The sequence below is a fragment of the Saccopteryx bilineata genome, chromosome 12, assembly GCF_036850765.1.
Source record: "Saccopteryx bilineata isolate mSacBil1 chromosome 12, mSacBil1_pri_phased_curated, whole genome shotgun sequence".
Lineage (NCBI taxonomy): Eukaryota > Metazoa > Chordata > Mammalia > Chiroptera > Emballonuridae > Saccopteryx > Saccopteryx bilineata.
The window spans coordinates 50,498,520-50,570,608 of NC_089501.1; the positions used below are offsets into that span (position 1 = coordinate 50,498,520).

Sequence of the window (72,089 nt, forward strand, 5' to 3'; positions counted from 1 at the left end):
TGACCTTTGTACTCTCAAAACTACAAATCAATAATAAACTAAGATTAATACAAATTACTTTAAATTTTTTTATTAATTTCTTCTACTGCTAATTTACATTTTCACAATATAATTATCTTTGTCATAAACATTCAAACCTCTATTAATTAATTATATGCACTGGCACATAGTAGCACTCATGTAATAATAGACCTTTCAATATAAAAAAGACTCTGGATAGTTTATTTTGGAAGTTTGTTTTAAAAAATTAAAGTATTCATCTTACTTTACTCTTTTTTGTCCATCTGGCTTTGGTGTGTTTAGTTGCAGTAATATTGGTGGAGAGTTGAAATGAAAAGAACTTGAACTGCAGAGCTCAGGAATCTGGAGACGGACACGGTGGAGAAGGAGAGGTGGGCAGATCCTGGGGTCGCCCCGGGTCATGCAGGCTTCCTCTTCAGTCCTCCTGGACTGTTTGGGCCTTTTGTCAACAGAGTTGGAAGACATGACAGGAGTATAATTATGTTTGTCTTTTAAAACATTTTTGTATCTTTTTGATTTCTGCGAAAGAGTGGAAACACTGGTTTGAAAATATTATGGTCCCGTTTTAGAAAGTAAAATGCCTTTATTTTTAATCTTTGAAGATCTGTTAGCAATGTTTGCCTTTGTGGAACTAGTTTTGAAGACTTTTATCTTAGTGATTAAAATCTTTTTAACTTTATTAAAAAGACTTCTGTAATTTGAAAGTGTTACAAATCAATAAATAGAGATAATATTAATTTTCATTGTTTCTATTAATTTTTTATATTACCTATTTGGATTTTAACAATATAATTACTCTATCACCAATATTAACAAAATTAAATATTTATAATAATGACTTATAGCCTGACCAGGCAGTGGCACAGTGGATAGAGCATCGGACTGGGATGCAGAGTACCCAGGTTTGAGACCTGAGGTCACCAGCTTGAGCGTGAGCTCATCTGGTTTGAGCAAAAGCCCAACATCTTGAACCCAAGGTCGCTGGCTCCAGCAAGGGATTACTCAGTCTGCTCAAGGCACATATGAGAAAGCAATGAACAACTAAGGTGTTGCAATGCGCAATGAAAAACTAATGATTGATGCTTCTCATCTCTCTCCATTCCTGTCTGTCTGTCCCTGTCTATCCCTTTCTGACTTTTTCTCTGTCTCTGTAAAAAAAAATAAAATAAAAATAATGACTTGTAGATCAAATTAGTCTTCAATTTTAAGGAGTTTTATGGTGGCAGAGAAGTTAAAATTTATTTGAAAGTATAAAAACTTTACTCTTTTAACTCCACGCTTAAGTATTTTGACAAAAATAACTGCTAGGTTCCATTTCAAACCAAAAAACTATATATTTCAGAAGTTACTTATAAATAAAGTAGCCAGATATTTCATCTTATAAACCAGGACAACTAAAGATAAAATATTAATAAAATAAATATAGGAATTTTTAGGAAACTATTTTAATTAATATAATTTAATAAATAATTGTGTAGTGCAAAAAACACTTCTTAAGGTCTCATGTTAATACTTGAAGGTGCTATATGAAAAACATGTTACTAAGCTAATCAGAATAATGCAGAATTCAGTATAAAGCAGATGGGTTCATCCCCATGTCGCCAAAGGTTTCATCACTGAGGTGCCCAGAGGCCTCTCTGTGATACTTTGCTGCTCTGTTACCAGGACTTGAGGAAAGTGCTCAGAGGGAGGCTTCAAGGTGGTCTGAGTGGGTCATGTACCCTCTAGGAATGCAGCTTCAGTTTCCATGCTTACAGCTGTGCTGCTCCTGTTTCTCTACCCAAGTTTTCAGATATAGTTCATCTGTATAGACATTATTCACAGTCCATTAAGAGGGAGAGAGATGAAGGGAGTGACTGTGTGAGGATTAAGTTTAACATAATTCTGAAAGAACTTTTAAGGAAAAATAATACAGTACATTTGAAAAGGATTTTCTTACTCATTATTCCTTGATGCTAAGTACAGTGATACCTCAGTTTTCGTCAATAATTCGTCCAAAAACAATCGGCGAAATCCGAAACCAATGAAAACTGAGGCAATTATTTCTATATGAATCGATGTAAATCCAATTAATTTGTTCTAGACACTCCAAAATGCATACCAAAAAACATTGTATAGACAGTAAATGTAGTGTTTAATACTAAAAACAATAAGAAATTAACATAAAATGAATATAAAAGACTAATGTAAAGAATAAATGAACATTTAACATGGCATTTACCTTTCTGAAGACTCTTCTTGGCGTATGGAAGACGGTGAGGAGGGGAGAGAGGTGCAGATACTGCATACGCAGTGATCACTTACAGGTCATTGTAGTATTAGCAGTTGTAAGCAATAAGAAAAGCACAAAAACACTGGGAAGCAATGGACTTGTTTGGCTAGACATGCAGGGTGATGCTCACACAATGAGAGGCAATGCCACACTGAGCAGGAGAATGCAGGGGTCGCCCTTTGTTTTTGCAAAATTAGCACTGAGGTCACGTGGGCACGCCGATGAAATCCACGGCAACTGACAAAAACCAAGACAAATGTTTCCTAGAAAAAAGCAACAATAACCGAAGTCAGTGAAGACTGAGGTACTGTAGTCCTACTTATCATGTCTTAAAAGAGACAAGGCAATTTCACACAGAATGTGGCAAAAATCAAAAGCCTGTAAAAAGAAAATAATTTACTGTCAAGGTGCTCTATTGGGCTTATGTGTTTTTATATTGTCTACCATATCATTTCTGAAACATTAGCCTCTGCATCATATTCATGGAAACCTCTCTAAGCTCAAAAGACATTTTAAAGATGGTGGATGCCATTATTTTCTCAGGCCAATAGCTAGGATCTGATTGGTTATTACCCTATTTCAGGGAAAGTTTCAGGAGCTAATCAGCAGTGTTATCAGCTATGACTTTCATTGCTGCTGTACTATAAACTTAGCAATAAAGAAAACTGTAAATTCAGAATTTATTCTTTGGAGGAGTGTACCTCATGCTGAGAAGATTAATGAAAAATTCCTGGCCCATTGTTTATTAAAGATACCACCATTTTATAGCACTTTAATTGTAAATTTGCTCTTTGACATCCTAACTCATGGTTCTTGCTAAATTAATAAAAGCAACATATTAGGTTTAAATCCCAGATAGGTAGAGATTGCTGTTTTAATATCCCCTCAGTATCCTTTCTCTTTCTACAGGGGCTGTTAGGCCAGTAGTGTTAATAACATGCATGAGTGAAGATGTTCTTTTATAACTCTAATGGTGGCAAAGAGTTTTTCCTTTATATTAGCAGGCAATCAATTCCAATAGCTTTTTAATGCTTTCTTAAAGAATCAATTTTAAGACAGAATCTCTTCAGGGGACCCTCTTAAATTTCTGCACAACCAGTCTTCTAATTTTCCATTACAATGCAATCTAAAGCAGCTACAAAAATACTGCAGATAATGTTTGCTGGGAAATGGTTTCCAATCTCCCCATGGCTTGTACCCTGTTATTAGGAGAATCACCTAGGTTGTGTAAATTAATTTTCAATTCACTTCAGGGGAACAGGGCAATGATTTATTTGGCAATAGTGTTGAAGAAAGTTTTGGGAGGATTTTAGCAATCTGAAAAACAAAATCACTTTGTTCTGATTATCGCCATATTAAAGGGTAAAAAGGGGAGAAACAAAATTTACTGCAGTGTGAGTCTGGACTGTTGCAAGCACACTAGAAGCATGATTTGATGGTGGGTTGTCCCTTCTTACACGCACTTAGCAAGAGCGATTCATCTCAGCTTGGAGATTAAACAGTGAAATAACCAGGAATATTCCTCCATACGCTACTTCAGTTAAAGATCTTCTAGGCAAGATAGCCAGCAGTCATATTTCTTTGAAATAAAGAAGTATCATGCTAGGTTACAACCAAGGAAGAATAGTTTTCCTGCATACAGAATAATTAGCCAGTTTGACCAAATGTAAAAGAGAAGCTGTCAAAGCAATTGTCTCATAACTATAAGAAAGACAACATTTTTCTTTATTATACTTTATCTCCAACAAAAATTTTCAGGATTGTGGATAAACTATGGCCCTTCTATTGCAAATAGGCTGTCCTTTGTAAAGGATTTATTGAACATTTGCTTTAATGAACTTCTATGTGTTGGTCACTGGAGTTAAATTTAATGGTGTCCAAGTACAAATGCAAATTGATGTCCTCCCACCCCCATTCACTTCACCAGATCACTTACCTTTACTCAGCAAACACCTATGAGTCTCTCTGCGGTGTCCTGCACTGTGCTGAGCGCATAGAGAGACGCTAGACAGACAAGCAAACTGCTGTAGGTGTGACATTGCAGCCTGCAGCACAGCCTGTGAAGAGGCTTGTGGTACTCTAAGGACATACAATATTTTCAGTAATTTAAGATTAATAATTTAAAGAATCAATCATAAATTTAACAAAGTCAGAAAGGACAGTGGAGGTTTGCCCAGGAACTGATGGTCAGAATTGTTGAAGTCTAATTGAAGGGTCAGGAGAACTAACTAGAAGAGGGGAGGGAGCAGTGTTCTAGGACTAGAGACATGATCAGACTTGTGTTTTGAAAAGGACACTGTGGCTGCATTGTGGGGGACATACTGGGAGGAGCATAGACAGTGGATGAAAGAATTCATATAGAAGACTGTTACCTCCGTCTAGAGAGAGGAAGCTTGCCAGGACTGTATGCTTACTGATGTTGCAAATCTCTGCCCCCCCAACTGTAGGCGGCCAGGTTGGACATTCCTTTCTTTTTTTTGAAAGTTATCTTTTTTTATTATTAAATTTAATGCAGTGATATTGATAAATCAGGGTACATATGTTGAAAAAAACATCTCCAGATTATTTTGACATTTGATCTTGACTACATGTAACTGATGGTGAAAGCCCAGATCTGTGTGTATCAGGGGTCCCCAAACTTTTTACACAGGGGGCCAGTTCACTGTCCCTCAGACCGTTGGAGGGCCGGACTATAAAAAAAACTATGAACAAATCCCTATGCATACTGCACATATCTTATTTTAAAGTAAATAAACAAACAAACAAACAAAAACAGGAACAAATACAATATTTAAAATAAAGAACAAGTAAATTTAAATCAATAAACTGACCAGTATTTCAATGGGAACTATGGACCTGCTTTTGGCAAATGAGATGGTCAATGTGCTCCTCTCACTGACCACACCCTTCCGGAAGTGCGGCGGGGGCCGGATAAATGGCCTCAGGGGGCCACATGTGGCCTGCAGGCCATAGTTTGGGGATCCCTGGTGTGGATTGTAGTGAAGTGGGCTCAGTTGGATTCCTGAAACTCAGTGCCTTTAGGATGAAGGTTGTGCTGATAAGTAGGAATGGATTTAGGATCCTTGACTGAGCGGTGGACAGTCATAGGAAAATGCAGAAGTATGAGTTTGATTTATGAAGCTAAATCTTTGTTTGGTTTGATTTCTATATTATTTTGGGTTACTACTGATAAAAGCTCTTGTTTCTATTGAGTAGTTTTCTTAATAACACACAAATGTACTTTCTTGGCCAGATTCTTTTTCCAGGTCAGACTTCAGCTTGTCTTTCTCATAAGAAGTGGTTTGTGAAGTGATTATATAGGCCATGCTCAGCCTGAGGTGTGCAAAGCCAGGCTTAGTGACTTATTAGCTCTATGACTCAGGAAGCTCCCCAATCCTTGAGGCTCAGTTTCCTCTCCTGTAGGGTGAGCGCACTCAGTACTCCCTCATATGAGCTTATAGGGACTAGGTAAGGTAGAGCTTGTGCAGCTCCAAGCGGAATCCCTGCCATTCAGTCATCAGATCACACACACCTTTGCTCTTGTTAATCCAGAGTTGTCTGACTATAGATAAGCAGTCAGGAAAAATAGACGTTTTGGCACCAGATGGCAATGTTCTTGGTCAGGGTTGTGTCCTCTCTTCCATTATCCAATGTGCTTTGACCTCTTGATGTTATTTTTGGCATTGGATTAACCCTGTAGTAAATGGCTTCAAAGAAGACCAAGAACTGGGACATACATATTCACAGACATGTATTCCTGAATCATCCCTTTTAGTCTTCTTTAAAGACATAAAGTAACAATAAGGGTAGGTTAGGCTATCTAGAAGATTGAAATATGAGCTCAATATAAATAATGTGGAAACTCAAGAGAACAGGGTTAGTGGGATTTATTATTTATGGTCTCTCAACAATGCAAATGTAAATGAATAACATGTGTGTGTCTACTAGTTTGGGCTGTTCAACAGAAAAACTATTTTTAATGTTTAAAATTTTTATGAATGTTAAATGCTGTTGTGGAAATAGAACTACTATATATTTGAAAACTGCATTTATGGGAGCTAGTGGTATTGATTTTTTTTTTTAATATCAGCACTTTTTCCCTGGGCTTGTCAAAAGAGAAGAAGCTATCATGATTTCAAAGAGCATGCAAACTATGTTTATTAATCTTTTGATTATTTTTGAATTATAACAATAAACAGACAGCTTTAGTTAGAAGTAATCACACGGCCCTGGCCTGTAGATCTCAGTGGTAGAGCGTCGGCCTGGCGTGCAGGAGTCCCGGGTTCGATTCCCGGCCAGGGCACACAGGAGAAGTGCCCATCTGCTTCACCCCTCCCCCTCTCCTTCCTCTCTGTCTCTCTCTTCCCCTCCCGCAGCCGAAGCTTCATTGGAGCAAAGTTAGCCCAGGAGCTGAAGATGGCTCCATGGCCTCTGCCTCAGGCCTTAGAAGGGCTCTGGTCGCAACAGAGCGACACTCAGGATGGGCAGAACATCGCCCCTGGTGGGCATGCCGGGTGGATCCTGGCGGGCGTCTGTCTGACTGCCTCCCTGTTTCCAAATTCAGAAAAATACCAAAAAAATAAATAAATAAAAGCCAAAATAAACCTTTTAAAAAAATCACACATAAATATTCTGTGCTTGGGGATGACTACCTCCATTTACTTAATCTCTCAAAACCATATAAAAGTTAAATCGGCTCGTTTACCAATGCTTCATAAGAAAATGGATATTTGAATAGTCACCAAATTTATTGGTTATGTTTGAAATGCTGATATAAAAATGGAAGCTGTGTAGCATCTACAGAATTCACTTTGGGAGGCTCTGAAAGCAGCTCAAAAAGAGGGATTATGAGGACGGCCATCAGTACATATGAAAGGTAAGTGGGAGGTCGTCTGACTTTAAAATGCAGATATAATTAAAATTTATGATATGTTCCCTTTTGAGGGCAACTGTAGACTCCTTACATGGAGAAAAATCCAACTTCCAGAGGTTAAAAGTGAGGTCCATATGCTGCTCTTTGGAAAAGAACTATCTTACATTTTAAGATAAGTTGGATTGTGAAGACAGTCAGTAGTTTTAACAAATAATAGGACAGATGCTCAGAATTCCAGGCATTGGTTTGCATTTGAGCTGTTTCTCACAGGGGCAACTTTGCTGCCTACTCAAGGACTAATTGCAGAATTGTGGCAAGGATTTTAAACACACACACATACACACACATACACAAATCATGGTTAATGATTTTCCTAAGAAAAGTTGGAAAGTGCAGCTAAGAGAAAATATACCTGTTATTCAGCATTTAAAATACTGACCTCACCCGCATCTTGCCTCGGCCATCAACACGTCAACCTGGTGTGACTTTTGTCCTTCAGACTGTTGACTTTGTCTTGGATGGGCCACAACATAGGCATTTTAAAAATCCTCTTAAGAACCTCCTGGTCACCCTCTGCCAGCTGTGGCTGTGGCCAGGAGAGGCTGGGGTCTCACCATCAGGCAGCCCAGTGCTTTCCTCTTGGGTGCTACTCCCGCAGCTGGTGTTAGGGCTGCTGGGTGTGGGGGGGGAGCTCACAGGGTCAGGCTGGAGCTCTGGGCTGCAGGCAGCTTTCATGGCCTCTTGGCTGGATGGTGGAGCGCTGGCCCTGCCCTCATGGGTGGATGGTGGAGTGCCGGCCTGAGAGGCTGGGATAAATGGTGGAGCGCCGGCCCGAGAGGCTGGGATGGATTGTGAAGCGCCGGCCCGGGAGGCTGGGCCGGATGGTGGAGCGCCGGCCAGGGAGGCAGGGCCGGATGGTGGAGCGCCGGCCCGGGAGGCTGGGCCGGATGGTGGAGCGCCGGCCCGGGAGGCTGGGCCGGATGGTGGAGTGCCAGCCCGGGAGGCTGGGCCGGATGGTGGAGCTACGGCCCGGGAGGCTGGGCCGGATGGTGGAGCGCCAGCCTGGGAGGCTGGGCCGGATGGTGGAGCGCCGGCCCGGGAGGCTGGGCCGGATGGTGGAGCGCCCGCCCGGGAGGCTGGGCCGGATGGTGGAGCGCCCGCCCGGGAGGCTGGGCCGGATGGTGGAGCGCCGGCACAGGGGGCTGGGCCGGATGGTGGAGCTCTGGCCCGGGACTTGGGGCTGGATGGTAGAGCGCTGGCCCGGGACTTGGGACTGGATGGTGGAGTGCTGAGCCAGGACTTGGGGCTGAGTGGTGGAGTGCTGATCCGGGAGGCTGGGCCAGATAATGGAGCACTGACCCGGGACTTGGGGCTGGGTGGTGGAGCGCTGAGCCAGGACTTGGGGCTGGATGGTGGAGTGCTGGCCCAGGAGGCGGGACCAGATGGTGGAGTGCTGGCCCGGGACTCTGGGTTGGACATACCTTCTCCTGAGATACTGGCAGAGTCCTCCTCCACCGAAACCTGGGCTGAGGGAAGGACGATGTCAAGAGACTGAGGGCAGGGCCTTAAGGGGACAGTGCTTCCCTTCCTCTTATAATTCCTGGCCTCCAAGAGAAGGTAGGTCCCCATTATGTGATCGTATGACTGTCCCATCAGCGCCTTTTGTATCTCACGGTGCTGGAAGCCGATGCGGTTCATTTCTGCTACAATTTCGGGGTCCAGGTTCCCCCGGGGCACATCGCCGTAAGGCTCTAGTTGTTCCTTTTGGCCGTTAATTACCCATGGATGTTGGAAGAGTTCGTCAGCGGCTGACCTCTCGCTGGGATTGAGAGCCATTAAGTTCTTGAGTAAGGCTCGACACTCCACCGACAAATAACCTGGTATTCTGAAGTTCCCAGTCATGATGTCCCTTTTCACTTTAGTTAAGTTCTGGCCCCTAAATGGTGAGTGTCCCGTTACCATGTGAAAGAGAATGACACCGAGGCCCCAGATGTCCACCTTCCGGCCCTCATAAGTTTGCTCCAGCAGCATCTCGGGCGCCATACAGTTCACAGTCCCACAGTATGTTTTTAGTTCGTCCCTTTGCACCTTCCTCCCTAAACCAAAGTCTGTTATTCTAATATTTTTATCCGCATCGACCAGGACGTTCTCCAGCTTCAGGTCCCTGTGCACGATATTCAGCCTGTGGCAGTACTGAAGGGCCGAAAGGAGCTGTCTAAAAATGCGTCGTGCTTCTGCCTCGGTGCTCGGGCGGTCCCTTGGTAAATAGTCAAAGAGGTCACCACCGCTGACGTACTCCATGACCATGTATAGTTTGAAGTCCCTGACAATCACCTCCACCAGCTTGACCACATTTGGATGGTTTAATGCCTTAAGGAACTCAACCTCCCGGAAGGCGTTAGGGCAGTCCTTTAAACTTACAATTTTTACGGCGACGTATATGCCCGTTAGGACGTGCCGGGCCAGCTTAACTGTGCCAAAGCCCCCTGTGCCCAGGGTACGAACAAAGAGGTAGTTTCCCACATCGCCCGTCATCCACCAAGGTATTGCTCCATAGTCACCCAACATGGTGCTTGACGATGTTAAAAATTCACACCTTAACCAAATCAAGATCTAGATACACTAGTCCACGTCACAGTCCGAGTTCCAAATCCAATATAATCAATCCGAGTCCACAAATCCAAAGAGAATTGTCCAAAACAGTCCAAATTCAAATCCAAATCACAGTCCAAACGTGTCTAAAACCTCAGGTCACTGTAACGCTCCCTGGGCCTTAACAGACAAGAGGCTCAGCCCAGCCAGGGCCTTATATAGGTTACTTTGTAATTCCATCACAATGGTGCCCTTATGAGGTCAGAGCCAATCACAGCCAATCATGGCTGAGCATAAACCACAGTGTTTTTTCTCCCTTTTGTGTTCCGTGATCCTTTTACTAAAGAAAATAAAGAACCCCCCAAAAGCTTTCTGTTTATGTGAGATAGTAAATATTGATTAATATTGACTATATTGGAAATAAAAATCTATGATGCAAAAAAGTAAAATAAAAGTAAAAAGTCTGGCCCTTGCCTGTGGGGCATTGAGGACAGTTGTTCCAGCCCAAGGACATCAGTTCCAATGTGAGGTTGCCAGTTCGACCTTGGAATCATCCATGCTGAGGTCACTAGCTCTAACCCTGTGGCACTGGCTAGAGCCCCAGTCAGGGCACATATGAGAAGCGATCAATAACACAACACAGTGGAACAATGAGTTCATGCTGTAGTGTTCCCTGTGTCTAGCACAGTGAGTGGCAACACAGTACAAAATACTGTGTTTCCCCATGTATACAACACACCTATGTATAAGATGCACCTTAATTTTGGGCCCCAAAATTTGAAAAAAATGTATTATTTAATACATAAAGTTATTGAATTCAAGTTTTATTCATTATAAAATTTATACAATTCCTTATCACTGTCAAAACATGTCTATTAGCTTGTCCTCATCTGTGTCTGATGACGAATCACTGTCTTCTTCTTATATATTGTCTCGTCCTCAGTTCCATCTATGGCATTTGAAATGCCACACTTCTTAAATGACTTGACAAAGATCTCAAACTTGAAATTATTCCAGGATCTATTCACCCAGGTCCAACTTCCCCTATAGTTGGTTTCTTCACTCTTCCTGCTGGTGTCCAGTTGTCCCCAGAAGACTTCATCCATTGGTTCCATTCATCTCTCATGGCAGCATTGAAGGGTTTGTTAATGAGGACATCAAGTAGTTGGAGCTAGGATGTCAAACCTCCAGATATGATGGCAAGTTTTGTCTTTGCTCTGCAGCAATCTTTGTGTTTTTTGTTATGTGTGCCCTGAACTGATCAAGCACCAAGAGGGCAGGTTTGCATAAGAGCCCACCAGGTCTCCTCCAAACTTTCTCAGACCAGATCTTCATTCCATCCTGATCCATCCAACTCTTGTCAAGAACGTAAGCAATCACTTCTCAAGGAATGTCTGCTTTAGGCATTGTTTTGCATTGGAAAAATCAGCATAGGAGGCAGCTTGTTTCTGTCCACACTCAAACTAGAACAACTGTGTAATGGCTCTTTTCATGTTTATTTGTCTTCACATTTTCAGTTCTCACCCTCTTCTTATCAATAGTTCTGTTACTTGAGACTTCAAACTGAAGGGGTACTATGTCCATATTTGCAATCTGTCCCAACTCAAACTGATGTGTCTTCCGATATTTAATGACAAAACGATGAAATTCACGGACCGTCTGCTCATAGCTTTCAGGCATCTTTTGGGCACGTCTGGTGCATGTGTGCATGCTGAGTCCACTCCATTTCATGGACCTGAAGCACCAGGTGTGTCCTCCTTTGAAATCAGTGCCGTATTTTTCTCCATAAGACACAGCTGACCATAAGACCCACCTATGGTTTTAAGGAGGAAAATAAGAAAAAATATTCTGAACCAAATGATGTGTTAAAATATTTAATAAAATACTGTACTTTTTGCTCCATAAGATGCACGGGCATCTTCCCCTCCACTTTTGGGGGGGAAAAACTGTGTCTTATGGAGCAAAAAATATGGTAACTTCTTTTTCATCAACAATTCTTCTTGCCTCATGCTGAAACATCTCTGTGGACACAGGAAATCTTTATTTTGCCTTTATTCTTAAGGATACTTCCTATGAGCATACAATTCTATGTTAGCTGTTCTGTGTTTTTCTCACTTGAAGGATTTTATTTCACTGACTTCTGATTTGACCATTTCTGTTGAATAGTCACCTGTCTTTTATACTCTCATGTCTTTAAAAGTAAGGTATCTTGCTTTAATTCTACTATTTTTAAGATTTCTTTCTTTGTCTTTTCTAAGCATTTGAAATTATACTGTACCCATTTGTGTTTTTCTTATATTTTTTTTGGGGGGGGGTTGCAGAGCTTTTTGAAGCATGTATTGAAGCCTTTTCCAGTTTTGGACAATTCTTACCACTGTCTCTTCAAATATTCCTTCTGCCATATTCTCTTTCATTTATATCTAAAACTCCAATTACGGGCATACCTCATAGATGTTCTGGATTTGGTTCCAGACTGCTGTAATAAAGCATGTATTGCAATAGAGAGAGTATCCACATGAGATTTTCGGTTTCCTGGTGCACATAAAAGTTATGTTTATACTGTACTGTAATCTATTCAGTATGCAACAGTATATGTCTCATGAATGTGCATATCTTAATTTAAAAAACTCTTTATTGCTAAAAAATGCTCACCATCATCTGAGCCTTCAGTGAGTCATAATCTTTTTGCTGCTGGAGACACTCCCTTGATGTTGAAGGCTCCTGACTGATCAGGGTGGTGGTTGTTGATGGTTGGGGTACGGCTGCAATTTCTTAAAATAAGACTGATGAGATTTGCGGCATCAATTACTTGGAAAAACTCCTTATCTGTGATGCACAATAAAGTGCAGTAAAACTTAGTGTGCCTGTAGCCCTGGCCGGTTGGCTCAGCGGTAGAGCATCGGCCTGGCGTGCTGGGGACCCGGGTTCGATTCCCAGCCAGGGCACATAGGAGAAGCGCCCATTTGCTTCTCCACCCCCACCCCCTCCTTCCTCTCTGTCTCTCTCTTCCCCTCCCGCAGCTAAGGCTCCATTGGAGCAAAGATGGCCCGGGCGCTGGGGCGCTGGGGATGGCTCCTTGGCGTCTGCCCCAGACGCTAGAGTGGCTCTGGTCATGGCAGAGCGATGCCCCGGAGGGGCAGAGCGTCGCCCCCTGGTGGGCGTGCCGGGTGGATCCCGGTCGGGCACATGCGGGAGTCTATCTGTCTCTCCCCGTTTCCAGCTTCAAAAAAGTACAACAAACAAACAAACAAAAAACTTAGTATGCCTGTATGAATTCACTTACCTTGCCTTTTGTTATGTCCAACCTGCTCTGAGTTTCAATAGTAAGTTCTAATGCCAGATAGAGTGTGAGGAATCTAAAGAACAAAACAAACACAAACAAAATAGAAACAGACACATAGATACAAAACGCAGACTAATGGGTGACAGAGGGGAGGGGTTGGGGGGCTGGGTGAGAAAGGTGAGGAATAATGAGATATGTTGTGCATGGAGGAAGCCCATAGGGAGTTGCAGTCAGCACTTCCTCAGCCTCCCTCAGCCCGCTGGGCACTGCCGTGGGCTGACGAGACGTGGCCTCCTCTGCTGGCGCCAGTCCCATCCCTGCCTGAGAAGGCCACCACCCAGCTCCACTGCACGCATGTGCTGCCCGCCCCGCGCGGTGTGTGGGACCTGGACCGCTCCCAGGGAGGGGAGGGGAACCAGAGCCCGGCATCCTCCCCCAGCTGGTCGGGGCGTGGAGCGGCTGCTCTGTGTGGAGCTGGGACATTTGCTTGCAAGGAGAAGAGTTCAAGGTCAAAGCAAGCCTATCTTCAAATACCTCAAGTTCTGTCCAGAAAAATTTTAACTTAACCTATCTGACCCTAAGAGAGAGAATAACGTCCAAGTGTGTGCAAGGTTCTGGAAGACGAATCCCGATGCGGCATGAGGAAGCTCTTCCCAGCGACCAGTCAGGTCCAGAAGGAAGCGGGCTCACCTGACGGGACGCGCTTGTGTGTGACCACGTGGCACCGACGTTGTTGCGGAATTGAGGCATTCAGACAGTGATCTAACGTCCTCTGAGGTCCCCTCCAACCAGGAGGCGCTGAGTCCACAGCTCTGGGTGGAGGCCCATCTCCTCCCACGATGTGCGGCCACAGGGCCCGGCACCCAAACACCCGGGGTGTCAGCGGAGAACTGAAGCAGACAGAGTGGGAAGAGGGAAAAGGCAGAAAGGGAGGGAGGGAGGGACTGAAGGCTATCTTCTTCTTTTTTATTTATTTATTTTTTATTTTTGCATTTTTCTGGAGCTGGAAACAGGGAGAGACAGTCAGACAGACTCCCGCATGCACCCGACCGGGATCCACCCGGCACACCCACCAGGGGCGACGCTCTGCCCACCAGGGGGCGATGCTCTGCCCATCCTGGGCATCGCCATGTTGCGACCAGAGCCACTCCAGCGCCTGAGGCACAGGCCACAGAGCCATCCCCAGCACCCGGGCCATCTTTGCTCCAATGGAGCCTTGGCTGCGGGAGGGGAAGAGAGAGACAGAGAAGAAGGAGGGGGAGGGGGTGGAGAAGCAAATGGGTGCTTCTCCTGTGTGCCCTGACCGGGAATCGAACCCGGGTCCTCTGCACGCTAGGCTGACGCTCTACCGCTGAGCTGAAGGCTGTCTTCTGAGTGACAACTGACTATCGTGAGTCACGTGCTCAGCGTTCTGCATGGTGTTCCACATCAGCTCTAATTTGAGTAGCGTTGCCAATTTACTAAAGAAGTAAGGCGCTTGCCCAGGTGACATGGATGCTCTCGGGCAGGGCTGGACTACAGTCTGGCTGTGTGGACTCTCCCCCGGTCCTGCCTGGCCAGTGGCCATGATCCCCGTGAGCCGCCTAGGGACCCCATAAGACGTCTCGCTCTGAGACAGTCTGCATGCCGTCATCCACGTTTCCGATGGCCTGGAACTTATCTGAGCACCAGCATCCGAGGCTGCACGATGTCCTTTCTCTAATCCAGGTACCTAGTGCTAACATCATCCTGCATAGCACATGGTGGCAAAACCCCCTCCGCTTTGCTGATGGGTCACCTGCTTCTGTCCAGCCGACTGGGTGCCTGGCTTGTCATCGGGCAGGCTTCGCGGCTGCCCACCTGAACCGCTCCCTGTCCTCTGCTGGGGGACCTGAGAAAGTTAGTCTGGGCACAACCGGCCTGCTTCCTCCGTGCTACCAGAAGAGAGCATTCTGGGGACAGTATTGACTTACAGCACAAAGGAACCCGATAAAAGATTGAGAAGTACTTCCGACGTGAACTACAGTGACTCATCCCATTAGGTGGATTAAATGACCACGGAGCCCTGGATCGGATCAGCCTCTGGTCACACTCCTGAACACACAAGCACCCACCCCCCACAGTGCAGCGATCCGTGCCTGAGAGACGGATTCATACTGTATGGCAGCTCCACGTGAGCCCCCCCCCAGTCTCTGCGGCGTCTCCCCCAGGGGCGCACTGCTTCTGCGGGTCACCTGAGGAGGAGGGGCTCGTGGCAGCCCCGCGGCGGGCTTTGCTCCTGTGTGAGTTCGTGGATGGAAAAGCACAGAATGACTAGGCAGACCCAGCGCTGTAAGTGATCTGCAGTCTCCCCGCCCCCTTAGCTGATCGTTTTCATAAGTAATCCCCAATAGATTCCAACATCATTTCTCTTTGGCAAGCGACACTCTACTTGCCTCTCACCTGGTGCCCCCTTGCTCGGGGCGTGCCAACCTGGTGTCTAGAAACAGAGTCAAACCCAGGGTGCAGGTGTGTAAAGCTTCCCAGTGAGAGGCAGCCAGGACCAGCTCTGGGCCCCTGGGAGTGGAGTCAGGTTTTACGACCTTGGCCACTTTTTAGTGGCCCCCACGGCACCTCTGGCAAAGGACAGAAGGCAGGGGAAGTGTGGGGGCACCCTCCCCTCAGGTTCTCACTCATTCTTACCTGGCCATCTGGCACTGAGGAAGCCCTCAACTGGCTCTGCTCCTCGGTGTCCTCATCTGTGACATGAGAGCACCTGCAGCCACCCCACAGGGACGCAGCTCCTCAAAGCCACCTGGGGTTGAGCACAGCTCAGCAGGTGTGAGCTTCCTCCCCCCCCTTCCCGCCATGCTGTCTGTCACGGGCAGTGGTGCCCTTCATGTCCTCCTCTGGTTTGGGCCAGCAGGGATCCGAGAACAGGCTGGAGGTGGAGGCCGTGGCGCTAAGACCAAAGCCGGGGATGGGCACGTTGAACTCTTAGAAGAAACCAGAGACCACCTCAGTCTCCCCAAGTCAGCCGGCAGTGCTGCCAATGGTTTGTTACTTTCAAATCAGAAACCCCTGTCCCCTGCTGCCTACCCTTGGCCTTGGCTGGTCACAGTACAGCGGGTCCCTTGAATAGCACTGTTTTGTTCAACATGGTTTCTTTATAAGGTTGATGAGATGCTGTGGGAACATCACTCTTGTTCCTATCAATCACCCTCAGGTGAAGTTGGTTTTGTTGCCCATCATTTCACTTCAAGTGGCAGAACCTACTGAGGATATGGAGGGAGGACTTACCGCACAACCAGGAATTTAACCTCGTTCTCGTGCATTTGCCTTTCCGCACTGAATAGTCAGGGGTATCATCGCCTGGATGACCTTTGTAACTACAACTTCTGTTCCAGAAATGCTTCCCCCAAAGGGCGGCTCTGTCTCCTGAACCCACTCACTGAGGTTCAGGTAAACTGGCCCGGGCAGGGGCAGAAGTCCCCCGTCCTGTCCTGGCAGCCCCGAGCACGGCACCTGTGTGAGCCAGGCAAGGGCGCCGCAGACCTGCCGGGTTTCCCTGAGCCCCCTGCTCCCCGCTTCTTTAAGAAAACAGGAACCAGCAGCGGCGATGGGTCAGTGCTCTGAGCATGCTGCTGTCCACTGACTGGTCAGCAGAAGAAAAGGAGGAAAGAAAAGTGGATTCGACGTCTGGTATTCTCACGTGTAGAGGTACCAACAGGCCACCTTCACGGGGCAGGTCCCCCACACAGCCAGGATCCCCCCCCCAGGAAGATGGGTCACCTGTTTCCCTGGCATCTGGGTGCACCCAACACCTGCTGACGGGGCACCCTGACCACAGGCAGAAATGTCTAGGACCACAAGACAGCAGGACGAGAATGCTCCTGACTCACCCTTGACCTGCACATCTAGAACCAGCCCTGCATGCCGGGCAATGGCCTTTTCCCTTCAAACTGCAGTCATTATGAGGGGGGTTCCTGTACCAAAGTCCAAGTATGACATTCCTCCACGCTTCTCCAACTACAGGAGCCAGACTCCAATTCTGTGTCTGGGGGATGAAAAAAAGAAATTCAAAAAATACGACCAAAAAAACCAAAAACAGTTTACGACAAATTTTGAGAGGATAATATATTTTAATAACCCCACAAACATGGGAATAACGATCAAGGTTGGGAAGAAGGGCCTCAGGAAAACTGTCCAGTTGAATTCAGACAGGGCGGAGGGGTGGACGCACTGTGAGGGCAGACTCTCTTCTTGACCCTCAGGGGCTCCAGGCTGTCATTAGACACAGGAAGGGTTCTCAATAACCTGCTCCTGACGTCCATGGAGATGCGGGATCGTTGGCAGGTGCACACCTCGACCATCCTGTTGGCCTCAGGGATTCAAGTGGGAAAAACACATACAGTTCTTAACTCACAGGCAGTGATGAGAAGAAACCCGCCCTGCCTGCTGCACTCTACAATATGTAGCGATAGAAAAGAAGGACCAGTCAGTCCTCTCCCTTGCACACACCACATGCGTTTCTGCATCGCCCTCACCTGCAGCTAGTAGCTTCCGGCCCCTGGCTCCCCTCCCGCAGCATGGGTGGTCCCCCTTGGAATACAGCACCTCCCACTTCAGCATTTAAAATACTGACTTCACTTGTATCTTGCGTTGGCCTCAACAAGTTTGTCATGCAGGCATGACATGCTTCTTTTTAATGGATGAGTGTGCATCGGTTGGAATGCAGCAAAAACATTTAAAAAAATATGGTTAGCACTCACCTTGTCACCATCCGCCAGCCCTGGCCATGGCCTGGAGAGGCTGGAGTCCCCCCATCAGGCAGCTCAGAGGCCCTTCCTGGGGTTTTACTCCCACTGCTGTGGGTGCAGTCAGGCTGGAGGGCTGGGCTGCAGGTGGAGTCCTTGGGTTCTGGGCCGGGAAGCTGAGTGCTGGTCCTGGGGCCGGATCGGACTGTAGAGCGGTGGTCCTGGTGCTGGATGCTGGAGCACAGGCTGGGAGGCGGGACTGGATGCTGAAGTCCTAGACGGTGTGTTGGGCCTGATGCTGGAGTGACAGCCGGGAGACAGGGCGGGTTGCTGAAGTGCCAGCCCTGGACGTTAGGTCGGGTCATAGAGTGCCAGCCCGGTTTGTTGGACCAGATGCTGAAGTGCCAGCCTGGCAGGCGAGGCCGAAGTTTGGGTCGCAGGTTAGGGACACTGAACCAGATGCTGGAACGCTGGCCAGGATGGCAGGGCCATTGCAGAAGCGCTGGCTAGGAATGCTGGGTCGGGTGGTAGAGTGACAGCCCAGAAGGCGGGGCTGGATGGTGGAGTGCTGGCTAAGGACATTGGACCTGATGCTGAGTGACAGCCAGAAGGAGGGACTGGAGGCGCCGCTTAGGGACCTTGGGGCGGATGCTTGAATGACAGCCCAGGAGGCAGGGCCAGATAGTAGAGTGCTGGCTAGGGACATTGGACCTGATGCTGAGTGACAGCAAGGAGGCGGGGCCAGAGGCTGGAGCACCCGTTAGGGGTTAGGGACGTTGGGCCAGATGCTTGAATGACAGCCCAGGAGGCGGGGCCAGATAGTGGAGTGCTGGCTAGGGACGTTGGACCTGATGCTGAGTGACAGCCAGGAGGCAGGGCCAGAGGCTGAAGAGCTGATTAGGAACATTGGACCTGAAACTGAGTGACAGCCGGGAGGCAGGCTGGTTGCTGAAGCACCAGCCCTGGATGTTGGGTCGGGTGGTGGAGTGCGGCCTGGAACATTGGACTGAATGCTGGAGTGACAGCCCAGCAGGCAGGGCAGGAAGCTGGGTCGCAGGTTAGGGACATTGGGCCAATGTTGGAGTGTCGGCCTGGCAAGCAGGGCTGAAGCCTGGGTCGCAGGTTAGGGACGTTGGGCCAGACCCTGGATCACTGGACCACGACTGGGAGTCTGACACTCCTCTCCTGGGGCTCTGGCAGAGTCCTCTTCCCCCATAACTGAGCTGAAGGAAGGATGATGTGAAGACAGCCGGTAGGTCCTTGTGGGGACAGGGTGGTCCTTCCTCTTCTGCTTCCTGGACTCTAGGAGGAGACAGGGCCCCAGGATGTGACTGTACCACTGAAGCCTCGCTCAGTGCCGTCCGATGTCGTCATGATTGAGCTGAGGCGGTTCATCTCTGCTACCACTTCGAGGTCCATGTCCCCCCAGGGCACATCACAGGACAGCTCAGGTTTGGCCATTATTTACCCACAGATCTTTGAAGATTTCCTCAAAGGCTGATCTTTCGCTGGGGTTTAGAGCCATTAAGTTCTTTAATAAGGCTTGACATTCCTCCGACAGAATACCTGGTATCATGGATTTCCCAGTCATAACTTTCCTCTGTATTTTAAGTCTTGACCTGTGAGTGGCAGCTGTCCAGTCACCACCTGGTAGAGTATAATATCAAGGATCCAGGCGTCCAGTTTCTAGCCCTCATCCCTTCGGCCCAGCGGCATCTCGGGCGCCATGTAGCACACAGTCCCACAGTAAGCTGTCAGTTCTTCCCTTGTCACCTCCCTCCCTAACCCGAAGTCTGTTACCTTCACCTTGAAATCTTCATCCACCAGGACATCCTCTGGTTTTGGTCCTGTGAACGATGCCGTGCGGGTGACAGTACCGGAGCGCTGAAACAGCTGCCGAAAGATGCACCGCGCTGCCGCCTCGCTCCTCTGGCCTGTGATGTCTCAGTAGTCGTGCATCCCCGCTGCTCACATACTCCGTAATGATGAACGATTCTGAGTCCGCGCCACCACTAACTTGATCACATTCGGATGGTAAAACCTTGAGGAAGTCAGCCTTCCTGAATGCATGAGGGCAATCCCTTGTACTTAACAATTTTCACTTCGACAAATGTGCCTGTAGGGGACGTTGGGCCAGCTTTACCGAGACAAAGCTCCCTGTGCCCAGGGTAATATCCCACGCCGCACCTCTTCCACTAGGGGTGACTATCACTAAAGAGTCATCAGACATGGTGACTTGTTCTAAACAATGAAAATAACTAAACGAAAACACAAAGGGGTAAGTCCTAAAACTATCCCTATGTTGAATCCAAGTTGTCTGAGCCAAGTCAGTGTCCAAAGAGAATAGTCTGATGGCTTCCAGCCCCTGGCTCCCCTCCCGCAGCATGGGTGGCCCCTTGGAACACAGCACCTTCCACTCCAGCATTTAAAATACTGACCTCACCCGCATCTTGCCTTGGCCTCAACAAGTTTGTCATGCAGGCATGACTTGCTTTCTATTCACTGATGACTGTGCATCTGTTGGGATGCAGCAAAACATTTTTAAAGCCCTCTTAGCACTCTCCTCGTCACCCTCCACCAGGCCTGGCAATGGCCTGGAGAGGCTGGAGTCCCCCCATCAGGCAGCTCAGAGGCCCTTCCTGGGGTTTTACTCCCACTGCTGTGGGTGGGGTCAGGCTGGAGGGCTGGGCTGCAGGTGGAGTCCTTGGGTTCTGGGCCTGGAGGCTGAGTGCTGGTCCTGGGGCCGGATTGGATCATAGAGCAGTGGTCCCAGGGCTGGATTCTGGAGCACTGGCCCGGGAGGTGGGACTGAATGCCGAAGTAGGCCTTGTGGGGACAGGGTGGTCCTTCCTCTTCCGCTTTCTGGACTCTGGGAGGAGACAGGGCCCCAGGATGTGACTGTACCACTGAAGGCTCGCCCAGTGTCTTCTGGATGTTGACATGATTGAAGCCTTGGCAGTTCATCTCTGCTACAATTTTGGGGTCCAGGTTCCCCCAGGTCACATTGCCGTATGGCTCTAGTTGTTCCTTTTGGCCATTATTTACCCACGATCTTTGAGGATTTCGTCAAGGGTTGATCTCTCGTGGGGGTTGAGAGCCATTAAGTTCTTTAGTAAGGCTTGACACTCCAGTGACAAAAAACCTGGTATTGTGAATTTCCCAGTCATAATGTTCTTTTTTACTTTTGTTAAATCCTGGTCCCTAAATGGCAATCATCCTTTCACCATGTGAAATAGGATTACACCGAGGTCCCAGATGTCCACCTTCCATCCCTTGTAAGTCCACCTCTGCAGCATCTTGGGCGCCATATATACTACACATCCCACACAGTAGGTTCGCAGTTTGTCCTTTTTTAACTTCTTCCCTAAACGAAAGAATGTTACACTGATGTTTTTGTCTGCATCGACCAGACCATTTTCCAGCTTTAGGTCCCTGTGGACGATACACAGCCTATGGCAGTACTGTAGTGCTGAAAGGAGCTACTGAAAATGTGTGGTGCTTCTGTCTCGGTGCTTGGGGCGGTTCCTACATAAATAATCAAATAGGTCACATCATTCACATCCTAAATAATGATGTATAGTTTAAAGTCTGTGACAATCAGCTCTGCCAACTTTATTACATTTGGATGGTTTAATGCTTTAAGGAAGTCATCCTCCCAAAAGGCATTAGGGAAGACCCTTATGCTTACAATTTTTACAGCAACTTATAAGCCCGCTGGGATGTGCCGGGCCAGCTTAACTGGGCCAAAGCCCCCCTTACCCAGGGTGCGAACAAACAGATAATTTCCCACATTGCCCTTCTTCTATCAAGTGGTTAATCCAGAGTCACCAGACATGGTGACGTGACGATGTTAAAAATTGGATCTAACCAAATCTAAGGCGCCTAAACCAAATAAAAATCCAAAAAGAATAGTCCAAGTCTCAATGTGAATCCAAATCACCTTCCCTTCTGAGGAAGTACCAGGACCTCCGACATTCTACCCACTTCTGCACATGGTGCAGTAAGTTGCCTGCCTCCAGCCTCCCCTCAGTTCTTTCCGCCGAGGCTCCCTGTCCCTAATTACAACTGCGTCAGGGACCTCTTTTCTGTTCCAAGTGTGTGTTTGCCTGTGGAGATGTCCTGGACACATCCACTCTACCTACTCGTCGTTGGCCAGAGCTTGAATTGCGGGATGCCAATTCTTTCTGACCACTCCGAGGACTGAGGGTGGCTATGGGGGCAAAGGAATCCAACCTGACCCTAAAACACCCCTGGGCTGCCTTATCCAGAATCTCTCAAACATTGATCCCTCTCTAAAAAAGAAACTTATTTTCTTCTGCAATGTAGCCTGGCTACAATACCCACTAGATAACCAGACAAAGTGGCCTCCTGAAGGGACTTTCAATTTTAATACCCTGATTGATTTACGGAACTATTGCCAAGAAACTGGAAAATGGTCGGAGATCCTTTATATTGAGGGCTTCTGGCATTGGCGCTCTTGTCCTAATCTCTGTGCCGGCTACACTACAGTGCAGGTCACTTTGTCCAGAGAAACCTCAGCTAAAGCCTCTGCTTCAGGTCTTTCTTGCTTTGCCGACTTCCCTGAGGAACTCTCTTCCCCACATGCACCAATCCTTCAGTCCTATCAGATTCCTTCTCTCCCTTTGCTGGATCCAGTTGTTCATCTGGTTGCAAAGAATAGTCTCTCTCTCATCTCCCCTATCAGTGCTCACACAGATCCCGCTCCAGGACACTGGAGGGAGTCAACGTCCTATGCCCTTTCCGCACGGTGGCTGGAACGGAAGGAGTTGTAAGGGTTCATGTCCCCTTCTCTGTCTCTGATCTGCCTGAAATCAAATCGCATTTAGGCTCCTACTTTACTAATCCCACCGCCTATACCAGGGAATTCCAATATTTCACTCAGGCATATGATCTCACTTGGAATGATCTCTATGTTATTATGTCTTCTACCCTTACCTCCAGTGAACGGGACCAGATCTGGATGGCAGCAAGTGCTCATGCAGATAAGGTCCACATCTCAAACCCTCAAATGCCAACAGGGCCAGAGGCAGTCCCTGACATGGACCCCAACTGGGATTACCACATGGGAGAAACAGGTAGGAGACGATGACACCAAACAATTTACTGTCTTATAGCTGGCACGCAAGACGCAGCTCAAAGGTAGTTATCTATGATAAATTAAGGGAAATTACTCAGGGACCTGAGGAAAATCCGGCTCTCTTCTTAAATCGCCTCACTGATGCTATGGTCCTCCATACTCATACAGACCCTACTTCCAGTGCCAGGCCCACTGTATAAGCTGCACACTTCATTTCCCAATCAGCCTTGGACATTCAGAGGAAACTTAAAAAGGCAGAAGAGGGCCCCCAAACCCCTATCCGAGACCTGATGAACATGGCATTTAAGGTTTTTAACGGTTGGGAGGAACAGGCCGAGGCTGCTGGTCAGGCCCGCATGCAGCAGAAGGTCTCACTGCAAACCCAGGCTCATGTGGCAGCCGTGATGCCGGCAGAGCACCAGGGGCAAGGCACGGGAGGTGCCCCACCAAGTCCAGACCACAAAGAGAAATCCCACCAGGAGCTTGCTTTAAATGTGGAAAGGAGGGTCACTGGTCCCAGCAGTGTCCCTGCCCCAGACTCCCGAGTAACCCCTGCCGTAACTGCAAGCAGCCTGGTCACTGGAGGAGCGATTGCCTCTTTTGGACAACAGGCTTTTTCTCGTGCCTCTATGAGGAGGACAAGCCACCCCAATGGGAGGCCTGGCCAGCCAGGAAGGCCCACCGCTTGAACTCCTAGTCCTTAGGGACGACGGACAGGGCTCAAACTCAGAGATCCCATCTCCCTCACTGAACCCAGGGTAGTGCTACAAATAGCGGGTAAGTCCATCTCATTTCTTGTGGACACGGAGGCTTCCTTCTCTGGTTTGCCATCACACTCTGGACCTCTAGTTCCCTCATAGGCTGAGGTTATGGGAGTGGATGGGACCCCTTCTTTTTCTCTTCGCACACAACCCCTGACATGCAGTTTGGACGGAACCCCCTTTTCACACTCCTTCTTAATTATGCCATCATGCCCTGTACCCCTTCTGGGTCCGGACATTCTACAAAGTCTCAGAGCCACTATCCAGCTGACAACACCTTCCTCACTACCAAGGGCTCCCCCATACTCAATACTACCCTCATTTCTAACCATGTCTCTCGCCTCAAGCTTGCCCCCATGCAGGACCGCTGGCAGTCAGAACCACTGAGCCCTACCCGTCTCCTGCTCACCAAAAGGTCGGGCCCTGCAGACCCTCCTATTGCTCCTGTTTCTCCCACCGGGAACCTGCCTCCAGAGTGAGCTAAAGCAGGAAGCAAAGCTCTTCAATGAGACTGACCAAAGGGGTCCTCCACCATCTGCAAGAGAAACTGCAGAAGGACCTCTCCTTCTACAACCCACTTAACTCCTAATGACAGCCACCCATGCTCACCTGGGCTGCCCCTGTCCTAGACCCTCTTCTAATTATCAGCATGTCACTCATATTTGCTCCTTTTTAGATTCTTACAGGACCCCATCCACGAAGTTTCTCGAGTTATGGTCTAATAGATGTTCCTTCAACTGTACACGCGACTCCCCCACCTTCCAACCTCCCTTCCCCACGACACCCTTAATCAGGAGGAAGTAGCCAGATGAATAGCGGCGCCCCTATCTCACATAAAAGGTCGGAATTTGAGGTCAGTTGGCAATGGGAGAAGTTCACGTGAGGAACCAGGCTCGGGAATTTGGCTAGAAGTGCCCACACCCATGCCCAATAAAAGAAACTTCCCAGGAGCCCTATGAAAAACACACGACCACTCTACCAACCCTATAATTTGCCCCCACGTGGGAGATTACACGCGACTCTCTGGCCCCAGTCCCCCGGACCAGAGAACCTTGTCCACGAAGCGCTCTACTAAATAAAGCTTTTGCTGTTCCACACTTGGTGGCTACGCCCTTCTTCTTTTTCGGCGGGGAAAATACCTTACAACACACATCCCTGTTCTGTCCTCACTCAGCTTCTGGGGCAGATACGCTAGGAGAGAACAGGGCTGAAGCCTGGGTCTGCAGGTCTGGCGCACCTGCAGAGGCTGAGGGACGGCCAGCTGATTGGAACCTCTCTGTGAACATTGAAGATGACTGCTCCCTCCAGCACTTGCCAAAGGATGCTGTAAATTCGGATCTGCAGTGAGGCTACAAGGTACACACTTTGAATATCTATTTCCAAATTACACAAAGGTCTTCTCAGGTGAACTTGAGTAGGCCGTGTAGGTAAACTTCCGTGTTACCTAAAGAACCATGTCTGTGCGGAAAAGCAATGATGACACTGGTTCATGTCCATTTGTGCAAACACTCAGAAACCTCTCATGAAAAGATACTTACTCCTGCCCTCCACTTGGTTTAGATACATATCCCATCAGAGGCGTTTCTGAAGTGCCTGATGCTCCTTACTCGCCTGTTCACACCTTTAGAGTCAATTAGAGCTTAGTAACTATGTTGGGCAGGGGGTGGATACTGGACAAAGTATGGGATCATTTTGTAAAATGTCTGATTGTGTAACCACTACACTGTACATACTTACAATGTGCTTCATTTACACTTTTCTGTAAACATTATTTTTACTTCTCACAATCATTCTATCAGGTCACTATTAATATTTGTACTTTATAAAAGGAGAAATAGAAGCTCAGAGGACAAGTGAATTATTGAAGGTAGCAATGAATGTGAATACAAAAGAGCAGCGGCCCAGAAGGAGGGACTGGATGCTGATGTGCTGGCCATGTGTTGGGCAGGATGCTGGAGCACTGGCCAGGGAGGCGGGGCCTGTTGCTGAAGCATAGGCTGGGGACATTGGTCAGGTGGTGGAGTGACAGCCCAGGAGGCGGGACCTTGGGCTAGATGGCTGAGTGACAGCCTGGAAGGCGGGGCCAAAAGCTAGAGTGTCAGTTAAGGACGTTGGGACTGATGCTGGAATGAGCCCCAGGGGGCTTGCCGGTTGCTGAAGTGCCAGCCCTCGACCTTGGGTCGGATGGTGGAGTTCTGGCCTGGGACTTTGTACCAGATGCTGGAGTGACAGCCCATGGGCAGGGCCAGAGGATGGATCGCAGTTTAGGGACGTTGGGCCAAGCCCTGGATCCCTGGCCCACGACTGGGAGTCTGACAGTCCTCTCCTCAGGCGCTGGCAGAGTCCTCTTCCCCCATAACTGAGCGTTGGGAAGGATGATGTAAAGACAGCTAGTAGGTCCTTGTGGGGAGAGGGCAGTCTTTCCTCTTCCGCTTCCTGGACTCTAGGAGGAGACAGGGCCCCAGGATGTGACTGTACCACTGAAGGCTCGCTCAGTGTCTTCTGGATGTTGTCATGATTGAGCTGAGGTGGTTCATCTCTGCTACCACTTCGAGGTCCATGTCCCCCCAGAGCACATCGCAGGACGGCTCAGGTTGTTCCTTTTGGCCATTATTTACCCACGGATCTTTGAGGATTTCATCAAAGCCTGATCATTCATGGGGGCTGAGAGCCTTTAAGGTCATTAGTAGGGCTTGACACTGTGTCAGGGTAGTGTCTCTCAAACCTGGTATTGTGAATTTCCGAGACATAATGTTTTCTTTGACTTTCATTAAATCCTGGCCTCTAAATGGCAACAGTCCTGTCACCATGTGAAATAGAATTATATGGATGCCCCAGATGTCTGCCTTACAGCCCTCATAAGTGCATCTCTGCAGGATCTCAGGCGCCATATACTACATGGTCCCACAGTAGACTTTTAGTTTATCCTTTTCAACTTCCTCCCTAAACCAGACTCTCTTATTCTTTTTTTTTTTTTTTTTTTTTTTATAATTTTATTTTTTTAATGGGGTGACATCAATAAATCAGGATACATATATTCAAAGATAACAAGTCCAGGTTATCTTGTCGTTCAATTATGTTGCATACCCACCACCCAAAGTCAGATTGTCCTCTGTCACCTTCTATCTTGTTTTCTTTGTGCCCCTCCCCACCCCCTATCCCTCTCCCATTCCCCCCTCCCCCCCTTAACCACCACACTCTTGTCAATGTCTCTTAGTTTCAGTATTATGTCCCACCTACGTATGGAATAATACAGTTCCTGTTTTTTTCTGATTTACTTATTTCGCTTCGTATCATGTTATCAAGATCCCACCATTTTGCTGTAAATGTTCCGATGTCATCATTTCTTATGGCTGAGTAGTATTCCATAGTGTATATGTGCCACATCTTCTTTATCCAGTCATCTATTGATGGGCTTTTTGGTTGTTTCCATGTCCTGGCCACTGTGAACAATGCTGCAATAAACATGGGGCTGCATGTGTCTTTACGTATCAATGTTTCTGAGTTTTGGGGATATATACCCAGTAGAGGGATTGCTGGGTCATAAGGTAGTTCTATTTGCAGTTTTTTGAGGAACCACCATACTTTCTTCCATAATGGTTGTACTACTTTACATTCCCACCAACAGTGTATGAGGGTTCCTTTTTCTCCATAGCCTCTCCAACATTTGCTATTACCTGACTTGCTAATAACAGCTAATCGAACAGGTGTGAGGTGGTATCTCATTGCCGTTTTGATTTGCATTTCTCTAATAGCTAAAGAAGATGAGCATCTTTTCATATATCTGTTGGCCATTTGTATTTCTTCCTGAAAGAAGTGTCTATTCATATCCTCTTCCCATTTTTTTATTGGATTGTTTGTTTGTTTGTTGTTGAGTTTTATGAGTTCTTTATATATTTTGGATATTAGGCCCTTATCTGAGCTGTTGTTTGAAAATATCATTTCCCATTTAGTTGGCTTTCTGTTTATTTTGTTATCAGTTTCTCTTGCTGAGCAAAAACTTCTTAGTCTGATGTAGTCCCATTCATTAATTTTTGCCTTCACTTCTCTTGCCATTGGAGTCAAATTCATAAAATGCTCTTTAAAACCCAGGTCCATGAGTTGAGTACCTATGTCTTCTTCTATGTACTTAATTGTTTCAGGTCTTATGTTTAGATCTTTGATCCATTTTGAGTTAATTTTTGTACAGGGAGAGAGACTGTAGTCCAGTTTCATTCTTTTGCATGTGGCTTTCCAGTTTTCCCAGCACCATTTATTGAAGAGGCTTTCTTTTCTCCATTGTGTGTTGTTGGCCCCTTTATCAAAAATTATTTGACTATATATATGTGGTTTTATTTCTGGACTTTCTATTCTGTTCCATTGGTCTGAGTGTCTATTTTTCTGCCAGTACCATGCTGTTTTGATTGTCGTGGCCCTATAATAGAGTTTGAAGTCAGGTATTGTTATGCCCCCAGCTTCATTCTTTTTCTTTAGGATTGCTTTGGCTATTCGGGGTTTTTTATAGTTCCATATAAATCTGATGATTTTTTGCTCTATTTCTTTAAAAAACGTCATTGGAAGTTTGATGGGAATTGCATTAAATTTGTATATTGCTTTGGGTAATATAGCCATCTTGATTATATTTATTCTTCCTAGCCAAGAACAAGGAATATTTTTCCATCTCATTATATCTTTTTCGATTTCCCTTAACAATGGTTTATAGTTTTCATTATATAAGTCCTTTACATTCTTTGTTATGTTTATTCCTAAGTATTTTATTTTTTTTGTTGCAATCGTGAAGGGGATTATTCTTTTGAGTTCCTTCTCAGTTGTTTCATTGTTGGCATATAGAAAGGCTATTGACTTCTGTATGTTAATTTTGTATCCTGCGACCTTACTGTATTGGCTTATTGTTTCTAGTAGTCTTTTTGTGGATTCTTTGGGGTTTTCGATGTATAGGATCATATCATCTGCAAAAAGTGATACCTTTACTTCTTCTTTTCCGATATGGATGCCTTTTATTTCTTTGTCTTGTCTGATTGCTCTGGCTAGAACCTCTAGTACCACATTAAATAAGAGTGGAGACAGTGGACAACCCTGTCTTGTTCCTGATTTAAGAGGGAAAGCCTTCAGTTTAGTGCCATTTAATATGATGTTAGCTGATGGTTTATCATATATGGCCTTTATCATGTTGAGATATTTTCCTTCTATACCCATTTTGTTGAGAGTCTTAAACATAAAATTGTGTTGTATTTTATCGAAAGCCTTTTCTGCGTCTATTGATAAGATCATGTGGTTTTTGTTCTTTGTTTTGTTGATATGGTGTATTACATTAACCGTTTTACGTATGTTGAACCATCCTTGAGATTCTGGGATGAATCCCACTTGATCATGATGTATTATCTTTTTAATATGTTGTTGTATTCGATTTGCTAGTATTTTGTTTAGTATTTTAGCATCTGTATTCATTAGAGATATTGGTCTGTAGTTTTCTTTTTTTGTGCCATCCTTGCCTGGTTTTGGGATGAGGGTTATGTTGGCCTCATAAAATGTGTTTGGAAGTATTGCTTCTTCTTCAATTTTTTGGAAGACTTTGAGTAGAATAGGAACCAAGTCTTCTTTGAATGTTTGATAAAATTCGCTGGTATAGCCGTCAGGGCCTGGACTTTTATTTTTGGGGAGGTTTTTAATGGTTTTTTCTATTTCTTCTCTACTGATAGGTCTGTTTAGGCTTTCTGCTTCTTCTTGACTCAGTCTAGGAAGGTTGTATTTTTCTAGGAATTTATCCATTTCTTCTAGGTTGTTGAATTTAGTGGCATAAAGTTTTTCATAGTATTCTACAATAATTCTTTGTATATCTACAGTGTCCGTGGTGATTTCTCCTCTTTCATTTTGGATTTTGTTTATATGAGTTCTTTCTCTTTTTTCCTTGGTAAGTCTTGCCAAGGGTTTGTCAATTTTGTTGATCTTTTCAAAGAACCAGCTCCTTGTTCTATTAATTTTTTCTATAGTTTTTCTGTTCTCTAATTCATTTATTTCTGCTCTGATTTTTATTATCTCCTTTCTTCGGCTGGTTTTGGGTTGTCTTTGTTCTTCTTTTTCTAGTTCCTTAAGGTGGGAAGTTAAGTGGTTCACTTGGGCTCTCTCTTGTTTGTTCATATATGCCTGAAGCGATATGAACTTCCCTCTTATCACTGCTTTTGCTGCATCCCATAGATTCTGATATGTCGTATTGTCATTTTCATTAGTCTGTATATATCTTTTGATCTCTGCACTTATTTCTTCTTTGACCCATTCATTTTTTAAAAGTATGTTGTTTAGTTTCCACATTTTTGTGGGATTTTTTTCCTCTTTTTTGCAGTTGAATTCTAGTTTCAAGGCTTTATGATCAGAAAATATGCTTGGTACAACTTCAATTTTTCTGAATTTGCTGATGTTGTTTTTGTGGCCCAACATATGGTCAATTCTTGAGAATGATCCATGTACACTGGAGAAAAATGTATACTCAGTCACTTTGGGATGAAATGTCCTGTAGATGTCTATCATATCCAGGTGCTCTAGTGTTTTGTTTAAGGCCACTATGTCTTTGTTGATTCTCTGTTTGAATGACCGATCTAGAGCCGTCAGCGGTGTATTGAGGTCTCCAAGTATGATTGTATTTTTGTCAGTTTTTGTTTTAAGATCAATAAGTAGCTGTCTTATATATTTTGGTGCTCCTTGGTTTGGTGCATATATATTAAGAATTGTTATGTCTTCTTGATTCAGTGTCCCCTTAGCCATTATGAAATGGCCATTTTTGTCTCTGAGTACTTTTCCTGTCTTGTAGTCAGCATTATCTGATATGAGTATTGCTACACCTGCTTTTTTTTTGGATGTTATTTGCTTGGAGTATTGTTTTCCAGCCTTTCACTTTGAATTTGTTTTTATCCTTGTTACTTAGATGAGTTTCCTGTAGGCAGCATACAGTTGGATTTTCTTTTTTAATCCATTCTGCTACTCTGTGCCTTTTTATTGGTGAGTTTAATCCGTTTACATTTAGTGTAATTATTGATACTTGTGAGTTCCCTATTGCCATTTTATATCTTGCTTTCTGTTAGTTTTGTGTCTTGTTTGATCCTTCTCTTTCGTTTTTCTATCTTTTGTTTTTATTTGGTTGTATTCCATACATCTTTCCTCTGTTGCTATCTTTTTTATCTCATGTGCTTCTGTGGTGGTTTTTTCAATGGTGGTTACCTTTGAGTAATGAAAAGGGTCCCTACCCTGTTCATTGTAGCGAACTATTTTGTGAGTACTTTTGCACTCCATCGTCCTTTGCTACTGTTAATCTCCATCTTCTCCCCCTCTTTCTTTTTGTTGTTGTCACAGTTTAAATTTGGTTTTATTGTGTTCTTCGTGGAGCTTTTACTTGTGGCTCTGTTTTTTTTTTTTGTTCTTTGTATCTGATTGGAGAACCCCCTTTAGTAATTCCTGGAGTGGGGGTTTTCTGATGATAAATTCCCTCATCTTTTCTGTATCTGTGAATGTTTTTATTTCTCCTTCGTATTTGAAGGATAGCTTTGATGGGTATAGTATTCGTGGCTGAAAGTTCCTCTCTTTCAGGACTTTAAATATTGGGGTCCACTCTCTTCTAGCTTGTAGAGTTTCTGCTGAGAAATCTGATGATAATCTAATGGGCCTTCCTTTATATGTTGTATTCTTCTTTTCCCTGGCTGCCTTGAGAATTTTTTCTTTGCTGTTGGTTTGTGTCAATTTCATTATGATATGCCTTGGAGTAGGTTTGTTGGGGTTAAGAAAACTTGGAGTTCTGTTTGCTTCTTGAACTTGAGGCTTTAGTTCTTTCCACAGGCTTGGGAAGTTCTCATCTATTATTTGTTTGAGTATGTTCTCCATTCCATTTTCTCTCTCTTCTCCCTCTGATATACCTATTATTCTTATGTTATTCTTTTTGATGGAGTCAGATAATTCTTGTAGGGCTATCTCATTTTTTTTAATTTTTGAGTCTCTTTCTTCTTCTCTCTGTTGTGCCTCAAGTTGCTTGTCTTCTATTTCACTAATCCTCTCTTCTATCTGACCTGTTCTATTAGCTAAGCTTGTTACTTCGTTTTTCAGCTCGTGAATTGAGTTTTTCATCTCTGTTTGATTTGTTTTTATAGTTTCAATTACCTTGGACATATATTCTTTGTGTTCATTGAGTTGTTTTCTGAGCTCCCTATATTGCCTTTCTGTGTTTTCTTGTATATCTCGGAGGATTTTTAGTATTTCTATCTTGAATTCTCTGTCATTTAGCTCCAAGGTTTCCAATATATTAAATTTTTTCTCCATAGATTTTTCCTCATCTAGCTGTGTTACCTCTCTTTCTTTTGTATCCATGATATTCGATTTTCTCTTCCTTAATGGCATCTGAGGGTGGTTTTGTTGATAGTATTAATGAGATTTAATAAAGAATAAAAAGTTAAAAAAATAAAAAAATAAAAAATCGAAAAGAGTTGTTTTTTTTTTTAAAAAAATTAATAATGAAATAAAGAAAAATAAAATAAAATAAAAATTTTTTTAAAAAAGGAAATTATTCCCCCCCCTCCTTTTTTCCTCTCCTCTCCTCTCCCCTCTTTCTTGAGAAAATCTTGTGGTGGACTGTGAGTTATAACAAACAATGCCTGTGATGGAGGGCCTGAATTGGGGAAAAGTAATAAAGGGGCAAAAAAGAAAAAAGAAAAAAAAAAAAGGGAAAAAAAAAAAAAAGAAAAAAGAAAAAAAAAGAGCGTATGGACCCACAAAAAGCAAATAAGGAAAAAATTTGGGTCAAGAATAAAATGATTTGCTTTTAGGTGTTGGTTGTCTAAGAGTTATGATGAGAGGAATAAGAGGAAAACGGAAAAATGGGGGGACAAATTAAAAACTTACTATTGTATTTAGTGGAACAAGAACTAGATAATATGGAGAGCCAGGGATGGGAGCACTGCTAGTGAGTTAAAAAGGTGAAGTAAAAAACCCCCCAAAATGCCACAAACATAGGTTTGAGTCCCAGATAAGATAATTTGTTTGTTATTGAGGTTTGAATGAGAGGAGATGTAAAGGAGAAAGGAAGAAACTAATATAGAGGGAGAAAAGAAAGAGAGAGAGAGAAACAAAAGAGGGAACCACTAAAAGAAGAAAAAAGAAAGGAGAGAGAGAGAGAGTTAAGGGTTTTGGAGTGCAACCCTCATAGAGAGAAAGGAAGAGAAGAGAAAAGATAATGGGAGATGTAACACTTATGGGTAGTGTAGTTCAAGGAGAGGAGAGAATAAGACCAGTAGAGAGTTAATCAGCCAAATTGGAGGAGGAAAAAAAAGTATCAAGAATGAAGATAAGAGAAACAAACGAACAAATATAATAAAATGGGATAGGTTATAAAGTCTGCAGATTATTCTTGATTTTGAGAGGTTATCTTCTTGCTTTTTCTTTTCTCTCCCTCTTCCTGGTCGGTGACTCTGTACCCCGGGTTCTGCCCCTTTGGCACGCTCAGGTAGAGGCTTGCAGTTGATAAGTCTCTATGGCAATGTCATGTATTGTGCTTTAGTCTCGTGGGAGTCGAGGCTCATTAGCATTTATAGGCTCCGACAGTGAGAGAGTCCGTGTTCCTGGAGCCTTTCTCCTAGTCTTTCCTTCCTCAATTAGTAGCCTGATAATCCAGCTATGGGGTTGCTGCTGCCTCTGCCTGGATAGTAAGAGGCTCAAAGAGCTGGCAACTCCCCACTCTATTTCCACTCAGCACAGGGCTCTGGGTAAGGCTCAGTCAGTCAGAGCTGCTAGTATAATCAGGCGGGCTTTCCGCCCAGTCAAAGACCACTGGCTCTGCCACTCTGTCCGGTAACACAAGCGGGCGCCCACTTCTGGGGGGCGCTTGGAGGAAACTCTCACTCACTGTCTGCGACCAGGATATCCAGCCAGCAGTCTCACGCTCTGAGTGAAACCCCCAACCGCAGGGAAAAGTTGCAGCGTTGGAATTGAGTCTCGCTCAGTCCCCGTGCGCGGCTTTTGCAAGGCGCTGGGGCGGCTCGAGATTCCGCTTTGGCCCACACAAAGGCCCCTGACTCTGCCCCTCTCTGCGATAACACGGGCGCGCACTGCCGAGGCACTCGGAGGAATCACTCACTCCTTATCTGCACGCGCAAACCAGGATATGAGGCCGGCCGCGGTTCCCTCTGAGTGAAACCCTCACCAGCACGGAAAATCTCCACCGTTGTTATTAGTTCTCACTCCCTCCCGTGCGTGGCTTTCCCAGGGCGCTGGGGCTGCCCAGAGACTCTGTCCTCGGCCCACAGAAAGGCCTCTGACCCTGCCTCTCCGTGGGGCAACACGGGCACCCACTCTCGGGGCCTAGGAAGAAATTCTCGCCCACTAACTGCGCACCGACCAGGAGACCGGGTAAAATGGCCACTCCGCTTGTCTTTCTTTGTTTGGGTTTGGCGCGAGTGTTAGCTTGTATTGCCCGGGTTGCCACAGGATCAGATTTTCCTCGGCTTGGATCTGTATGCCACAGCCTGGTTCGGCCGTTTGTGCCGCGGCGGCCTGGATCTATTCACCCCCTTTGCCTGCCTCAGTTTCTATATTCACAGTTACCAGAGAAAGCCGCCCTGTTTAGGTTAGTGAGGAAGGCGGAGCATTTCTTACTCCCTGTTTCCTTCGGGGTTTGGTTATATATTTAGCCAATTTTTCACTCAATCATACCTTTGGGTGTATTGCGAAGCATCTGGAAGCTCCAAGTATAGGTTTTTCTGTTTCTGGTTGAAGATCTTGTTGAGTTTTGGGGGAGATTTATCGGTATCGCTTCCTACCCCGCCATTACTCTGACGTCATCTCCGACTCTCTTATTCTGATGTTTTTGTCTGCATTGATCACAATGTTCCCCAGCTTCAGGTACCTGTGGACAATACCCAGCCTGTGGCCGTACTGTAGTGCCGAAAGGAACTGCCTGATAATGCGTCGTGCTTCTGCCTCGGTGCCCTGGCAGTTCCTAGGTAAATAGTCAGAGGTCACCACCACTGACATACTCCATGATGATGCATACATAATATGGAGTCCCTGACCATCACCTCCACCAGCTTTATTATATTGGGATGCTTTCACGCTTTAAGAAACTGAACCTCATGGAAGGCGTTAGGGCAGTCCCTTAAACTTACAATTTTTACAGCAACGTATATGCCCGATAGGATGTGCCGGGCCAGCTTAAATGTGCCAAAGCCCCCTGTGCCCAGGGTGCGAACCAATAGATAATTTCCCAAATCACCCCTTACCCACCAAGTGGTTACTCTAAAGTCACCAAACATGGTGACTTGATGATGTTAAAAATCCAAGACACCTAAACCAAACCGGAATACAGAGAGAATAGCCCGAGTCACAATTTGAACCCAAATCACCTTCCCTCAGCCTGCCAACTCAGACTGGCCCCTCAGTCTGCGCACTCAGCCTGCCCACTGGCCTAGTCACTAAGACTACTGCCTCAGGGTGCCCCCTCCACATGGTGACTCAGCCTGCCCACTCAAGCCTGGCCAATAAGCTTGCCCATTCAGCTGGGCCCCACATCTTGGTCACTGCTCTTGGCCTCTCAGCCCAGCCCCCCCCCCAGCATGTCCACTCAGCATGGTCCCACAGCCTACCCTTTCAGTCTGGACTCTCAGCCTGCCCACTCCACATAGCCACTGAGTCTGCCCTCTTAGCCTGTCCCTTCCGCATGCCCTGTCAGCTTGGACCCTCAGCCTGGCCACTTGGGCTACTTAGCCTGGCCACGCAGCCTGCACTCAGCTTGACCCTTCATGTTGGCCACTGCACATCGCCCCTCAGCCTGGCCCTACAAACTACCCATTCAGCCTGGCTTCTCAGCATCCCCACTCCACGTGGCCCCTGATCCTGGCCCCTTAGCATGGAACTTCAGCCTGGACTCAGCCAGCCTACTCCTCATGGCCACTCAGACTGCCCACTCAGCCCGCCAATTCAGCCTGGCCCTTCTGCCTATCCAATCAGCCTGGCCCAACAGCCTGCCCACTCCATATGGACCCGCCAGTGCCCACTCCACATATCCCCTGAGCATTGCACCTCAGTCTGGCACCTCTTTCAGGCCACTGGACTGGCCACATAGCCTGGCACCTCAAACTCTTTCCTCACCTTGTGCCCAGGGTGCGACAAACAGAAAATTTCCCACACTGCCCCTCTTCTACCAAGCGGTTACTCCAGACTCACCAGACATGGTGACTTGACGATATTAAAAATCCAATCTAACTCACTCTTAGGTGCCTAAACCAAATCACAATCCCAAAAGAATATACCCCGAGTCACAATCTGAACCCAAATCGTTCTTTCTTCCGAGGAAGAACTAGGACCTCTGACTTTCCACCCACTTTGGCACATGGTACATTAAGTGGCCTGCCTCCAGCCTCCCCTCAGTTCTTTCTGCCGAGGCTCCCTGTCCCTGATTGCAGCTGTGTCAGGGACCTATATTCTGTTCTGAGTGTGTGTTTTTCTCTTGGACATGTCCTGGACATGTCTTGGAGGTCAGAGCTTGAGTTGCTGGATGCTAATTCTCATCTCTGACCACTCCGAGATCTAAGAGTGGCCATGAAGCTAAGGAATCCAAACCTGACCCTGAAATACCCCTGGGCTGCCTAACCCAGAATCCCTCAAACATTGATGACTGCCTAAGAAAGAAGAAACTAATTTTCTTCTGCAATGTAGCCTGGCCACAATACCCACTGGAAAACCAGAGGCCTCTAGAAGGAACTTTTGATTTTAATACCCTGGCTTATTTATGGAACTATTTCCAAGAAACTGGAAAATGGTCGGAGGTCCCTTACATTCCATGGTTCTGGCATTGGCGCTCTTGTCCTAATCTCTGTGCCGGCTAAACTACAACGCAGGTCATTTTGGCCAGATAAACGTAAGCTAAAGCCTCTGTTCCAGGTCCTTCTTGCTTTGCTAACTGCCCTGAGGAACTCTCTTCCCCACATGCATGAATCCTTCAGTCCTCTCAGACTTCTGCCCTCCCTTTGCTAGATCCTGTTTTTCATCTGCCTGCAACTATAGCATCTCTTTCTTCTCCCCTGTCAGTGCTCTCACTAGATCCCACTCCAGGCCACTGGAGGGAGCCAAGCTCTTATTCCCTTTCCGCACGGTGGCCGGAAAGGGAGAAATTGTAAGGGTTCATGTCCCCTTCTTCCTCTCTGATCTGTCTGCAATTGAAAAGCATTTAGGCTTCTACTCCAGTAATCCCACTGCCTACACTCAAGAATTCCAATTCATTCAGCCTTATGACCTCACTTGGCATGATCTCTATGGCTTTATGTCTTCTACCCTTACGCCCGACTTACAAAACTGGATCCAGATGGTAGCACGGGTTCATGCAGATAAGGTCCACATCTCAAACCCTCAAATGCCAACGGGGCCAGAGGCAATCCCTGACATGGACCCCAACTGGGATTACCAAATGGGACAAACAGGTAGGAGACGATGACACCAAACGATTTACTGTCTTAGAGCTGGCATGCAAGACGCAGCTCAAAAGCTAGTTATCTATGACAAATTAAGGGAAATTACTCAGGGACATGAGGAAAATCCGGCTCTCTTCTTAAATCGCCTCACTGATGCTAAGGTCCTCCATACTCATACAGACCCTACTTCCAGTGCCAGGCCCACTGTATAAGCTGCACACTTCATTTCCCAATCAGCCTTGGACATTCAGAGGAAACTTAAAAAGGCAGAAGAGGGCCCCCAAACCCCTATCCGAGACCTGATGAACATGGCATTTAAGGTTTCTAACGGTTGGGAGGAACAGGCCGAGGCTGCTGGTCAGGCCCGCATGCAGCAGAAGGTCACACTGCAAACCCAGGCTCCTGTGGCAGCCCTGAGGCCGGCAGAGCACCAGGGGCAAGGCACGGGAGGTGCCCCACCAAGTCCAGACCACAAAGAGGAATCCCACCAGGACCTTGCTTTAAATGTGGAAAGGAGGGTCACTGGTCCCGGCAGAGTCCCTGCCCGAGACCACCCACTAAGCCCTGCCCTAACTGCAAGCAGCCCGGTTACTGGCAGAGCGATTGCCCCTTTTGGGCAACAGGCTTTTCTTTGGACCTCTTTTTGGAGGACAAGCCACCCCAATGGGAGGCCTGGCCAGCCAGGAAGGCCCACCGCTTGAACTTTTAGTCCTTAGGGGCGACGGACAGGGCTCCAACTCAGAGACCCCATCACCCTCACTGAACCCAGGGTGGTGCTACAAATAGAGGGTAAGTCCATCTCATTTCTTGTGGACACGGGGGCTTCCTTCTCTGGTTTGCCATCACACTCTGGACCTCTAGTTCCCTCACAGGCTGAGGTTATGGGAGTGGATGGGACCCCTTCTTTTACTCGTCGCAAACCATCCGACATGCAGTTTATACAGAACCATTTTTCTGCACTCCTTCTTAGTGTTACATTCTGGCGAGAAACACTACAGCAGACCCAAAATAAATTTTATAGGTTTTACTGCAGACCTGCACAGGGACTGCAGGCAACCCATGCAAGGGAGCACTGCAGCCCCCCAAACCTGCACAGGGGTGCAGGTAACCCACACAGGGGAACACTGCAGCCCCCCAAACCTGCACAGGGACTGCAGGCAACCCACGCCTCCGAAGAGACTGGAGCACTGCAGCCAACCAAACCTGCGCAGCCAACAAACTGCGCAGGGACTGCAGCCCCCCAAACCTGCACAGGGACTGCAGCTCCGAGCTTCTAAAATGGCTCCTTTTTATAGGGTGGCTGTCTAGGATGAGCAAGCATCATACAGAAGCTGATGTGGCTGTTAGTCATTGGCTAGGGAGGTCGTGCGCAGTTACAGGGGGGGTATTACTCAGTGGAGAATTTCAAACATAAACTTCTGATAAGGGTCTCTGACTCAATGCAGGATGTTGCTGAACTCTTTGTTCTCAGCGTCACAGGGACCTTGTACACTCTTGGCAGCCCCAGCATGTCAGTACTCCTTGAATCTAACAATTAGTTATGCCATCATACCCTTTATCCCTTCTGGGTTGGGACATTCTACAAAGTCTCAGAGCCACTATCCAGCTGACAACACCATCCTCACTACCAAGGGCTCCCCCATACTCAATACTACCCTCATTTCTAACCATGTCTCTCGCCTCAAGCTTGCCCCCATGCAGGACCGCTGGCAGTCAGAACCACTGGGCCCTACCCGTCTCCTGCTCACCAAAAGGTCGGGCCCTGCAGACCCTCCTGTTGCTCCTGTCCCTCCCACCGGGAACCTGCCTCCAGAGTGAGCTAAAGCAGGAAGCAAAGCTCTTCAATGAGACTGACCAAAGGGGTCCTCCACCATCTGCAAGAGAAACTGCAGAAGGACCTCTCCTTCTACAACCCGCTTAACTCCTAATGACAGCCACCCATGCTCACCTGGGCTGCCCCTGTCCTAGACCCTCTTCTAATTATCAGCATGTCACTCATATTTGCTCCTTTTCAGATTCTTACAGGAACCCATCCACGAAGTTTCTCGAGTTACGGTCTAATAGATGTTCCTTCAACTGTACACGCGACTCCCCTCAGAGCCACCACCTTCCGACCTCCCTTCCCCACGACGCCCTTAATCAGCAGGAAGTAGCCAGATGAATAGCGGCGCCCCTATCTCACATAAAAGGTCAGAATTTGAGGTCGGTTGGCAACGGGGGAAGGTCATGTGAGGAACCAGGCTCGGGAATTTGGCTAGAACTGCCCACACCCATGCCAGATAAAAGAAACTTCCCAGGAGCCCTATGAAAAAGAACACGACCACTCTACCAACCCTATAATTTACCCCCACGTGGGAGATTACACGCGACTCCCTGGCCCCAGTCCCCTGGACCAGAGAACCTTGTCCACGAAGCGCTCTACTAAATAAAGCTTTTGCTGTTCCACACTTGGTGGCTACGCCCTTCTTCTTCCTCGGTGGGGAAAATACCTTACAACACACATCCCTATTCTGTCCTCACTCAGCTTCTGGGGCAGATACGCTAGGAGAGAACAGGGCTGAAGCCTGGGTCTGCAGGTCTGGCGCACCTGCAGAGGCTGAGGGACGGCCAGCTGATTGGAGCCTCTCTGTGAGCATTGAAGATGACTGTTCCCTCCAGCACTCGCCAAAGAATGCTGTAAATTTGGATCTGCAATGAGGCTACAAGGTACACACTTTGAATATCTATTTCCAAATCACACAAAGGACTTCTCAGGTGAACTTGAGTAGGCCGTGTAGATAAACTTCTGTGTTACCTAAAGAACCATGTCTGTGCATAAAAGTGATGATGATGCTGGTTCATGTCCATGTGTGCAGACACTCGGAAACCTCTCATGAAAAGATACTTACTCCTGCCTTCCACTTGGTTTAGATACATATCCCATCGGAGGCGTTTCTGAAGTGCCTGATGCTCCTTACTCGCCTGTTCACACCTTCAGAGTCAATTAGAGCTTAATAACTATGTTGGGCAGGGGGTGGATACTGGACAAAGTATGGGATCATTTTGTAAAATGTCTGATTGTGAAAGCACTACACTGTACATGCTTACAATGTGCTTCATTTACACTTTTCTGTAATCATTTTTACTTCTCACAATAATTCTATCAGGTCACTATTAACATTTGTATTTTATAAAAGGAGAAATAGAAGCTCAGAGGACAAGTGAATGATTGAAGGTAGCAATGAATGTGAATAGAAAAAACAGGCATCTTCTCTGTGACACAAACCTACTCTTATACCCAGTGCAACACACATGAACAATGTGTTATTCAGTAGCAAGATTTTTATTTTTAGAAAGTCTCAAAGGCTTTCATGTTGCAAGTTTAACTTACACTTAAACCTCTCGCATCTTACAAGACCTTCGTTTTCTGGTAGATTATGAGTTATCTCTTTCTTTTCCTTTTCACCTAAACTCTTCCAACCCCTGGCTCCTCTTCCACAGCATCGTTTGTCCCCACTGGAATACAGCACCTCCCACTCCAGCATTTAAAATACTGACCTCACTCGTATCTTGCGTTGGCCTCAACAACTGCATATCGCCCCTCAGCCTGGCCCTACAAACTACCCATTCAGCCTGGCTTCTCAGCATCCCCACTCCACGTGGCCCCTGATCCTGGCCCCTTAGCATGAAACTTCAGGCTAGAGTCAGCCAGCCTACTCCTCATGGCCACTCAGACTGCCCACTTACCCTGCCCATTCAGCCTGGCCCTTCAGCCTATCCAATCAGCTTGGCCCAACAACCTGTCCACTCCATATAGATGCGCCAATGCCCACTCCACATGTCCCCTCAGCCTGGTTCTTTCGCATCGTGGTCCAGCCTGGCCATTCAGTATGTCCATTTTGTCTGGGCCCTTGCCTGGCCACTCACTCTGGCCCTGTAGTTTGGCCACTCAGCCTGGCCAGAGAGACTGGTCTCTCTACCTGGCAGCTCAGCCTGCCCGCTCAGTTTGACCCTTAGCCTACCAACTCAGTGTGGCCACTCAGTCTCGCCTCTGGCCTAGCCAATCAGCCTGGTGCCTCTATTTGCCCAATCCACATGGTTACTCAGCCTGGCCTCTCAGTCTGGCCCTCAGCCTGCCCAGTCTGCATGGCCCTTCTGGCTGGCCCCTCACCCTGGTCATTCCTCATGTCCCCTCCCCCTAGCCCCCAAAATGACTGCTAAGAATGGACCCTCAGCCTGTCTCCTCAGCCTACACAGTTTACATGGCCACTCAGCCTGGCCCTTCAACCTGCCCCTCAGCCTGACCCATCTGGCTGCCACCTCAACTGGGCCACTAAGCCTAACTCAACAGGCTCTCCACTAAACATGGACTCACAGACTGCCCACTCTACGTAGCCTGTCAGCCTGGGTCTTCCACATGGCAGTCCAGCCAGGCCACTCAGTCTGTCCCCTTTGTCTGGCCCCTCGCCCAGACACTCAGCCTGCCTCCTGAACATGGTATCTCAGTGTGCCCACTCACCCTGGCTCCTTAGTCTGGCCAATCAGCCTGGCCATTGAGACTGGCCTCTCTATATGGCCTCTGAGCCTGCGCACTCAGTTTGGACCCTTAGCCTTCCTACTCAGTGTGGCCTTCAGCCTGCTCACTGCCCAAGCCACTCAGCCTGGCGCCTCAGTGTGCCCACTCCACATGGTTACTAAGCTTGGACACTCAGTCTGGCCCTCAGCCTGCCCACTCTGTGTGGCCCTTCTGACTGGCCATGCAGCCTGCCCACTCAACCTGGACTCTCAACCTGGCCATTCCACATGTCCCCTCCTCCTGGACCCTGGAATGACTGCTAAGAACAGACGCTCAGCCTGGGCATTCAGCCTGGCCCATCAGGCTGGTCCCTTCGCTGGGCCACTCAATACGGACCTTTAGCCTGTCAATTCAGCCTAGGCCAATAGGCTCCCCACTTTGCATGGCCCCTCAGAATGGTCTTTCAGCCTGGCCCTTCCACATGGCCACTCAGCCTGGCCCCTTCGGCCGCTCAGACTACCCGCTCAGCCTGCCCACTCATTCTGGCCCCTCTGCTTGCCACACAGCCTTCCCACTGCACATGGACCCTAGCCTGCCCACTCAGCCTGGGCACTTAGACTAGACCTTCACCTTGCCCAATTTACATGGCTCCTCAGCCTGGCTCTGCCGCATGGTAGTCCAGTCAGGCCACTCAGTCTGTCCCCTTTATCTGGCCACTCAGCCTTGCTATTGAGACTGGCCTCTCTACCTGGCCACTCAGCCAGTCCAGTTTGAACCCTTAGCCTACCAACTCTGTGTGGCCACTCAGCCTGCCCACTGAACATGGCATCTTAGCCTGCCCACTCAGGCTGGCCCCTCACCCAGCCCACTCATCTTTGCTTCTAAGTCTCCCCACTAGCCCGCACACTCAGGCTGGCCCCTAAGAATGGCAACCTGGTTGGTCACAGAGGAAATGTTCCCCTCCTTAGGGAATGCAGGGTATTTGCCACTCTCTGAGAGACCCAAGAAGCTAGAACAGTGCAAGAGAAACTAAAAACTTATGCTTTGGCCCAGCCTACTGGAAAACAAAAGACTTATTAACCTACAAAAACAGCAAAGTGTCTCACATTTAAAATTTTTTAAAAAAAGGAAAAGAAAAATCAGACTCATTCTCACAGATGCCTAGACCAAAAAAAGGATTCATTAATTACCATTAACAACCTAGGTAACAAGGCACTCAGAAATAAAATTTAAACCCTCCAGACAATAAATTTAAATACATAAAAATACATTGTTTAAAAGACAGAGAAGTAAAAATTGTAAAGCTGAAAAAAATGAGATGCCCAAGAAAATCAATTTGGCAGTTTCATGAACTCAGAAATAAAATCAACAAACAAAAGAACTATTTTACCAGTAAGACTGAACCTTTAAGAAGGAACCATCACCCTAAAGCAGTAGAATATACATTCTTTTCAAGTGCTCATGGTACATTCTCTAGGATATACCACATGTTAGGGCACAAAAGCGGTCTCAACAAATTTAAGAAGATTAAAATATAGCCATTTTCTCTGATCACAATGGCATGAAACTAGAAAGCAATCACAACAGAAAAACTGAAAAATACTCAAACACTTGGAAATTAAATAGCATGTTATTAAATAACAAATGGGTTAACAATGAGATCAAAGAAGAAATAAAAAAATTCCTAGAAACAAATTATAATAAGCACACATCAACTCTTAATTGTGTTAATGGTAGAAAATCATAATTCATATAAATTAGACATTGAAAATTGTAGTAAAATGTTCAAAGCTTTTAGATATTGCCACATATTTTTCTTTGATAGCAATCCAAAAGGCTTCAAGAGACAATTCCGTATGTTTAATCATCAATCCAAATCCCCCACCTTACAAATCATCTTAACTTTACACCAAACAAAGGATAGAAGAAACTTGCCCCCAGTCTTGGCAAGACATTGGATGTAACATGAGTGTTAAGATTCACTTCTGAACAGTCATCCTGGTTAAGTTTCCCGAAAATCTTGGAGCTGATAGTGATGAGCAGACTACTGTTGAAGCATCAAATGAGATTGTCCTCAACAAGTACACAAACGCAAGACCCACAAATGCAAATTTTAGCCTGAATAGAATTTAAATGAGTTTTGTGCAAATTTTATGATTAAAATAAATGTTTGAATATGTTCTATTTCAAAACTGTAGACAAATACTGATGCAATCATATCTTTTAGTGTATTTACTGCATTCTATAAATTATTATATTTTCACAAAGATGATGCCCAAGAAGACATTCTACTTCATTGTTAAACTAAATGTTAAAAATTTTACAATAAGATGAAAACCTAAAATATTGAATTGCAAAAAAACTCTACCTTGTAGAGAAAAACTAATGTCAGATTTGAGATCAGCATGCTCGAATTAGGTAAGAACAACTGTGTTTGTGGATGCAACATTTTGTTCCCCAGTGTTTTAGTTGACATTTAATATTATATTAATTTCAGGTGTACAGCATAGTGGTTACACATGCACATAACTTACAAAGTGATCCCCCTAAAAAGTCTAGAACTTCTGACACCATATAGTTATTAATTTAATATTGACTCTATTCCCTACGCCTATGCTGTACTTTACAATCCCCTCACTACAAAGTGATCCCCCTAAAAAGTCTGGAACCTCTGACACCATACATAGTTATTTCAATAATATTGACTCTATTCCCTATTCCTATGCTGCACTTTACAACCCCCACCCTGCAGCCCCTCACCCCCCACCCCCCTACACCCCTCACCTCCCACCCCCCTACACCCCTCACCCCCATTATCCCCTCTACACCCCTCAACCCTCATTTCGCCTCTACCTCCTATTCCCCCACCCCAAGTGAATGTAGGGTAAAGGACAGGTCTTGTGTTTTTAGATTTGCTCATTTATATGGAAGGGCTGCAGCAGCCCTTCGCCCACGCGTGCTCCGGGCTGCCATGGCGCCCGCCGCTGCTGGTGCCCGCCCCCCACGTGTTCCCAGGGGATTTTTGGGTAAACAACAGGTGGTGTTTTTTAGATTTGTTCATTTGGATTGAGGGTTGCCAATGCCCCTCACCCCCCACCCCCCTACCAACAACACAGCGCTGCTTCTTCACCACACCATGAACTCATTTCTGAAGTGTCTGCAGAGCCTCACTGCATGTGGGAACAGCAGGTGCAGGATGCATTCTAGCTCTTAGTAAAGAGTTGGATGTTATAGTTTTAGATGTGTCCCTTTGAATTCCAAAATTAATCTTGTTAAATGTGAAGTTATAAAAATTTTCACCACATTAACCTATTTATTTTTTTATTTGAACTTATTAGGATGACACTGGTTAATATAAAATTATACAGGTTTCATGTGCCCAAAAGTACAACACATCTCCATACTCACGCCCCTCAATATAAATGAGCAAACCTAAAAACACAAGACCTATTGTTTATCCAACAATCCCCTGGGGTGGGGGGAAATGGGAGGTGGAAGGGCTTTGGGGGGTATGGGGGTAATGGGGGCGGGGGAATTGGGGGGTGGGGAAAATGGGGTGGGGGATAATGGGGTGTGTGGGAATTGGGGGGTGGGGGGAATGGGGGGGTGGGGGTTGTAAAGTACAGCATAGGCATATGGAATAGAGTCAATATTATTGTAATAATATTGTATATTGCCTGACCAGGTGGTGGCGCAGTGGATAGAGCGTCGGACTGGGATGCCGAGGACCCAGGTTCGAGACCCCGAGGTCGGCAGCTGGAACATGGGCTAATCGGCTTTGAGCAGAGCTCACCAGCTTGGACCCAGGGTCGCTGGCTTGAGCGAGGGGTTACTGGGTCTGCTGAAGGCCCGCGGTCGGGGCACATGTGAGAGAGCAATCAATGAGCAGCTGGGGTGTCGCAATGAAAAACTGATGATTGATGCTTCTGATCTGTCTCTGTTCCTGTCTGTACCTACCTATTCCTCTCTTACTGTCTCTGTAAAAAAACAAACAAACAAAAAAACAAATAATATTGTATATTAATTCACCGATATGTTTCCCTAATATTGGCTGAAATATGTGACAAAACCTTTTACAAATTCTTACAAAGATCAAATGTCTAATTCTTCTATATATCTTTATTCTCTCAATCTGAACCAACACCTGAAGGTGAACCTGTCTGTGTATTTGAAGATTGCAGTTCTCTTGATGGGATGGAGAAGCTTAATCACAGAGATAATTTACACACTAATTAAAAAGACAGAAGGAATCAGGTGAAAACTGCAGAGTAAGAGCAAGAAGCAGGCCTTCTGGGGAAATGTGACTTTCAAGACTTTCATCAGTTCTTCCAGTGTAGTTAGCACCTTCTTTATCATACATTGTATTACTACTGTGAATGTATCTATTTCTAATGAAGGTCTTTTTCTTGTAGCTTAACATTCTATGGTCCTGTAGAAATCTAGAGTACCATGTTAGACGTGACGAGTACAGTACCAGTCTGGCTAGTGCCTTCCTTCAAGGCATAGCATAGTGGTTACACATGTATATAACTTACAAAGTGATCTCCCTAAAAAGTCTAGAACCTTTGACACCATACATAGTTACTAAAATAATATTCTACCAAATATTCAAAGAACTAACTCCTATCCTTCTCAAGCTATTTCAAAAAATTCAAGAGGAAGGAAGCCTTCCAAGCTCCTTTTATGAGGCAAGCATAATTCTGATTCCAAAACCAGGCAAAGACAACACAAAGAAAGAAAATTATAGGCCAATATCCCTGATAAATTTAGATGCTAAAATCCTCAACAAAATGTTAGCAAACTGGATCCAGCAATATATGGAAAAAAAAATACACCATGATCAAGTGGTATTTATTCTGTGGAGGCAAGGCTGGTACAATATTCACTAATCAATCAATGTGATTCATCACATAAACAAAAGGAAGGAGGAAAAACACATGATAATTTCAATAGATGCCGAAAATGCATTTGATAAAATCCAGCACCCATTCATGATCAAAACTCTCAGTAAAGAGGGAATACAGAAAACATACCTCAACATGATCAAGGCCATCTATGACAAACCCACAGCCAACATCATACTCAAAGGGCAAAAATTAAAAGCAATTCCTTTACGATCAGGAACAAGGCAGGCATGCCCCCTTTCACTACTCTTATACAACATAGTTCTGGAAGTCCTAGCCACAGCAATCAGACAAGAAGAAGAAATAAAAGGCATCCAAATTGGAAAAGAAGTAAAACTGTCATTACTTGCAGATGATATGATATTGTGTATAGAAAACCCTAACGTCTCAGTCAAAAAACTACTGGACCTGATAAATGAATTCAGCAAGGTGGCAGGATAGAAAATTAATACTCAGAAATCAGAGGCATTTTTATACACCAACAATGAACTGCCAGAAAGAGACATTAAGGAAACAATCTCCTTCACTATTGCAACCAAAAAAAATAAAGTACCTAGGAGTAAATTTAACCATGGAGATTAAACTTGTACTCAGAAAATTATAAAACATTGATAAAAGAAATCAAGGAAGATACAAACACGTGGAAGCATATACCGTGCTCATGGAGAGGAAGAATAAACATCATTATAATGTCTATATTACCCACAGCAATTTATAAATTTAATGCAATACCAACTAAAATACCACTGACATACTTCAAAGATATAGAACACATATTCCAAAAATTTATATGGAACCAAAAAAGAACACGAATAGCCTCAGCAATCTTGAAAAGGAAGAATAAAGCGGGAGGTATCATACTTCCCGATACCAAGTTATACTACAAGGCCATTATACTCAAAACAGCTTGGAGCCCTGGCCAGTTGGCTCAGTGGTAGAGCATCAGCCTGGTGTATAGAAGTCCCGGGTTCGATTTCCGGCCAGGGCACACAGGAGAAGTGCCCATCTGCTCCACCCCTCCCCCTCTCCTTCCTCTCTGTCTCTTTCTTCCCCTCCCGCAGCCGAGGCTCCATTAGAGCAAAAGATGGCCCGGGCGCTGGGGATGGCTCCTTGGCCTCTACCCCAAGCGCTACAGTGGCTCTGGTTGCAACAGAGCGACGCCCCGGATGGGCAGAACATCGCCCCCTGGTGGGCGTGCCGGGTGGATCCCAGTCGGGCGCATGTGGGAGTCTGTCTGACTGCCTCCCCGTTTCCAGCTTCAGAAAGATACAAAAAAAAAAAAAAAAAAAAAAAAACCAGCTTGGTTCTGGCAGAAGAACAGACCTACAGATCAATGGAACAGAACAGAGAACCCAGAAATAAACCCAAATCTTTATGCACAACTGATATCAGCCTGGTGCCTCAGTGTGCCCACTCCACATGATTACTCAGCCTGCCCACTCAGCCTGGCCAAGCCACGTGGCCACTCAGCCAGACCCCTCAGGCTCGCCGTTCAGCCTTGCCCCTCAGCCAGACGACTCAGCCTGGCACATCAAACTGCCCACTAAGCCGGCCACTCAGCCTGCCCATCAGCCTGGCTTCTTAGTCTCACCGCCAGCCTGGCCACTCAGCTTGGCCCTTCCACATGGCCCCTCAGCCAGGCCCAACAGCCTGTCTGTTCCAAATAGACACACCGACTGCCCACTCTGCATGGCACCTTAGACTGGTCTTTCAGCCAGGTCCTTCCACATGGCCACTCAGCCTGGTCCCTTTTCTGAACGCTCAGCCTTCCCACTGAACATGGCCCCTCACCCTGCCCATTCCAATGGCCTCTCAGCCAGGCCCCCCAGAAAGATCCCTAAGAATGGCCCCTCCTCCTGCCTACTCAGACAAGAGCAAAAGCCTGCCCACTCCACATGGACCCTCAGCCTGCCCACTGCACATAGACACTCAGTTGGCCTCTCAGCCTGGTCGCTCAGATGGCCCAATCAGCCTGGCCACTCAGTCTGGCCCCTCAGCCAGCCCACTCAACATGGCCACTCGTCCTGGCCCCTCAACCTTGCATAACAGCCTTACCACAACACATGGATACTTAAAATGCCCATTCAGCCTGCCCACTCTGCATGGCCCTTCTGGCTGGCCACTCACCCTGGCCCAACAGCCTGCCCACTCTATACAGACCCACTGACTGCCCACTACACATGACCCTCAGACTGGTCTTTCAGCCTGGTTTTTTCACATGGCCACTCAGCCTGCCACTCAGCCTGGGCACTTAGCTTGGACCCTCAACTGGGCTATTCCACATGGCCCCTCAGCCGGGCACCCCAGAATGACCCCTAAGACTGGCCACTCAGCCTGGCTACTCAACTTATCCCTTAGCCTGCCCACTCTGCAAGGTCACTCAGCCTGGCCCCTCAGCCTGCCCACTCCACATGGCACCTCAGACTGCAGAATCAGGCTGGACCCTCACCCAACCCACTCATTCTTGCTTCTAAGTCTCCCCACTAGCCCGCACACTCAGGCTGGCCCCTAAGTATGGCGACCTGGTTGGTCACAGAGGAGATGTTCCCCTCCATAGGGAATGCAGGGTATTTGCCACTCTCTAAGAGACCCAAGAAGCTAGAGCAGTGCAAGAGAAACTAAAAACTTATGCTTCGGCCCGGCCTACTGGAAAACAAAAGACTTATTAACCTACAAAAACAGCAAAGTGTCTACATTTAAAACTTCTTTTAAAAAGGAAAAGAAAAATCAGACTCATTCTCACAGATGCCTATACCGAAAAAATGTATTCATCAATTACCTAAACAACCTAGGTAACAAGGCACTCAGAAAGAAAATCTCCAGAAAGTAAATTTCAATTTAAACATAAAAATACATTGTTTAAAAGACAGAGAAGTAAAAATTGCAGATCTGAAAAAAAAATGAGATGCCAAAGAAAAACAATTTGGCAGTTTCATGAACTCAGAAATAAAATCAACCAACAAAAGAAGTATTTTACCAATAAGATTGAAACTTTAAAAAGGAACCATCATGATAAAGCAGAATATATATTCAAGTGCTCATGGTACATTCTCTAGGACAGACCACATGTTAGGGCACTTAAGCAGTCTCAACAAATTTAAGAAGATTGAAATCATATCAAGCATTTTCTCTGATCACAATGGCATGAAACTAAGAATCAATCACAACAGAAAAACTGAAAAATACTCAATCACTTGGAAACTAAATAGCATGTTATTAAATAACAAATGGGTTAACAATGAGATCAAAGAAGAAACTTAAAAATTCCTAGAAATGAATGATAATGAGCACACATCAACTCAAAATTTATGGGACACAGCAAAAGCAGTATTGTGAGGGAAGTTCATAGCATTACAACCATACCTTATGAAACTAGAAAAAGCTCAAATATACAACTTGACCCTGCATCTAAGAGAACTAAAAAAACAGCAAGAAAACCCAGGGGGAGTAGAAAGAAGGAAATAATAAAGGTCAGAGCGGAATTAAATGACATAGAGGTTAAAAAAATACAGAGGATCAATTAAACCAGGAGCTGTTTCTTTGAAAAGGTAAACAGGAGCAAAGAACCTTTAACTGAACTCACCAAGAAAAATAAATAAAATTAAAAATGAGAGTGGAGAAATAACTACTGACACAACAGAAATACAAAATATTATAAAAAAATACTATGAAGAACTGTATGCCACGAAACTACACAACCTAGATGAAATGGACAAATTCCTTGAAACATATAATCATCCAAAAATCAATCTGGAAGAATCAGAAAACCTAAACAGACTGATTACAACAATTGAGATCAAAACAGTTACCAAAAACTTCCCAACAAAGAAAAGTCTTGGGCCTGATGGCTTCACAAGTGAATTCTACCAAATATCAAAGAAGAATTAATGCCTATCCTTTTCAGTCTATTTCAAAAACAAAGGGAGACTTCCAAGCTCCTTTTATGAGACAAGCATAGTTCTGATTCCAAAACCAGGCAAAGACAACACAAAGAAAATTATAGGCCACTATCCCTGATAAATTTAGATGCTAAAATCCTCAACAAAATGTTAGCAAACCGGATCCAGCAATACATGAAAAAAACCATACACCATGATCAAGTGGTATTTATTCTATGGAAGCAAGGCTGGTACAATATTCACTAATCAATCAATGTGATTCATCACATAAACAAAAGGAAGGAGGAAAAACACATGATAATTTCAATAGATGCCGAAAATGCATTTGATAAAATCCAGCACCCATTCATGATCAAAACTCTCAGCAAAGAGGGAATACAAAAACATACGTTAACATAATAATGACCATCTATGACAAACCCACAGCCAACATCATACTCAAAGGGCAAAAATTAAAAGCAATCCCCTTAAGATCAGGAACAAGGCAGGGGTGCCCCCTTTCACTACTCTTATTCAACATAGTTCTGGAAGTCCTAGCCACAGCAATCAGACAAGAAGAAGAAATAAAAGGCATCCAAATTGGAAAAGAAGTAAAACTGTCATTATTTGCAGATGATATGATATTGTGTATAGAAAACCCTAAAGTCTCAGTCAAAAAAACTACTGGACCTGATAAATGAATTCAGCAAGGTGGCAGGATAGAAAATTAATACTCAGAAATCAGAGGCATTTTTATAAACTGACAATGAACTGTCAGAAAGAGAATTTAAGAAAACAATCTCCTTCACTATTGCAACCAAAAAAATAAAGTACCTAGGAGTAAATTTAACCAAGGAGATTAAACTTGTACTCAGAATATTTTAAAACTTTGATAAAAGAAATCAAGGAAGATACAAACACGTGGAAGCATATACCGTGCTCATGGAGAGGAAGAATAAACATCATTATAATGTCTATATTACCCACAGCAATTTATAAATTCAATGCAATACCAATTAAAATACCATTGACATACTTCAAAGATATAGAACACATATTCCAAAAATTTATATGGAACCAAAAAAGAACACGAATAGCCTCAGCAATCTTGAAAAGGAAGAATAAAGCGGGAGGTATCACACTTCCCGATATCAAGTTATACTACAAGGCCATTGTACTCAAAACAGCCTGGTACTGGCATAAGAACAGGCATATAGATCAATGGAACAGAACAGAGAACTCAGAAATAAACCCACAGCTCTATGGATAACTGATATTTGACAAAGGAGGTAAGAGCATACAATGAAGTAAAGACAGCCTCTTTAATAAATGATGTTGGGAAAACTGGACATCTACCAGCAAAAAAATGAAACTAGACCACCTACTTACACCATTCACAAAAATAAACTCAAAATGGATAAAATACTTAAATGTAAGCCGTGAAACCATAAGCATCTTAAAAGAAAACATAGGCAGTAAGCTCTTTGATATCTCTCGCAGCAATATATTTGCCGATATCTCCACGGGCAAGTGAAATAAAAGAGGATAAACAAATGGGACTATATCAAACTAAAACACTTTTGCACAGCTAACGACAATAAGAACAGAATAAAAAGACAAACAACACAATGGGAGAACATATTCAACAATATGTCTGATAAAGGGTTAATAACCAAAATTTATAAAGAACTTGTAAAACTCAACAGCAGGAAGACAAACAATCCAATCCAAAAATGGGCAAAAGAAATGAATAGACACTTCTCCAAAGAGGACATACAGATGGCCAATAGGCATATGAAAAAATGGTCAACATCACTAATCATTAGAGAATGCAAATTAAAACCACAGTGAGATATCACCTCACACCAGTCAGAATGGTGCTCATCAACAAAACAACACAGAATAAGAGCTGGCCAGGATGTGGAGAAAACAAAACCATCCTCCACTGCTGGTTAGAATGCAGACTGGTGCAGCCACTGTGGAAAACAGTATGGAGATTCCTCAAAAAATTAAAAATCAAACCGCCTTTTGACCCAGCTATCCCAATTTTAGGAATATACCCCAAGAACTCCATAGCACTGTTCCAAAAGGAGAAATGCACCCCCATGTTTATGGCAGCATTGTTCACAATAGCACAGATCTGGAAACAGCCCAAGTGTCCGTCAGTGGACGAGTGGACTAAAAAGCCTAGGTACATATACACTATGGAATACTACTCAGCCATAAGAAATGATGACATCTGATCATTTACAACAACATGGATGGACCTTGATAACATCATACTGAGTGAAATAAGTAAATCAGAAAAAAACTAAGAACTATATGATTCCAAACATAGATGGGACATAAAAATGAGACTCAGAGACATGGACAAGAGTGGAATGGATGGGGGGGGGAGGTTAAGGAAAGACTGGGGGAGGGGAGGGGCACAAAGAAAACCAGATAGAAGGTGACAGAAGACAATTTGACCTTGGGTGAGGGGTATGCAACATAATCAAATGACAGAATAACCTGGAGATGTTTTCTCTGAACATATGTACACATATGTACCCTGATTTATCAATGTCACCCCATTAAAATTTAAAAAAATGTAAGCCTCATGCAATCATGGACATTATCTGTATTGTTTAACACTAGTGCCTGTCTCATAGTAAGATCTCAAACGTTTGTTGAGAAAAAAAAACAAACCTGCTTCATACAATATAATTGATTCCAATAAGAATATGAAAAAAATAGTTTTGTTATCCAAATTTGTATTCACTTTAACTTTTTTCCTTGAAATGAAAGTTGAATATATTTGAAATAAATTGTAATGTGGAAACATTTGTCCAAAGCCCTGGAATATGTCACGACTACTGAGGACAAGCTATCAGAGCACCAGCCTGCATCCCTTCCAGCAGACCAGTTAGAACAGAGCACCTTACAGAAAGGACACCCACCCACTCTCACTCCCACACCAACCCGAGGCACCCTAATTATCAGACTAAGTTTACATAAATCAGAGAAGAGTTACAGTGCAATTAAATGTATCCACAAAGTAATATGATATAAAACACTCTGCAAATATTAAAACTTTTTTTTAAGGGATCAATGTTTTCAATGAAGAAGCTGGTATTGGGCTGAAGGAGGAAAGCTGGGAGGGGGACCGACCCACCAGGTGAGGACTGGGGAGACCACGGAACTGAGCAGCGGCTACGTTGGGTGGGTGCCCTGAAGCACTCAAAGGAGGGAAGTGGGAGAGCGGAGCCCACCCAGGCAAAGTGACTGGAGTTCTGGAGGAGGTTTGCACGCTGCGCACCTGCAACTGTCAGGTAGAGGCATCCACCCGAGGCTGGGCGCTCCTTCCTCTCATACCCAAAACAGGGCTGTCACCCAAGTCCTAAAAGCAGGAGTCTCACGCTCCAGCCAGTAGTCACAAGATCTCATGCACCTCTTAATAATAATGACAATCCCATCAATGGCATCCAACTTCTGAGTGTGTGTGTGTGGTGGAGGAGGTGAAGTGGATGGGATGGGTTGCTTGAACAGGAGCTACCAGGAGGCAAGGATTGCTGTTGAGAGGAGTGGGGACAGGCTGGGGAGGAGAATACACCCTACCTTCAAGTTCACTAATCCTTGCTTGTCCTCTGCCCGCAATCTGCTCGGGCCTTGCATACCCCTACCTCTCCCAAAGCCATCCACCCTGCAAGTGACAGCCCCCAAGGCCAACCCCAGGAAGTGGCCCAGCGCGACCCCCCAAACTCTGCTGAGCACAGTTGTTTCTCTCAGAGAGCCCAGAGAGCTGCGCCCACCTCTGGTCAAGACCCACACTGACTGACACCGAGGACTCTAAATTCACCCCAGGAATCACCCCGCTCATGCCCATCTCACAGTAGTTTAACCCCAAGCCCCAGCGAATGTCTCAAAAGTCTTCCCCAGGCATTGCCCAGCATTTCCGCGCCTCAAGAAAGTACTGTGGCTGGCATCCCGGGTCTGTCTTCCCTGGTCAATTTCCCCCCTTGTCACTTCACCCCAAATCTAGCGGTTTCTGCCCTGTGCTAGATCCCTTCCCCAGCGGGAGGCGGACGCCCAGCTCACCATTGTCCTTGGCGTTGGCAGTGGCAGCGGCCTCGGTGCGGGAGGGAGCGAACCCAGGACGCAAGGCCAGGCAGCGGGTCACACCAGACCACTGGGCGGCTCCAGCACTCCCGGCGGCTGTTAATCCAATAGTCGGCTGCCCGGGCTTTGGCGTAGCGTAGAGCCAGTCGGCGTGAATGGGAGCGAGCAGGGCTGTCTGAGCGCATGAGAGTAAGAGGCGGGCGGTGGCTCCAAGGTCCCCGGCGGGAGCAGAGAAGAAAAGGAAGCGGGCGAGAAGTAGGTAGTGGAGTTTAGGAAGCGTATCCTGCAGTTCCCCGAAGACTGGAGCCAGGTGCGGCAGGGCGCGCTCCCACGGCGCGGGCACAGCACGAGTGGCCACCGGAGCTCCAGACCCCGCAGTGCTGGGAACCGCAGCCGCTCTGCGGGAAGGGGGGCGCACTCCCCCCCCCAGCCGGTACCAGCGTGTCTGAACTCTGAGGGCAGAGCATCCTGGGGCGTCCTCAGTGACAGCTACTTGGCCGGCCTCCTCTCTCCCGATCCACCCAAAAGAGTCTGTGTGCCTGGGTTCTTTCCTTCCTGGGTCTTGGAGCCACCGGTGCTAAGGTGTGCGGGCTCCTCACTCCCCATGACTGGCACTGTCACAGCCGCTGCTGGGCCACTGGCGCACCCCAGTCTGCAGCTGCCTCCCAGAGACGGGCCTAGCTGTGTGCGCCTGTGTCTAAGGGAATCTCTTTCTCTCCATCACTCAGGCGCGCGGGACAAACTGGGTCCCCTGCGAAAAACTGCAGAATGGCTGCCAGTCCACACACTCCGGTCTCTCTCCCCACCCACCCTGCCCCTACCCCTCCTCGCCGTCTCCCTCCTCTCCCTGCTCCTCCTCCAGCTGTGGCTCCCCAGCTCGCAAAGGCAGTGGAGAAGCCGCTAGGAAAAGGGCGGGGGAAAGGGTGGGGAAGGGAGCACAGGTGTCTAGCGGAGAGATGGGTGCACACACCAGGGCGGTTTGCTGCAGAGGGTGGGCAGGGTCTTAGGCAGAGAATAGAGAGGAGAGGATTTACTCGGAGGCAGAGGTCCTGCAGCTGAGCACTGTAAGTCCCACCCAGGCGTGGAAGCCGCGGGCCAGCTGTGCGGTGGGCAGTGGGCGAGTGTGCAGGGCTCCCAGGCGGATTGTGGTCCTAGCTTGGAGAACTTGCAGAAGTGACCACACTCGCGGAACCCGGGGACATAGGAGTCAGGGACTCAATCTCTGAGTTGCTGAGACAGGTGTCTTTGGGATGAGAGGGGTCTAGACTTGGAGCTTGGCAGCAGACAGGTGTCCAGGGAGCTCCTGCGTGGCTCTGGTTTGCCAGGCTGAATTGCTGAGTCTGTGAGGGTTCCAGCGGTGGTGGCAGCGGTGGTTCTCAGACTGCTGTGTGCACCCAGAGTCACAGGGGGCTGTCATCGCCTAGCTGGGAAGCAGAGATCAGGGTTCAGCGTTTATTCCAGGTCCAAATCCCAAACTCACCCTCCCAATTTAGTGGCTATGAAATACTGGAAACGTGCTGGTCTGATTGGAGATGTTCAGTAAGTATAAAATACACAGTGAATTTCAAACATATAGTGCAAAAAAAACCTCTGTAAAATATTAAAATTTTTATGTTAATTGTTAAAATGGTAACATTGTAGATATATTGGGTTTTATAAAGTATTATTAAAATTATTTTTGCCTGTTTAAAGTTGTTTTATTTTTAATATGGGTACTAAAAGATTTTAAATTAACATATGTGGCTTTGCAGGGATTGTACATTCAATGCCTGAAGTGAGTGTGTGTGTGTGGGGGTTGCCATAACTTACAAGCAGCTCCTCAGACATCAGCTGGGTGGACTACAATTCAACTCGGTTCTGATACTATCTACCCAGAGACAGCAACTCATTCCACAGGAGCAGTCTCACAAGACTGCCCCCCCACTTCAGATTCCAATCTCAAGCCCAGCTTGTTACCTGTGCTCTGGACCATCTGGCTATCAATCAGAGGTTTTTACAATCCATTTCTTGTGTTTTATTAATTAATTTGATTATGTCTTAGGGAGGCTCATTTATTCATTAGATTATTCATTGCAAAGGATATATTTTTTTTTCTTGTTATTCCTAACAGTAACATATATAATTTTATTTTTCAATTACAGTTGATATTCAATGTTATCTTAGTTTCAGGTGTACAACATAGGGGTTAGACATTTATATAATGTATAAAGTGATCTTCTCTCCTCAGTAAGTCCAGTAACTATCTGACGCCATACAGTTATTTCAATATTATTGACAGTACAGTCTTTCCAATGCTATAATGACATCCTTATTACTACAGTATTTTATAACTGCCAACTTGTATTTCTTAATCCCTTCATGTTTTCACCCAGCCCTCTTCTCATCTGGAAACCATCAGTTTGCTGTATCTGTATTTGTTTCTGTTTTGTTTGTTTATTTTTAAGGTCCCACATATACATGAAATCATATGTATTTGATGGTATTTGTTTTCAACTACCTCATTTTACTTAGTATAATATACCCTCTAGGTCCATCCATGTTGTCTCAAATGGTAAAGATTTCATTCTTTTTATGGCTGAGTAATATTCCAATGTATACATACCAAATCTTTTTATCTAATCATCTATTGATAGACATTTAGGTTGCTTACATATCTGGGCTATTGCAAATAATGCTACAGTTAACATAGAGATGCATATACCTTTTCAAATTGCTGTTTTGGGACTTTTGTGTGTGAGAGAGAAAGAGACAGAGAGAGAAAGAGACAGGCAGGAAGGGAGATGAGAAGCATCAACTCATAGTTGCATCACTTTAGTTCATTGATTGCTTCTCATATGTGCCTTGACCAGGCTCCAGCTGAGCCAGTGACCCTTTTGCTTAAGCCAATGACTTACAGCTCAAGCCAGCAAACTTGGGCTTCAAGCCAGCAACCTTGGTGTTCAAGCCAGTGACCTTGGGGCTCAAGCCAGTGACCTTGGGTCTCTAGCCAGTGACTGTGGGGGCATGTCCATATTCCCATGCTTAAACTGACAAGCTTGTGTTCATGCCAGGTGAGCCTGAGCTCAAGTCGGTGACCTCGAGTTTTTGAAAACTGGGACCTCAATGTCCCAGGTCAGTGCTCTGGGATTGATGGAGAGGGACCATGAAACCATGACAGATGACCTTATTTAGTGTTGACCAGAAAATATCAGATGATTGATTAAGATTTTATTTCTTAGGTTAAAACAACAATTAGATCATGTATTAAATCTAGTATTATGGGTATTATGGGCTTTATCACAAGTGATGACATTTTGGGCCTGTGGTTTTCTCTTTAACACAGAGAGACTGTTCTTCAATATTAACTTTCTGAGACCTCCGTTTCATTTTTATTAAGAAGGACAGCGTGTTTTACAATTTTAATTGCATTTTATGTTTAGTTTTCTAAAATTGCCCTTTACCATTTTCCCTAATAGGTTAGAATGTAAGGATGAAATCTAGAGCACTGTAATCTGGGACCATTTTAGTATGATTTCCCCAAACAGTTTTAGACCTGGATTGAGTTTGAAGAAACAATGAACCGAGACCATGAGAGAGAAGGGGGAGGGTCCTCCAAGCTGTAAGGAGCTGTGACTAAACCAGTGGAAAGACAGGAACGTGAGTAGTGAGTCTGTGGGTTGATGAAAAGATCTTTTGGCTGTAGCAGAAAGCTTTTGTAAGGCAAGCTGTGGTTGGTGTTAGAGATGGAAAGGTTAATAAGCTGTACATCTGCACTATTTGAAATGGTGTAATTTTTCCAAACTCTTAAGTCCTTCTATTTACTAAAGAAAATCAGATAATAACACAACTTTAAAACTCATCTCAGTCTTCTAATCATTCTTAAATTCTAATAGCTGCTACAACCAGCAGCCGAAATCCCTCCATTTCAACCCCCACAAGAGGCTTGCTTCTCATATTTTGCATGGAGGCATGGGTGGCTCAGCGGTAAAATTCTTGCCTGCCACGCGGGAGGCATGAGTGAAGTCTGAGACAGACCGGAGTTGACAAATGGATTCAGGCTGGCCCCAACTGTTATTGGGGCCTGAGGCTGGCCTCCTTGCCAGTTTCCCTGATTACTACTTGGATTGCTTGTCAGATTTGGATTATGTGGGGGCTGCCATTCTATTCCTAACTTTGGTCCTAATGGCTGTCCGTTTTTGTGAAATTTAGAACGGCACTGCTTTGCCCAATGAAATTCTTTTTGACAGCGTGGACACAAAGTCTTAGGCAATGGGACATTATTATTAACATTATTAATTATGGGAGCTGTCCCTTGCACTCCTGGGCCTGCTTGCCCACTCTTGGGTCCATATTGACTGCAAGCCATTTTTAACTCTTTCAATAATTTATAAGGAAGCAGCTCCCATGTAGGATCCTCCTCATCATCAAATTCACCAGCCACAGCCACAGGAAAACATAATGCCAAATCAGTTTCCCCTTGGTCGCAAGAAGCTTGAATTGCCTTCTGCAACCCTGTTAACCCTGATGATTTTTTCTTTCCATTAATATCTGGTGATTGTACTGGTAGAGGCAAAGACATTTTAATAACCTTATTTTTATCCTTTTTGTCAGTCTTGGGGGGATATAATATGGGCAAGACTGTTTTTGACTTCCAATCCTCATTATCCCTATTATATTTAGCTGCCTCATCTTCTAATTCAGCCTCATCTGTTGGAGATAAATGATTTTCACTATCATCCTGATGTTTACTTAATTTTAAAGAGGCCATAGCATGATCTGTACTATCTTGAGACTGCCTTTTACTTCTAATTAATGGAGTCTCTTCTTTTGGAGGAGCAGTTGCCTTAGGAAGTTTATGCATCTCATGTTCTGGATCTAAGGCATCTTTAATCAAGCTCCATAGAGCAAATGCATCACCTGGGACCTTTTCCGGTCCATGTAGCTCATAATAAAGTTTTAAATCTTCTCCAACTTTAACCCATTTCTCAAAACTAAGCGTTCCCTCATCTGGAAACCATGGAGAACATTTTTGTACAAATTTCATAAAACGAGCCACTTGTTTAGAGGAGACCTTAACTCCTTTTTGGGAAAGTGTATACTTAATGACTTTCACAAAGAGTCTTCTTTCTTTAGACTCAGTATGGCCCATGACTTCTCAAAATCTTAAGTTCTGAAATTCTCCACCTATCCTCACCCTGTCTTTCTTACAGGGGGGTCTGCAGCACCCTGAGTGGAGTCCTAGCCGTCCCGAGACAACGAGGGGGGATTACCTGTGGGTCCCTGTATTGGGTGCCAAATGCCGGGGTCCAGCCCCGGGAGGGGATCCAGGGGTCCCACAGGAAGAGACGGCGTCGGCGAGAATCGAGTGAGAGAGCCGAATTCTTTATTCTCTGGTTAGCATTTACTGCCAGGCATCTCCCCTAAAATGCTAGTACAGCTCCTTTTTTATACACACACACTAAGTTACAATCACATGGTATTTTGAATACATCATTGTTCTAATTTCACTGTGGTTACATATTTCTAGATAACAGTTAATTCATATCTATAAACTACAAGTCAGGTGGTAAGTTATTCAAAATACAGTTATATAATAACTTGAATAGTAATAACAATTTTGGTACAAAATTCTAAAAGATTAGTACTAATTAATAACTCTATATTACTGTTGTTGTGAGTCGAGGGCGCAGAAAGAGTTAGCAGACGAAATCATCAAGGGCTAGCAAAAGGACCACCGCTTGCTCAGGCAAATGGCCTTGAGTTCATGCAGTGTCCTAATTCTTTTCCCACGGGACTACAAAAGGCCTGCTATAAGAAACTGACATAGTATCAAGAGTAACTTTCAACCAATGATACATAGAGCGCATCTGCAAGATAGCTAGCAGCAACACAATATCAGAAGGCATTAGTTGCTACTGCTGCTATGAATCCCACCACATTCTTCTCCTTATTCTAGGCAAATACAAAAATCTCATGAGAACGTTTTACTGAGAAAAGCCCAGCAACTGCCTTCAGTGACAAAACAAGTCTTTTAACAAAACATTCTTTACTTGCCAGCTGCACTCCTATCCAAGGCCACGCAACAGGCCACTCCACTACACTTTACCTAAGATTCTAATGTCTAGTTAAACTTTATTCATTTACTATATTCATACACTAGTTAAGTTCTAACTTTATTCTTTCTAACATGATTAATAAGAAGAAATTCTCCTACAAACTTAACCCTTTATGAGGGATATCATAGCCAGCCTCTTATGTTTATGAGCCCAGTTCAAGGGGCTTACAGGCTTTTCTGTGGAACTTACACCTTCTGTCTCATTTCCAAAGAAATTACTACAAATCTACAGGGAAAGCACGGTACTATTATCCCTGTGCTACAAATAATAGCACACACCCAGAAAAGGGGGGATATAAGGCCAGGTTAATTCAAAAAGTCAAAGGGGGGAGTATCGTTGTGCTTTTCCTTTGTGGTGACTTTGTCACCCCACAGCTATTGGTCTTCACTGCAGTGACTTTGTCACCCCGCAGCCATTAGTCTTCTCTGCTGTGACTTTGTCAATCAGCAGTTTTTGATCTTCTTCTGCTGTGACCTTGTCAGCCAGCAGTTGTGGGTCTTCTCCTGCTGTGGCCTTGCCAGCCAGCAGTCGTTGATCGGCTCCCGACAGTGGGGTAATAAGTAAATTTTTCTAGTGTCAATATAAAAAGGGAGGTAGGCTATAATAAAAGATAAAAAGTGTTTATTTGAGCAAAGGAAGAATTCCAATCCAGGCACTGATTTAGTTAGCAACTTAAACTGTACTCCAAGGTGTGGGGGTGGGGTGGGAGGTGGGGGGGTAAGGCAGGGTTTCTAAAGAGCTATTCTTATTTTGGTTTTCATGTAAATGAAGGCTGTTGGCTAGGTCAGTTGGGATTGGTGCAGTCCAGTATGTAAAAGGAAGATGTTGAATTTTGAAATGGATTGGTTCCTTTCGAGATAAAGGATGCACAGAGTCTGGTCACTGTGATGAGGAGAAAGTTCAGTCCATATATATTTATGTAGCTTCATGGATCAAGGATGGTTATTGTTTGACCTTGATCTGAGTGTAGCAACAGGTCAGCAACTGACTAATAGCTCCATGAACTGAGATGTAAAACATGTATAGTCCTGACTCCTTCAAGGCCTCTTGACTCCATTGTAAGTGACTATCTTAGCAATCCTTGTTTTTTTTTTATTTTCTCCACTATCATTGGAAAAGCTGAATTATAAGAAAGACCTGATAGAGGGGTTGTCAAACTTTAGGACACATCAGAAACATCTCAGATGACTAGAACAAGGCCAGTGTTGTCATGAAACACTGCTAATGTGACCCCTGCCATAATATGGGTGAATTGTGACCTTCCTACCTCTCTCTCTGACAACTCAAGATTGAGAGTCTTCTGTGGGAAGCTGATCAGCTGAGCCCAGATCACACACTCAAGCCTAAGCTATCAGGAGCCATTGGCAATACATAACACCTCATCAATAATTCACATCAAAAAGAAACTTTTTCCAAATGTTGAAATGAAGAAGTGAGGCCACTCAGCCTGCCCCAAACTCTTCCCTCAGCCTTGACAAAGCCAAGTCAATACAGGTACCCAGCCCACCACCAAAATGCAAAGAAAGTATCTATCACAGGTAGTATTAAACAACTCTCAAATTTGACATATATCAGGGAGACTTGATTTTGGACAAAAGGCACATTCAAATTCTAGATGATTAAGTTGGAGATTGAACTTGAACATTTGGTGATATATTGAGGACAGATTGTGAAACAATGGGCTAGAATTCTGGGGAGCCAGAAAGAGATGTAAAACAATATCCAGGGGGAGAAACAACAATCCCAGAACCCAGACTTTTCAACAGTTCAGACTCTTAGTACTCTACTATAAATAGTATGGGGTTTAATAATAATGATCTCTATTTTACCCTCATGTCCTCCAAATGCACAGTGCCTGGTGCATGAAGTCACAACATAAAGATTTGTTAAGTGAATAAAAAATAGACAGACACGAGATATATCCAAAAAAGATGGTTTTGTTTACTGAATTAGACTAAGTTTGGACTTAAATATAGAAGTTTGTATATACTGGGTGGAATGGGGATGAAGGTCAAATCAGCTATAAAGCAGGAAAGACACTACATTTCCTTACATATATGAGTGTGTTGGTGTGAGTGGATTTGCAACTCTGATATAAAAGATGTTTTAGGAACGAAAGTGTTGAGATGCCTGACACATAGATACTCAATGAAAAGAAAATGTTAAAAAATAGTTAGAAAAGCCCTTTAATTTGTTATTGTGAAGGTCTCAAGAAGGCTCCAAAAGCATAGTTACAGAATAATGCTGAGGTGGATCAAGGAAATACCAACCTGCCAAGGATTTCTCAAGTGAATCCTTGAGGATTTTTGGCAGATACTGAGGTGCCTACCCCATTATCTATTTCTCTATTTTTCCTTGGTAATATAACAAGGGTCACCATATAATTTATCATCCAAACTAGGACACTTGAGAGAAAAAGGGGAAGCTATTAATAATTATACCAAGACAACAAAGAGAAAATAGACTTTCTAGAAAACTAGGAGAAATGATCATCCTAAAAATAACTCCTGATTTTTAGCTGTATACTTGGTTATTTGGAATAAAGACTGCATTGTTCAGACTCTCTTACACTTATGGGTGACATCATGACTAAAATGGTACCAGATTATAGTGGCCACTCCCCACTCCCCAAATTTTACAGGGGTGTCAATATCTTGACTAATGTGGGTTCTTGCTTCTCGTGGAAAATGGTAGGAAATGCTTTGGAAGGCTGCACTTTGAATGTATCTTTAATGGGTTTCTTTCTCCTTCCTGATGGCTGAAATGTGGTTATTCAGGCTAGAGCTTTAGCAGCCATCTTGGAACATTGGATCATGACTGGCATGATGCACATAAGATAAAAGGAGCTGAGTCTTTGATGAATCTGGTGCTAACCTTATCAGGCTTGTCTACCTTTTGTCTATTGTGTGAGGAATCAATACACACTTATCTTGAGTAATCTTATGTTATTTGGAGTTTCTTGAGGTTGAAACTAATCCTAGTAGATGAGAACGTATAACAATGGTTTTAAAAACAGTATAATGTGAGCCAGAAATGCAAGCCATATATGTAATTTAAATTTATCTGGTAGTCTTCTTAGAAAGTGATGAGAAACAGATAAAATTAATTTTAGTTTATATGATATTAGCAAGGACATGTTTGCTATAGTATTTATTTCATGCATATATAACTTGTCATATAACTAGCTTGTGTTAAATTGTGACAAAGATACCTTGCTTCACTATTCCTAGTAAATTCTTAAATCTTTAACTTATACAGGTGTCTGTTGCTCAGAACACTTTAAAATGTTACACTTCCAAAGCACTTCCACACAGAGAAGACGGGAAGCATGATGTTACTCTACGGCAGGGGTCCCCAAACTTTTTACACAGGGGGCCAGTTCACTGTCCCTCAGATCATTGGAGGGCCGGACTATAAAAAAACTATGAACAAATCCCTATGCACACTGCACATATCTTATTTTAAAGTAAAAAACAAAACAAAACGGGAACAAATACAATATTTAAAATAAAGAACAAGTAAATTTAAACCAACAAACTGACCAGTATTTCAATGAGAACTATGCTCCTCTCACTGACCACCAATTAAAGAGGTGCCCCTTCCGGAAGTGTGGCGGGGGCCGGATAAATGGCCTCAGGGGGCCGCATGTGGCCCACAGGCTGTAGTTTGGGGACCCCTGCTCTACGGGATGCACACTACACTGTATTGTGCAGTGTATTTTTGGCTGAGAGGGAAGGTGCTGGGGTCCAAGAAGCTCTGACAGGGCTTCCTAAGAGCCAAGTTCACCTCTGAGTCCAACTCGTCTGGTGATTGGACTTTGACTAGGGGATGAACCTGGCACAGCCTGAATTTTCTTATCCATAAAATTGAAAAATAAAATTTACAGGTAAAGCAAGTAAAAGCATATTACAAATAAATTATAAAGTAATGTATAAATGTCATGAATTACTTAGCTTCCTTTTATATTTCTTGTAATGCCTTTTTACATGCCCACTACATACTTTTCAATAAATGGTGACATAGAATTTCTATACCTGGTCAAATATAATTATCTCTTCTAATGAGTCACTTTTGGGGAGTTGCATATATATCCATCAAATTTTACTTCTTAGAGCAGTACTGGAAATTCAATTACAGTATTCAAAAAGCATTTTTGTCCTTGGATATCTGGGATATAACATTTTATATAAATTTTACAAGCTAGGTACAGGACTACCTTGTAATATTGTGTATAGATTTATTTTTTTTATTTTTTATTTTTTTTAATAAATTTTTATTAATGGTAATGGGATGACATTAATAAATCAGGGTACATATATTCAAAGAAAACATGTCTAGGTTATTTTGTCATCAAATTATGTTGCAAACCCCTCGCCCAAAGTCAGATTGTCCTCCGTCACCCTCTATCTAGTTCTCTGTGCCCCTCCCCCTCCCCCTGACTCTCCCTCCCTCCCTCCCATGTCCTCCCTCCCCCCCCACCCTTGGTAACCACCACACTCTTGTCCATGTCTCTTAGTCTCATTTTTATGTTCCACCAATGTATGGAATCATGTAGTTCTTGTTTTTTTCTGATTTGCTTATTTCACTCCTTATAATGTTATCAAGATCCCACCATTTTGCTGTAAATGATCTGATGTCATCATTTCTTATGGCTGAGTAGTATTCCATAGTGTATATGTGCCACATCTTCTTTATCCAGTCTTCTATTGAAGGGCTTTTTGGTTGTTTCCATGTCTTGGCCACTGTGAACAGTGCTGCAATGAACATGGGGCTACATGTGTCTTCACGTATCAATGTTTCTGAGGTTTTGGGGTATATACCCAGTAGAGGGATTGCTGGGTCATAAGGTAGTTCTATTTGCAGTTTTTTGAGGAACCACCATACTTTCCTCCATAATGGTTGTACTACTTTACAGTCCCACCAACAGTGAATGAGGGTTCCTTTTTCTCCACAGCCTCTCCAACATTTGCTATTACCCGTCTTGTTGATAATAGCTAATCTAACAGGGGTGAGGTGGTATCTCATTGTAGTTTTGATTTGCATTTCTCTAATAACTAATGAAGCTGAGCATCTTTTCATATATCTGTTGGCCATTTGTATCTCTTCCTGGGAGAAGTGTCTGTTCATGTCCTCTTCCCATTTTTTTATTGGATTGCTTGTTTGTTTGTTGTTGAGTTTTATGAGTTCTTTGTAAATTTTGGATATTAGGCCCTTATCTGAGCTGTTGTTTGAAAATATCAGTTCCCATATAGTTGGCTGTCTGTTTATTTTGATATCAGTTTCTCTTGCTGAGCAAAAACTTTTAATTCTGATGTAGTCCCATTTATTTATCTTTGCCTTCACTTCTCTTGCCATTGGAGTCAAGTTCATAAAATGTTCTTTAAAACCCAGGTCCATGATTTTAGTACCTATGTCTTCTTCTATGTACTTTATTGTTTCAGGTCTTATATTTAGGTCTTTGATCCATTTTGAATTAATTTTAGTACACGGGGACAGGCTGTAGTCGAGTTTCATTCTTTTGCATGTGGCTTTCCAGTTTTCCCAACACCATTTGTTGAAGAGGCTTTCTTTTCTCCATTGTGTGTTGTTGGCCCCTTTATCAAAGATTATTTGACCATATATATGTGGTTTTATTTCTGGGCTTTCTATTCTGTTCCATTGGTCTGAGTGTCTATTTTTCTGCCAATACCATGCTGTTTTAATTATCGTGGCCCTATAATATAGTTTAAAGTCAGGTATTGTAATGCCCCCAGCTTCATTCTTTTTCCTTAGGATTGTTTTGGCTATTCGGGGTTTTTTATAGTTCCATATAAATCTGATGATTTTTTGTTCCATTTCTTTAAAAAATCTCATAGGGATTTTGATGGGAATTGCATTAAATTTGTATATTGCTTTGGGTAATATGGCCATTTTGATTATATTTATTCTTCCTATCCAAGAACAAGGAATATTTTTCCATCTCATTGTATCTTTTTCGATTTCCCTTAACAATGCTTTGTAATTTTCATTATATAGGTCCTTTACGTTCTTTGTTATGTTTATTCCTAGGTATTTTATTTTTTTTGTTGCAATCGTGAAGGGGATTATTTTTTTGAGTTCGTTTTCTAATATTTCATTGTTGGCATATAGAAAGGCTATGGACTTTTGTATGTTAATTTTGTATCCTGCGACCTTACTGTATTGGTTTATTGTTTCTAATAATCTTTTTGTGGAGTCCTTCGGGTTTTCGATGTATAGGATCATATCATCAGCAAAAAGTGATAGCTTTACTTCTTCTTTTCCGATATGGATGCCTTTTATTTCTTTGTCTTGTCTGATTGCTCTGGCCAGAACTTCTAGCACCACGTTGAATAAGAGTGGAGAGAGTGGACAACCCTGTCTTGTTCCTGATTTAAGGTAGAAAGTCCTCAGTTTTATGCCGTTTAATAGGATGTTGGCTGATGGTTTATCATATATGGCCTTTATCATGTTGAGATATTTTCCTTCTATACCCATTTTGTTGAGAGTCTTAAACATAAAATTGTGTTGTATTTTATCAAAAGCCTTTTCTGCATCTATTGATAAGATCATGTGGTTTTTGTTCTTTGTTTTGTTGATATGGTGTATTACGTTAACCGTTTTGCGTATGTTGAACCATCCTTGAGATTCTGGGATGAATCCCACTTGATCATGATGTATTATTTTTTTAATATGTTGTTGTATTCGGTTTGCCAGTATTTTGTTTAGTATTTTAGCATCTGTATTCATTAGAGATATTGGTCTGTAGTTTTCTTTCTTTGTGCCATCCTTGCCAGGTTTTGGTATGAGGGTTATGTTGGCCTCATAAAATGTGTTTGGAAGTATTGCTTCTTCTTCAATTTTTTGGAAGACTTTGAGTAGAATAGGAACCAAGTCTTCTTTGAATGTTTGATAGAATTCACTAGTATAACCGTCTGGGCCTGGACTTTTATTTTTGGGGAGATTTTTAATAGTTTTTTCTATTTCCTCCCTGCTGATTGGTCTGTTTAGGCTTTCTGCTTCTTCATGACTCAGTCTAGGAAGGTTGTATTGTTCTAGGAATTTATCCATTTCTTCTAGATTGTTGTATTTGGTGGCATATAATTTTTCATAGTATTCTACAATAATTCTTTGTATATCTATGATGTCTGTGGTGATCTCTCCTCTTTCATTTTGGATTTTATTTATTTGAGTCCTGTGCCTTTTTTCCTTGGTGAGTCTTGCCAAGGGTTTGTCAATTTTGTTGATCTTTTCAAAGAACCAGCTCCTTGTTTTATTGATTTTTTTCTATAGTTTTTCTGTTCTCTATTTCATTTATTTCTGCTCTGATTTTTATTATCTCCTTTCTTCGGCTGGTTTTGGGTTGTCTTTGTTCTTCTTTTTCTAGTTCCTTAAGGTGTGAAGTTAAGTGGTTTACTTCGGCTCTCTCTTGTTTGTTCATATAGGCCTGAAGTGATATGAACTTTCCTCTTATTACTGCTTTTGCTGCATCCCAGAGATTCTGATATGTCGTATTTTCATTTTCATTTGTCTGTATATATCTTTTGATTTCTGCGCTTATTTCTTCTTTGACCCATTCATTTTTTAGAAGTATGTTGTTTAGTTTCCACATTTTTGTGGGTTTTTCCCCCTCTTTTTTGCAGTTGAATTCTAGTTTCAAGGCTTTATGATCAGAAAATATGCTTGGTACAATTTCAATTTTTCTAAATTTGCTGATATTGTCTTTGTGGCCCAACATATGGTCAATTCTTGAGAATGTTCCATGTACACTAGAGAAAAATGTATACTCTGTCGCTTTGGGATGAAGTGTCCTGTAGATGTCTATCATATCCAGGTGTTCTAGTATTTCGTTTAAGGCCACTATATCTTTATTGATTCTCTGTTTGGATGACCGATCTAGAGCCGTCAGCGGTGTATTGAGGTCTCCAAGTATGATTGTATTTTTGTTAGTTTTTGTTTTAAGGTCAATAAGTAGCTGTCTTATATATTTTGGTGCTCCTTGGTTTGGTGCATATATATTAAGGATTGTTATGTCTTCTTGATTCAACTTCCCCTTAATCATTATGAAATGACCATTTTTGTCTCTGAGTACTTTTTCTGTCTTGTAGTCAGCATTATTAGATATGAGTATTGCTACACCTGCTTTTTTTTGGGTGTTGTTTGCTTGGAGTATTGTTTTCCAGCCTTTCACTTTGAATTTGTTTTTATCCTTGTTGCTTAGATGTGTTTCTTGTAGGCAGCATATAGTTGGATTTTCTTTTTTAATCCATTCTGCTACTCTGTGTCTTTTTATTGGTAAGTTTAATCCATTTACATTTAGTGTAATTATTGACACTTGTGGGTTCCCTACTGCCATTTTATAAATTGCTTTCTGTTAGTTTTGTATCTAGTTTGATTCTTCTCTTTTGTTTTTCTATTTGTTTTTGTTTGTTTGTGTTCCATACTTCTTTCCTCTGTTGCTACCTTTTTTAAGTCAAGTGTTTTTGTGGTGGTTTTTTTAAGGGTGGTTACCATTAAGTAATGAAAAGGGTACCTACCATATTCATTGTAGTACCCTATCTTATAAGTATTTCTGCACTTCATCATCCTTTGCTACTGTTAATCTCCATCCTCTCCCCCCTTTTTTTCCTTTGTTGTCACAGTTTAAGTTTGGTTTTATTGTGTTCTTGGTGGAGCTGTTACTTGTGGTGTTGTTTTCTTTTGTTCTTTGAATCTGGTTGGAAAACCCCCCTTAGTATTTCCTGGAGTGGGGGCTTTCTGTTGATAAATTCTCTCATCTTTTCTGTATTTGTGAATGTTTTTATATCTCCTTCATACTTGAAGGATAGCTTTGATGGGTATAGTATTCTTGGCTGAAAGTTTCTCTCTTTCAGGGCTTTAAATATTGGGGTCCACTCTCTTCTAGCTTGTAGAGTTTCTGCTGAGAAATCTGATGATAATCTAATAGGCCTTCCTTTATATGTTGTACTCTTCTTTTCCCTGGCTGCCTTGAGAATTTTTTCTTTGTCATTGGTTTGTGTCATCTTTATTATGATGTGCCTTGGAGTGGGTTTGTTGGGGTTAAGAAAACTTGGTGTTCTGTTTGCTTCTTGAATTTGAGGCTTTAGTTCCTTCCACAGGCTTGGGAAGTTCTCGTCTATTATTTGTTTGAGTATATTCTCCATTCCATTTTCTTTCTCTTCTCCCTCTGATATACCTATTATTCTTATGTTATTCTTTCTGATGGAGTCAGACAATTCCTGTAGGGCTTTCTCATTTTTTATTATTTTTGAGTCTCTTTCTTCTTCTCTCTGTTGTGCCTCAAGTTGTTTGTCTTCTATTTCACTAATCCTATCTTCAATCTGGGCTGTTCTGTTAGCTAAGCTTGTTACCTCGTTTTTCAGCTCGTGAATTGAGTTTTTCATTTCTGTTTGATTTGTTTTTATAGTTTCAATTTCCTTGGTAATATATTCTTTGTGTTCATTGAGTTGTTTTCTGATCTCCCTATATTGCCTTTCTGTGTTTTCTTGTATATCTCTGAGTATTTTTAAGATTTCTATTTTAAATTCTCTGTCATTTAGCTCCAAGGCTTCCAATATGTTAAGTCTTTTCTCCATTGATTTTTCCACATCTATTTGTGTTACCTCTCTTTCTTTTGTATCCATAATATTCGATTTCCTCTTTCTTATCGGCATCTGAGGGTGGTCTTATTGATAGCACGCGGGCGCACTCCCTGGCGGCTTGAATGAGCGTCACTGCGGTAGCTTCCTCCACACCATCGTCTCTCAGATTCAAGTGATAACAGTCCTTTTGCTTTCAGTTTGTGTGGAACTCCAGAATGCTCCGAGGATAAATTTTTCTGTTTCTAGTTGATAAATTTGTTGTGATTTAGGGGAGAGCTGTCGGACGCGCTTCTCACGGCGCCATTTCCGTGACGTCACTCTGTGTATAGATTTATTGAAACACAATTGTATTTTATTCTTACAAACAGTTTTATAGCTTCATAACATGTTTTGTTTTATTTTTCTCCCTTTGACAAGGAAAAAATCTTGGTCAAAATCCAGCTGCGTTGTTCATATAGTATTCGCTCAGCCAAAATTGGCTCCATAGTGTTGGAATCTTTTTTTCTTTCAAACAAGCAAGACCAAATAAGCACAGAGTTACTTTTAATTTTTTCTGTAAAAATTACAATTTTTTTGCTTTTTAAAATTTCCTTGGCAAAATATTGACAGTGAGGACATTCATTGTCTGGATATTTGAGAAAGATTTCTATTTTCAAGTTTCCTAGAAAAATTAATTCTGTTTTTTGGGAGTCATCACAAGGGGTTTATCACAGTTATTTTATAATATGGAGTTTAAATATATACTTAATTTTATACTTGTTAAAATATAGTATAAAAATAGATTTACATATTATCCTCAACAAAAATATGCCACCCCAAGTTTCTAATTTCTTCTCCACTTGCCTCCATGAAAACAGTAAATTTTTACAAATTGTCCGTGAGCAAGTCCTTGTTATTTTAATTCAAGTCGCTGGACACAAACTTCTTTAGAATATGTTGCCCTAAGGTGTTTGGATTTTACTTTCATATCAAAGACTTCTTTCTAAATCTGTATCAATCATGCTGAATGAGCTGCACTGTGGTCAGTGTACTGCCCACAGGAAACAGAGGGTTTGCTAGACATTGTGTGGCTTTGACTTCATGACTGGAGGTGCTGACTGAGTATCAGGCCCAACCCCAGACTGCACACCATGGGCAACACCCTTGCATTTGATTACATTCTTCTGTCCTCTTCTCCTTCCTCCTCTTACCACTCCTCCTCTTCCTCTCTCAATGAAATCAAAGGCATGTGGCAGGCCATTTTCAGTAGTGCAATGCCCCCTGAGTTGCAGTATTTATATTTCAAAAGAAAAAAAATTAGGTTGTGATACCAACCTTTGAATGTAGTCACAATGAGTACGTAATTATCAAACACCATGCATTTTGAAGTTTCTAAAAGGTTGTATAAAAATCCTCCTTTGAGGGTAATGAACGGTCAAGTTTAGAAAGGGTCTGCTCTTAGATGGGTCTGACAATTCTAAGAGACCAAGAAAGGAAGATTTTGTTGTTGTTGTATTAAGACATCTTAGTAGGTTTTATAGTTTCAGAGAGAATATGAAATATTCAAAACCATGTTTTTTCTATTTATGAAAACAATGCACTCACTTTAAATGCCAAACCTGTCACACTTTCCTTGTTTTTCTGTTTTCTTATTAAATTATATATACAAATCAGAATGTAGGGCTTTAAATAGTCCTTATGTTATTTGTGTGTACACCTTATTAACTCTATATAAATAATTCATTTCAGAGTATTACTGATTAAATAAATCTAGAATAACAATCAAAATTCTAAAGACAGAACTTCTACTCAGTATAATTTCTTTTCTAATACCACAATAAACCTCTGTGTTCCCAGAAGACGGGAATCAGATATAATGTTAACTCACACCATCATACCCCTCTGGAGTCCACATTTTTGCATGCAGAAAATCAGCACCCTGCAACAGGGGCAGGTGCTGTGGTAGCAACCCTGTAATTGTCCTGGG

General features: G+C 44.2%; 2 protein-coding genes across 2 annotated transcripts; both read right to left on the reverse strand.

Moving 5' to 3' along the window:
• Positions 1–7,938: 7,938 nt before the first annotated feature.
• LOC136316073 (serine/threonine-protein kinase MARK2-like) lies at positions 7,939–9,734 on the reverse strand. Its single transcript, XM_066247811.1, has 3 exons — positions 8,840–9,734; positions 8,526–8,692; positions 7,939–8,472 (listed from the first exon to the last, which is right to left on the reverse strand). The coding sequence occupies exons 1-3, from the start codon at positions 9,732–9,734 to the stop codon at positions 7,939–7,941; spliced, it is 1,596 nt and encodes a 531-aa protein (XP_066103908.1).
• A 7,052-nt stretch (positions 9,735–16,786) lies between these two features.
• LOC136316074 (uncharacterized) lies at positions 16,787–56,401 on the reverse strand. Its single transcript, XM_066247812.1, has 4 exons — positions 56,386–56,401; positions 54,409–54,984; positions 17,772–18,030; positions 16,787–17,050 (listed from the first exon to the last, which is right to left on the reverse strand). Exons 1-4 carry the CDS (start codon positions 56,399–56,401, stop codon positions 17,029–17,031), a joined length of 873 nt encoding a protein of 290 aa, XP_066103909.1. The 3' UTR covers positions 16,787–17,028.
• Positions 56,402–72,089: the final 15,688 nt, after the last annotated feature.

What these genes read in the sequence shown, in the direction of transcription:
- LOC136316073 (XM_066247811.1), bottom strand. Translation starts at nt 9,734, where the DNA reads ATGTTGGGTGACTATGGAGCAATACCTTGGTGGATGACGGGCGATGTG. An exon ending in CCGCATCGGCTTCCAGCACC is followed by an intron (nt 8,693 to 8,839) that starts GTGAGATACAAA and finishes TCCTTCCCTCAG; the next exon opens with CCCAGGTTTCGGTGGAGGAG. An exon ending in CACCCAGCCCCAAGTCCCGG is followed by an intron (nt 8,473 to 8,525) that starts GTCAGTGCTCCA and finishes TCCACCACTCAG; the next exon opens with CCCCAAGTCCTGGCTCAGCA.
- LOC136316074 (XM_066247812.1), bottom strand. An exon ending in TGCCAACGCCAAGGACAATG is followed by an intron (nt 18,031 to 54,408) that starts GTGAGCTGGGCG and finishes CACACCGTCTAG; the next exon opens with GACTTCAGCATCCAGTCCCG. An exon ending in GGCTGGCGGATGGTGACAAG is followed by an intron (nt 17,051 to 17,771) that starts GTGAGTGCTAAC and finishes CCCCAGACACAG; the next exon opens with AATTGGAGTCTGGCTCCTGT.